This window comes from Dendrobium catenatum, unplaced genomic scaffold, assembly GCF_001605985.2.
Source record: "Dendrobium catenatum unplaced genomic scaffold, ASM160598v2 fragScaff_scaffold_1021, whole genome shotgun sequence".
Lineage (NCBI taxonomy): Eukaryota > Viridiplantae > Streptophyta > Magnoliopsida > Asparagales > Orchidaceae > Dendrobium > Dendrobium catenatum.
In genome coordinates, this window is record NW_021319483.1 from 1,568,044 (window position 1) to 1,634,714 (window position 66,671).

Genomic DNA, 66,671 nt, shown 5'->3' on the forward strand with positions numbered 1-66,671 from the left:
CAGTTTCCAAAACATGCTTTCTAATTTTGATGTCGCAGAAGAACCCAAATAAACTATCTTTAAGAGCACCAATGAGAGAAATAGCATCAACATAGGAGAAACAAACTCACACCAAAATAATTTGGCATAGAACAATACAACCACAGAGACAAGAATAACAAAATTTATGTAATTCGATCAACAATTACCAACTTCCAATGGGTAAGAAGGCACAAATAATTCACTATCAAAAATATATAGAGGAATGCAAAATAAAAGAAGTACCCAATATCTACTAAATTCTTTTCCAAGAAAACTAACAAGAAGAGTGGAGCAGATCTCACCAAATCATGGAGAAACCTTTCCGAAGTGGAAGCCAAAACAGAAGAAAAAAATAATTATTCCCTCACAAAATCAACAAGGAAAAAAGCAGTTTGCATGTCCTTTGATATTTGATATAATTCCTAATAACTTCTCCACCATATATTGAATCCTCCGCATCAATATAACATAAAAAGTGCATAAAAAATCAATGGTCAAATCAACAATCCTCTTCCTAACCCAAAGCCTCGAAAGGCGGCACAAATTGTGCAAACCAATCAAGTATAAGAATTTCCTGAACTTCTAAATAAGGATCACCTTGATGAGCATGTTAGCAAAATTGTGCTCTATACGGATATCTAAACTAAAACTTTCACCATCTTGACTCTTCTCTGTGATAAAGTGATGCTAAAAATAAACATCTTTGATTCTCTCGTGATGCATATGATATCCGACTAAATAAATAACATTCAGAGTATCATTAAAAGCTATTAAACCAACCTAGTGCTAACTTAAGTCTTCAACTAAACCTCTCATCCAAATGACCACTTTAATATCTTCTCATATGCCCTTCCTCCAAAGTGTAACCATTCTAACTAATGGCACGTCTAAAGAGAGTAAAAACATATTGGGACTAAGACCTTCTCCTATCAAGATTACTTTCATAATCTAAATAAAATGTCCCACAAGCATTCCAATCAAATCTTTCGTAGCTATACATCAAACAATAACACATAGTGCCTCTAAGATATCTCAAAATTCATTTCACTTCTTCCCACTGAACCCAACTAAGCATTTCCATGTATTTGGTTACAAAACTTGTAGCATGTGAAATATCTAAATGCTGAGAGATATCACAATACCAACATAATGCCTTAATTGCACTAGTATAAAACACTCTAATGATGTACTTCTCTTCTGGTGAGTTTTGAGAAGCCAGAGTTGCAAACCAAATCTTTCTAACCCCTTACTAAATCATTATTACATGAAAAATAAAATGTTTTTCTTTCTATTTATCATCATGTAAGTACCCAAAATTTTCTTAGTTATACCAAGATGTTCCATTTCAAATGCTATGCTCAAATCCACTTTCTATTTTTTGATATATGATATATCTATAACTGCAATCAACATTTCACCAAAATCTAAGAGCAAATACTCAAAAGATGCATCTATAAGCTACTTGTAGTACAAACAACGGTAAAAATAGGTTCTATTGAACTTATGGTTGATCATAAAACTATTGAGTTTTGATATATTTCTTTCAAGGACTACCACAAGACATTAAAACTTCTTCAATACATAATATGCATGGTCTTCCTTTCCTGTAACTTTGAACCAAGGTGGATGTTGCATTTAAATCTCCTCGTCCAAATCATCATGGAATAAAGTTTTCATCACATCCAACTATTCCAATTACTAGCCCTGCTCTACAACCATTTCTAACAATGAATAGATTGAGCTATGCTTAAAATAGGTGAAAAAACCTTCTTAAAGTTCTTACATACGCTCTAATAATGTTTTGTGTGTGATACTATTTTTGCCTCCGTTTCGCACTCTAAATTTGAAGATCCATTTACAACTAACAACTCTTTTATCATTAATGAGTTTAAAAAAACCTTAATCTTCATTTTTCTATACTTATTCCAACTTCTTCTCCATAGTGTAGTCCCATTGCTTGGATTTTCTTTCCCTATTAATCTTCATATAAGTGAATGGTTATTAATTGCCACCAAATTATGCATCACTCCAAGCATATGCAACCATATGAAAACAAGAGAAATCTTGATACTTATATCTCTAAAATGGTCAAATTTGCCTCTTAGCTCTAAGAAGCAAGCATTTGTTCCAATTGTGGTGGTGTCACCCTCTCCTAAGGTTCAAAAATAGTAGGTTTATATGGTGAGTTATCATCCCATTGTTCATGCTCAACCTTAATTGTTCATGCTCACTAAAAGTGTCATATTCATTCTTTTGACTAATCCATTGTGTTGAATTGTATCTACTATAACCATGTGTCTAGCAATGTCTTCCTTGTGACAAAAGTTCTTAAACTCCGAAGAAATAATTCCAAATCATTTCCAATCCTCAATCTGATGATCTTCTTTCATTTCTACTTTCAAACTACGCATTCCACATTTTAAATGTTACAAATACATCACTCTTCTATTTAAGGATACAAATGCATATCTTCTTTGAGAAATCATTGTGAAATTCACCTTTGGATCCAACACTGGAAGAACCATGTATGTCAAAATGAATGTAGTTCAAAATACTCTTATTATTATATACTCTAGTATGGAAATTTAATCTATGTTGCTTATGTTAAGAGAAGTAGAGGTAGACCTAAAAAGACTAGGTTAGAAAATATTAGAGATAACTTTTTTATTATATTTAAATGAGAATTTGATTCTTAACAGGACATAATGGAGAAAAATGATTCATATAGTGGGATTAAGGCTTGATATTGTTGTTTTTTATGATGATTTTGAAGTCTTAATTATCTCAAAATTGGGCAATATTGGGCTTCTCATATTTGACTTATTGGACATTGGTCCAAGATTTAGGTAGTTTCTCCTTGTGTAGCTTTTTATGTTGCTATTTGTTGCCTATAAAAAATAGGCTATAGGAATAGGAGGTATGGTTAAGCAATAAAGAATTTGAGTTCTGCACTAAAAAAAATTTGTCTTCCTTTCTCTCTCTCCCTCTCTCTTGCCGAGAAGCTCAAGAAGAGCTGAAGTAGCTCTCAAAGAACTCACAATTCCTAACAAGTGGTATCAGAGCCTGGTGGAGGCGATTGACGAGGAGGAAGGTGTTCTTGATCAAGAAAGAGAGGAGTCGCTGCAATTTATGCGCTTGGAGCAAGAATCGGCGAGGCCCGCGAACGTGGAAGATTTAGATACGACCCATGCGTCGAAGCATGATCGAATCAGGCACTAAGGTTTTCGAGTTGTCTGGCCGGAATTGAGTGCAGTTGGAAGTTTGCCGCAGGAAGTGCACAAGAAGCTCAAGCGAGCATTACAAGCCGAAGCGAGAGGCGGAGCGGCACGACGTGAGAGCCGAAGTGGGCTTGTGCGGGAGCACTTCTTTCTTGGGAGCACTAATTTCTGAAGTTGACTGCGGTTTAAGAAAGGGATAATTGGAATTCCTTTTTTCGGAAATCCTAATTTTCTTAAGAAAGGAAGTAGTTTACATGGCTTTCAAAGGCAAACAAGTTTCTAGGATTTCTAATAAAAGTTAAAGATTCATGAATGATCGTGGAATAAATAAAAAATTAATGATCGTGGAATACCACGTAACTCCAAGGTTCATAGGTTTATGAATTCTAGATCATCTATAAGACAGGGTGTGCTTTCCCATAGGAGGGCGGGCTGGTTTGCACTATTCAATCGTCGCCAGAATCAAGTCGGAGGCGTGTTGTACGCCTATGAGAGGTGGACCGAAGGCCAAAGATTTAAGATCTTGTTCTTGTTAAAGGTGTAGTGCAAGGTCGCATGTTGGAGTGCGCAGGAGTGTTCGAGGAAGACTAACAAGTCAGTGCTGGAGCTTGAGCTGGAGTCGTGGATTAGAATGCATGGTGGAGGCTGTTCTCGAGCGGGATTGGGCTCGATTTGGCAAGATTGCTCATGGAGTTAGTGCTAGAAGCAAGACCACAGTAGGTGCAGAGATGATTCTATGATTGTAAAACTTGGACCAAGATGGAGATTATTAGGATTGGTTCAAGTTTAGTTTACGTTATTCCACAAGAATTCACAACAATTTAAATGCCTATATATAAGAATTGTATGATATGCATTAATTTGAGAAAATTTTGAATAAAGCTTTAGGATAGAATTTCCTCCAAAAAAATCTATCTTCCTTTCTCTTGCGAGAAGCTCGAGTAGCTCTCAAATAACTCATCACAATTCCTAACATGACTTATCAAGGCACTCTTTTCAACATCATGAACACAAAATTTGGGTAATATTTGCACGCTCAATTGTCCTTGAGAAGTTTCCAATTATATTTTTGAGTGTATAATTTAAGCTCATTTGAACTTAGAAAAAGTCATTCTTGGTATCATTGGTTTTTCCTAGCCAAACCACATTATCGTTACTATGAATTTGTCAAAAATAGTGTTTAGATAATCTCATAATCAATTGTTGACGTCAATAGCTTTGAGATCTAAAATTTGTATTAAAATTTGTGCTTGATCTAGTGAAATTTTCGTGACATATAAGAGTCCATAAAGCATGTAATGCTTGATTTATACTAACAGGGGTGTTTACTCACGAGAAGTGCTGATGCCTATCGCCAAACAATAGTTGATAAGATTTCCAAGAAACAATCAAACATACTATAAATTAAAAGCCCTTAGAAAAAGGCATGACCGCGAAAAAGTGATTATCCATGAAATAAGAGTTTCAGAAAACTGAACACAAGAGGATACAGTTCCAATAAAGTGTTCACACTGCTCAAAGAAATATAAGCACAGTACGAGATAACAGAATGAAACTGCATACTGGACAGAGAAGGCTAACGCATGTCTTTTGCCTTGAAAGCCTCTCAAGTGACCATGGACCTTCACATAAATCCCATTCCTTCATCATCGCTCAACCAAAGTGAAGAAAACGAGAAATCATCAACAATACAAGCAAAAGAGAACCTAATTAAGCGGAAAAACACTTACTGAATAAAAGCAGTGTCGCCCGTATCTGAACTCTCGTTTGCCCTTAAAACATAAATCATAGACGTTTATATCATCCAGAAAACCTAACTTACCTAAGCAATGAATGGACAGCATCTCCCTAAAAGGTTAGCTCACCATCTTCTAAAATCAATCCGTCCAGTACCATCGTCTAGGGTGAAGGACACTTCGGTGTCTCTCTCCATCATGTTCATGACCAGCCCCACCAGCTTGACCTGGATTCGCTAAGATCGTGTTAGGGTTCTTATAGTGATGGAAAAGAGATGAGTGGGAGATTCATTTAAAACAATATATCACGTTGGCAAGCTCTATCCCGTCGACGATAATGGCGGGTTTGTCCTCACTGGAGTGGTAGGCTTCTATGATCTGCTTCGCCGTCATGGGGATCAAGGTATTTGGGGTCCGGATCTGCGACTGGAAATCCATGAATCAGGAAGATGGATTCAAGATATGCGGAAAATTAAGGGAAAAGAGGCGGGGAGCGAGTAGGAGATGAGACCTTGGTGGGAGAAATGGAGGAATCAATGGACTGGGAAGGCAAGAAGGCGCCACCAGTGAATAGGGGGGCTCCGGCGAACTGATCGGCAGACAACATGGCCGCCTGCTTGGGATCTGATGAAAAATATGAGATCCGTGAAACTGAGGTGGAGAAGAGCAGCGATAGAACTGGGAGAGCGGGGAAATTCCCGCCGTGGCAAACAAGTATTTATAGGCTCATTAAGGGGTTATTTGCGTTAGCATCACTAAACTTTTCTGTAATTGCACTGGCTTTTAAAACAAAAGCTCCTTAGAAATAAGCCCTTATAAGTACTTTAAAAGAAACACAACATGTGAGGTGCTAATAAAATATATTTACGAGCAAGTTAAAATATACCTCTATGGTTTATAATTATTATTCTGTTGAATGGCAGTTCAATTGACATTCGGATCATTCTTATTATAGATATATATATGTCATTGTTTCATAACTCATATCACAAAGTTTTAAATATTTTACTTTATTTTAATAAATTTTTAATCTACTTGTGTATCTTTTTAAAGTTATGAAATAATTTTATTAAAATATCTAATAAATTTAAATTCCTAAGAAAAAGAATAGCTCGTGTCTTATAGTCATATTATTTACATCTATCAATAAATTTAAATAAGATTTAATAAATATAATGATTGTTTTAAATTTTAATGTCATTCTATTAATAATGAAATAAATTCTAAATGATTTCTACCGTACTTTGAGTGACATAATTTCTTACAAATTTTAGAATAAGATATTCTTTACCTTTTTTTAGTATTGAAATCTACAAAAATGAGAGAATATGAAAGATAATTTGAAAGTGTTTTTTTTTTTTTTTTTTTTTTTTTTTTTGAGATAGAAGATTTTAGAATTTTGTACTAAAAAATAGTTTTAAAAAGCATTAAGAAAACCGTCTCAAATGAAGCCTGATACTCTTCTAGTAAAAACATCATTTTAAAAATAAAAATATGATAATTTTGAAAATTTTGAGAGTTATACATTTCAAACTCATTTCAAAATAAACCGTCTCAAATGAAGCCCGATACTCTTCTAGTAAAAACATCATTTTAAAAATAAAAATATGAGAGTTTTTAAAATTTTGAGAGTTACACATTTCAAACTCATTTCAAAATAAAGCTTTTTTATAAAGTTTCTCTATCATTGTAGCTTAACTAAAATTGAAGGGTATTGAGTCCTCAAGCATGAGGGATTAGCACTAAGTTGCTAATTATTATTGTTGGTGGAGGCTGAATCGACACTAAAAACTGCAAGTAGAATTTGCTAATAGCTTCCAACAATACTGGTGGCAATTGCAAGTGTGATGTTAGTTGCAAAAACTAAGGACATATATGACAATTATTTCATTAACAAAGATGGATAAGTCTTCAGAGTGTAGAGTGATACTGATTTGAGCTTTTATGAGGCAATGAGTTGTGTTCAGATGGTCTCAACAACTTAGGAGGTTGTTTTAGAGAAGAAATATATGGCTCCTCCATTAAATTGATAGTTGGAAGACTCCAAATCAACACTAGGTATTATTATATTAGAAAATTTTGCTAAATCTATTGGTGACCTAAAATTATGGACATAAAATCTTATCATTTTTCTTGGAGAATGTAATGAAAATATTATGGTGATTTGATTTTTTGTGAGACAATATGCCAAAATTCATTCCATAAATATGGTGTTTTCCTCGTGTACTTTATGCAATGACATATGGCTTCAAGCTCAAATGTTGCTCTCTAAAGTGTTGAAGAGGGTTGGTTATACAAAAAGCATTTCAATGTCATTCGAGATTATGATAGGACAACGGTTCTTAAGCATCGATGCAAGCATGATGTCCGTGAGCTTTCAAGTGGCCAAAGCCATAAATCGCACAATGCTCCCCTAGCAGATACATGTTTTCTCATTGATTACTTTTACTATGGACATTATTTTTTATGTTATTTCTCTATCCTTTACTATGGACATTATTTTTTATGTTATTTCTCTATCCTCACTAATATGCATGGTTTGCCTTCATGGTAGCAAAGCCTCTTGTCAAACAACCTTAGGAATTAACATTCATCAATTGGAATATTGGCTATCGCCTCTTGCCCTTAATCCCAGCACTACTCCTACCTTTCTAAACATATACACTATACTCATGGAACTTATAGAATCACCCACAATCCATGTCACAACCAATAACCCCAATAAAATACACACAATTCCCATCCCCCTAAACTAAAATTGTTAATGTCTAACAACAATAATATCACCAATGTTCAACCCTCCATCGACAACCATCACACTTGGCACTCTTCATGATCAAACTTTTTTAGGAAAATGACTTTGGAGGCTACGACCCCACACCATGTCCAGCCAAACAACTTCTACAAGATAGTGACACCATCACACGTAACCTCGGCTATAACATATGGATGCTCATTGATCAAGATCTTATTGTTGCACTATATTCCATCATCTTGACCTCTCTCCTCCATTATCTACTTAGTCCAATATTTGTATTGAGATGTGGTTCACCATGAATCAGCAAATTCAATCATCAAATTGCCTCCTTCAACTTAAGAATGAGTTCCCTCACATTACCATGAAGGACCAACACATAACTCAATATCTTCTGTAATGAGCTTCCACCAACCCCTCTCATCTACCACTCACAATATAACAATTTCCTCCAATTGAATAAATTCTTCTTGCCCCCACAAATCATTGGTGATCCTATGATAACATGCACTAGGACATAGGCTCCCAAGCTTAAAATCATATTCAACCTCTCCCACATGGTCACCTCCTCAAGCATTCTCACATATTATTCAGCTACAACTAAAGTTGAGAATTGGCATGCCATGCCTCAAGAGTTTAATGCCCTTAAGGTTTAAGGTGCTTTGGTAATTATTCACCTTCTCCTCATTAAAATGTTCTTAGTGGAAAATGAAGATTTAGAATAAAATATAACTCTAATGGCACTATTGTTAAACATAAAGCCTACATATAGCTAAAGCATATATGCAAAAACATTGCATCGATTACGCCAAAATTTTCAACCCAATATTCAAAATACTCGTCATTCAAAAAGTACTAATGGTGACTATTCATCATAGTTGATTGATCACTCAATAAGATGTTTCAAACACCTTCTTTGCGGTGACTAGCTAAAAACTATATATTTGGCTCAACCTCATGGCTTTTAAGATCCCCAACATATTCACATGTCTATTAAAAAAAGCCATATAATGCCTCAAGCAAGTTCCATGCTAATAGTTTGCTACTTTATTAAACTAGCTTTGTCAACTTTGATTTCACCTCAGAATCACATATCATTCTTTCATAATTTATAGTAGCAATGACACTCTAATATATATCTTAATCTATATGAAAACTAATGTGGCATTGGGCTAGCACATTTGATGATGGCTTTAAATTGTGACCAAATCTTCTAATGAGTGTTAGGCATGTTATTTAGGCACTAGAGGGGTTTTAGAATAAGCATATTTAAAGTTTAAGCAAGTATGGTGTAAATTAATCAAAACCTAAGAGCTTCTTCAAATAGATTTAGTGTTTTTTTTTTGTGATGAATATATGGACCCACTGATATGAAAAATATTTAGAATATTTAAAGTAATATATTTATATATGATATGAAAATTTTCACAATTTTTGAAATTTTTTTCTAGGTTTTATAACAAAACTAGGTCATGCAATAACAAAGTAAGGCCATCAACTTTTGGTTGGATGTTTGGACTTGGGGGATGAGTTTAGGGCTAGAGAAATATTATGGAATCACTTATAGGTGGTAGAAATATATCTCTCAACAATATCTATAGTTTTAGACTATATTTCAAATGGTTTAAGTTATTCAAACACTCAAAGGAATAAGAAAAGTTATTGCTTCCTAAATCCTTGATTATTAGCTTCTAATAGGAATTTGTGTGTGGATTTATGAAAGAAATAATGATGAGATGATTTGGTTTTATAGGAGAGCGTTATTAAAAGAGATCCATGTTAAGAAACAAAAAAAATTTTGAACAAATATAAAGCCAAATCACACATCAATGTGAAAGAAATTGAAGATATCACACTAGGGGTGTCAAAATGGGTTGTGGGTTGGGTTTAAGTCAAACTAGATAATGATCAATTGTTGTTTAACACGACCCATACCTGACCCGTTTTTTTCAAATGTGTCAAAAATTCCAACCCGGACCCGAACCTCCATGCTACAAACTCGAGTCAACCCGACCGGAAAAGGCTGGCCGAGGCGAATCGAGCATGAGCTGAAGGCAGGTCGTGTGCAAGTTGATTGCGCCAGGGCTGGTCGCGCACAAGCTGCGCAACCGCGACTCATGCAAAAAGCAGGCAGAGGCAGAACGTGCACATTGCACAGTCAAGACTTGCGGGCTGCGGGATGCCCATGCAGGATTTGACGGAAGGACAATTAGACTCGTGGTAGGCAGGACGCCGCATAATGTGACTGAACCGTGCGAGCAGCAGACTGTGCGGGACCGCGAGGTATGCGACGTGGGGTCTGCCACTTGACACGCAGTTAGGTCTAATGAGTCGGACGGTGCTGCATGTACGAGATTCTGGTGGGAGTGACGATGTTGGAATGGACAGTGAAAACTAAAAACTACAAGAAGTATAGCACATATATAGAGGAATCACCAAATATGGAAAACTTCATAACAAGTAAATAGGTAGCATAGATGAAAGTGAGGATGACTTGAATGATTTAATGAGGTCTAAAGTGTGTTCCTAGAGCCACTTCAAGAGTATTGATGTAGGAAGGATCCTCAAATTCAGTCACTCGAAGATGACTTTAAGTGCAAGAGCATTGACCACAACTATGATAATTGATGAGACATATTACCCCAATAGTAGCAAATAATCAACTCCACCACCTTGATGAATTGAGAAGAAAAGGCATCAAAATGAATTTTCAAGGGAGATCTTTGAGGTGAAGCCTCCTAAAAATTTCAAATTCACCCACATTAACTCTTACAAAGAAAGAATAATCAGGCTAAGTATTTTGCCTACTTTTAGTCAGGTACCTCATAGTAAGGCAGAAATGATGCTTTAAATTGTATATTTTTATTAACCACTTTCAAAGATACACCTCTAAAGATAACATTTTTTGGATGGTCACTATTTTTTTGTTGAGTTCAAAAAGCTATTCATTACCAAATTCTCCTATGCATAAAAGCCATTAAACAATTTAGTAGCCTTAGAGGAGCCAGGCAAGTCATGGAGAAATTTCAGTATGAGTTTTTTAGAGGGAGGTGTTGGACAATTTTGGATCCAATAATACTGATTGCTAGAACTCCAGCTTTAGCCATGATGATTCTTATAGGATCACCATGGCAATAGTAATGAGGCAAACGAACTCCCTTTCGAATGAGGGTGATGTCAACATGTACCAAAAGGGCCACAAATATGGGGCCCCTCATGACTTTTGATGAAGTAGTGCCATAACTAGAAGGTTCGTGAATGGGTCTTACCATTGTCAAAATGTAAAAAGCTTTAAGGCAACAAAATCGTATGTTAATGGTGATATTGAATATTACTACCGACAAATTTGGCAATGGCCAATTGAACGTCAAGGTGGTTAAACGAGTCCTCAAGTTTTTCGTCATCGCCACAACGGAACAACGGAGCAAACGGTTGGTTGATGTGACATGATAGAAAGTGAATGTCTAAGATACACTGACACATCCTTCGAAGGGGTCATCATCGATTACAAGAGATTGCAACATATTTGAATGCAACTTGCTCATGGGAAAGGGTGGTTTTAATTTCCTAAACACGATGATTTTAAGGTGACAGCTTCTTCTACAGGAAATCCTGACATCCTTCCAAGTTATGTTAATATGCATGTTGGAAGTTATTCTGCTTTGCTTATTAACATAACTTGGAAGCTATCAACGCCAATATACATTTTGAAAGAAACTATATATATATATATATATATATATATATATGGATGGAGGAGATCATCATGTCCTATCCCAATAACATGTATATTGGCGTTGATAGCTTTAACCAGTGGATCCTGCAGACAACTCAAGCAAGAAGCTTTGATGTATTTGGTGAAATTATTCTGTGCGAACGCCGAACATCAACCGGAGACCAATTAAAATGCGTCACGCTACTTTCTGCTCGGTCCTGAGCTCGGTACCACTGACGTGGCGCATTCTGGTTGGTCTCCGAAAGATTAACCGCATTCGACATGCGCACATATTAATCTCTCGATTGACTAGCGGATGTGGAAACTACAGGGTGGCATAGCGAAAATTGCAATCAATGTCAACCTGGTTCTTGGGTTGCCGCTCATTTAGGATGGGTGGTCGGCTACTGACTTGGAGAACATGTATGACAAAGCCGTCCTTGTTCACCATATCTGCCTCCATAATCGCAAGAATGAATGAGAGTTGCTTTAAAGTTAATAAAGTCCTCGCTCATCGCATCCTATCCCACTAATCCCAGTAGTGGTGCTGACGGATTTTGCAAGTGGATCCTACGGATCAAAGCAGAGCCTTTGAATCTACCATTATTGTCACAGCTTTAGCGCGATCAAGAGCCTAACATGAATCCACCATTCTTGTCAAGTCCCAGCACCAGCCCACTTTTTTTTTTCTCTCACTAAGACGAGCTTACACTTGCAATCATGCAGTTACGTTCGAAGTGGCAGTAGCTTTAGTAATTAGTGATTTACGAATATAAAAAAGATGAGATAGTCAACAAACAAATATATATCCGTTTCTTTCACGTTCTTCAAAATAAAAAACATTTAAGCTCTGTTCTGCCTTAAAGAATTGATAGATACGAAATGAAAATAAAATCAACTAGTTTTTTTAATAGAAATTAATTTTTCACACCACATTAGATTGAGGGGAAATTGAGTGAAACATATATTTCTTTATTTGATTGATAAAAACTTGCGCCTTTATTGTTTATAAGAAAAGCATAAATGAGTCCATAAAAATGTTCCTATAAAGTTTACCTCTAATTTTTTACGAGATTTTGAAAGAAACTAATCATATATATATATATTCACTTTTTTTTTCCCGATGAATCTAATGATATGATAATTTCATCGAAATCAAATATCTAAAATAATATTATGAAGTACTAATATCTGCAAACGAAACAAACACTACTATATTTCTCAAATAAAAGAAAATATCTGGCTGGCAATCTCCCACGCAGCACTTTAGCGCAGTTCAATCATAATTCTATTTAATTATTATTTTTTAATGATTTCTCACAGTTTCTCAAAAAATGATTAAAAACTACTTTTTTTTTACAACAAAAATACCAAAACAATTTTTAACCGACATTATAAAAAAACTGCAGCTGTCATAAGCATACCCTGAAATATAACAAAAAAACAGTGTTAAAGCATCATTCATTATGCTCCAATTTTAATGACGACAGTCCAAAAATTTTGAAAAAAGTTGAGATATAAAAAAAGCCATGCAGCCTACTAATTAATTAGAAGCTAGCGTTTCCAACAACAAGTCCTGGACTTGAAATCATAGATATAGGTGACTTGTCCACATTTTTTTTAGGCAGTTCGAGCGATTAGAGCGTGGATCATTTGGGAAGAAATTTTCCCTTCAACCAACTAGCCCTAAATCGTCCACAATCCCCCTAATAGAGAACAAAAAGCTACTCAGGGCATTCTCACGGAAATAAGCGTAGCCATACACAAAACAAAATATAATTTTAGGCAGGCAAACCTGCCCGCATCATGAATTTTAATTTTATCTTTCTTTAAATAACAACAGCAAATAGAAACCAATCTAGAAGAAACATTCATGAAAATACAAAGATTGATATCAATTAAAAGAATCAAAAAGACAATTTTGAGCATGGAATAACCATACGATGCTCTATGTACATACGACTGCCTAGTAATGGCATATGGGAAACTATAACTGAGAAGAAAATAAAAAGAAGAGCTATAAGAAAAGAGATGACCCCATCAGAAGAAGAGCATGCGCGATCCAGTAGCACAGCATGGGAATATCATTTCAGCGGGATATGCGCCCACTGTAGCTACATTAAGATAAGGTACACAAGATTATGTAATGAAGACAACTGAAAACCTAGGTTATCATTTATGGACATACATAATCTTCAAGCCCATGATCTCTTGGTTGATAATCAAAACTTCCCACCAACAAATCAAAATGAGCTGCAAATTTATAGGCCTTTGGGCATACAAAAACATTCTAACCTTCCATAAAAAGCTATTATATAAGACATTTTGGGGTAAAGAACAAAAAAATTTTAAAACCTAACCAGAAAGAATTGCAATTTTTAAAACCTATCTTATATTCGAGTCATTACGGATATATATATGTAGGAGATGTTACTAGTGCTCAAACACAAGGTGGCTTGACAAAGTATTTTCCAATTTCAGTTGATTACATCAAGGATCAGCCTTAAGTCCATATCTTTTTGCTTTAGTCATGGATGTTCTTACTAGAGATTTGCAATAGGATGTTCCTTGGTGTATGCTTTTTACTAATGATATTCTTCTCATTGATAAGACTAAAGAGGGAGTGGAAGGTAAACTTTAATTATGGAGGTTAACCTTAGAGTCTAAGGGTTTTCATTTGAGTAGATGTAAAACCAAATACATTGAGTATAATTTTTGTAGTAATAGATCTAGTGTGGGGTTTGTTACTTTGAGTGATAAGTCATTAATAAAAGTACACGTTTAAAATATCTTGGGTTTATTGATCAGAGTGATGGTGAAATTGATGGAGATATTATCAGTAGAATTCAAGTTGGATTGATGAAGTGGAGGAATGCATCGGGCTTGTTGTGTGATAGAAAAATATTACTCAAACTTAAAGGAAAATTCTATAAAATGTTGGTTAGACCAACAATGCTTTATGGCGTAAAATATTAACCATTAAAAGAGAAGCATAATATTAAGTTAAGTGTTGCAGAGATGAGGATGCTCAGGTGGATGAGTGACTTTACTCTTAGAGACAAGATACAAAATTAGCATATACAGGAAAAGGTTGGAATAGTTCCAGTGGCAGATAAGATTAGAGAGAGTCGCCTTAGATTGTTTGGTCACATAAAATGGCGGCCTTCTGATAACCCGGTTAGGAGAGTAAATGTATTAGATTTAACCTATGTTAAGAAAGGTAGAGGTAGACCTTAAAAAACTTAGAAAAAATATTAGAAATGACCTTTCTTTATTAGATCTAAATGAGAACTTGACTCTTAAGCGGACATAATGGAGAAAAATGATTCATATAGCCGACCCCACGTAGTGAGGTAAAAGCTTAATGTTGTTGTTGTTGTTGTAATTGATGATTCGCTTCAGTCGAACCGGTCAAAGAGAACCTTAACTAAGGATCCTACTAAGCCATAGATTGGTGAAGTGATTTCTCATCTACGAAATACTCGCTTATTCATGATACTTCTGTTAGGAGAAAAAAAACTGAGCATGAATAAAATTTATCTAGTTCAACCAACAAAAGAAATTTTAGATTAATTAAAAAAAAGGTTCCGTTCGAATGAAAAGTAAAAACAGCCAAGGGAAAAACATTACTTCTATAGTTTAGAATCCAGGATGTTTAGGTTACAAAAAAGGGATCATATTTTACGGAAAAACGTCATTTAATGTTAAATATCAGACATATAATATGGAAAGAGAGCAAATCTTATGAACAAAAAATTTTAAGCCATGAATAGATTTGAACATATATGCAGCAAGTATATAAAAACAAACCTGTAACTATGGCGATCAATAACTTCTCTGGATGCAACCGCATGATCACCAGCAGCAGCCATTCCTGGAACTTCATCTTCCACTTGTCGGAATCTATATACAGCAGCGTCCAGAGATGATGGAGAACCCTCATTTGAGCCATTAGAGCTTGACCCGACACGACTTCGTGTTAAATTACGCCCTCTAGATCTCCGTCTATTTCCTGAACACCTTAACTTACCGAATACCTGGTAAAGAATGCAAGAAGACCACCATTTAGCCCCACGACCACCAAAGTCATCATAATCATCTCCATCCTCATCATCACCATATTCTATAACATAATCCCCCAACACAACTCCATGTGGAACTTCTGCGTGTATGGTACTTAGGACATCTATAATATCTGAAGATTGTTGAAAATTCTCCCAATCTAATTGGCGAGCCGGATCTATCTCGGAAGGACGAGAATGAGGGTGTTTCAAAAGAGCATGGCGTTGAAGCTCCACAAAATTGCCCATATAATAACATTGTTTCTCTTGGCAACACCGTTTCTTCATGTTCAAATAAGCACGGGCCTCCTTGATAATGACCCAACCAGTCACCTCTCCTCTACATAAAGGGCAGGCTGGACGGCTCTCACAAGTTGATGGAATCATTTGAGTAGACTCGGTCGATGCCTCACTTGCAATCAAGCATTCAGCAGCCTGAGGTACTCCTGATGCACTTTTGAACCGGTTAAGACAGTTGGAGTGCGTATGGTCAGTATCACACATAAAAGGACGGCAGCCATTGTCATAGGAGCTGCACTGAAGAAGGACTCCATTGTGTGGGAAGTCCAGACAAATGGGACAAGTCACATCTTCCCAGTTAATATTTATCTGAATATTGTCCAAGTCCAATGAGCTCGAATGGCTCAGTTTCCTCAAAGAAGTTCCTGATGCAAAGATAAATTTGACTAAAATGATAACTTCATAATGAGAAGATTTACAGGGACACTCGCAATGAAGCATCCAAAACTCTATAGCATCTTCAAACTATATTACATGCTGAAGAGAAAAGCAAAAGCACCAAAACAATGTTTCTTTCATGCAGACAATAACTAGGACTTTGCACCAAGAAGAATGTAAATATTCCAAATTCAAACATAATAACTTGCACAATAAAATGCAAAGAAGCTGCATATTTCCCCCTTGCATATGAAGCTTTTTCCAAGCATCAAAACAGAGATGGCCGAAACGAAACTAACTGACAATGAGTAAACCTACAATAAGAGCAACATGTAATTGCAGCAACCTATCTTCAGCAAGCTATGAAATTGGCTTGTTCAACAAAAGCAAGTCCGGTCAGAGAGACAAAAAAAAAAAAACAGAGATATTCTACACATTTCAAAACTAAATTGTTTTTTTTTTTTTTATTAAGGGCATCTCCAACCGAAAAACTCATTTTTCACTACACAATGCAGTAATACATCAATATGCAGTAACTTGTCTCCAACCGAACTCCATTTTCTAACACCAAAAAAATAATATTCTTGGTATATTCTTTATCATACTTTATTTTTCGAATTAATATATATATAGCGGGTGTGAACAGTGTTGGCATCGCACTGTTCGCCCACAAGCAAATAGCGGAAGATTTGGCGTTCGACTGGAGCGACCGAATGACGCCATAGTGTTTGGCATTTGACTGGAAATGCCCTAAGGTCCATTATAATATCTATTTCATGACGTTGAGAAGCCAAATGCATGCATGCACACTTCACATGCTAAGCCTTCATTAAATTCAATCTTTATAATATTTCAGACATCAAGTATCCTCCTTGAAACTAGCAGCTCTCATGGCTGAATGTTGGTTACACGAACCTCTGTGATGCTACCCATTTTCTTCCAAGTCAAACATAAAAAAAACAAGCAGTTGACAAGATATCAAGCCAAATGATCTAGCCAGGCCCCAAATATCATGAGTATATCATAAAGAATATCCAGTTAGCAAATTAACTAAACTCATCAACTGACATGATTGCTGCTCCAACAAGAAGTATTTCCAACAACAATCTTTATAAAATCGTTTCACCCAGGATAAACAAACTAAACTGAATCAATCAAAAGTAACAAAACTATTTAGGGGATGCTTGGTAACAAGTAGGATTTAACCTTAGTAGGATTTAGTAAATCCTGTTAAATCCGGTTGCCAAACAGCCCCTTAAGTTCCAGCAACTCCAGAAACATCAAGAACTCCAACAATATCTCCCAACAGAGCTTCAAAAAATCAGTCTAACCCATCCAAAACAAATAATATCATACCACAGTAGAGTTCCACTGAAAAACCAACAATCCAACCCATTAACCACGACTCAAATTAATCTATAGCAAATACTCCAAGTATCCATCCAAGCCCCACTCGAATTCAACCACAGTATCAAGACAATCCCTCAGAAGTTGATCGGATCCCAAACAATTCATCAATCGTAATCATAACTACACAGAAGCAAGAACCAAAAGAACAATTCAACCAAGCGTAATCATAACTATAAACAAACAAACCTTCCTCGTCCCTCCGAATCTTCCCCATCGCCAAGCAGATTTGTGCCACCATATTGCTAGCGTTGACAAAAAATGAGACAAAAACCCTAACCCTAGATCTCTCTCAATAGGTCAGAAGGGAAAGCGAAAAAGGAAGAAGACGAAAAGAAGAGAGAGAGAGAGAGAGGGAGAGAGAGATGCTGCAAATGACTTCGTCATAAGAAAGCGCAGTAAACTGCAATCTTTTTTTTTTTGGTAAAATAACTGTCTCAATTAAAGTTGCTGAGCTCGTAATTGGGCACGTGGACTGCACGTCTTGCGGGCGAGATGGACCATGCGGAGAGATATGCTGCAATATAAATAAAAAATATAAAACCCCAAATGTTTAACATATTTATACTTATACTATTTTTTATTATAAATTTAAATCACATATTTATAATATATAATTTATCATAAAATATAATAATAATACATTTAATCACTTTATTTATATTTTAATTGAAGTGAATAAAATAAAACTTTTATAAATGCACATAATTAAAATAAAAGTCCAATTTATCTTGTATAAATTTATGTAAATATTCCATAAACATTGTTACCAATAATGCAAATAATTACAGATTCATTAAAATCTAGACAAACCATCAAACAAAGGAATAAATAATTAAAAAATAATGTTGCAATTAAAAATATTTTGCCTGCTAATGCATTATTTATTAGGGCCAATTAGTCGGCTTCTTAAAATAAAACAAAAAATATATATTTATTATATTACAAATATTCCATATGGATTGCCGACAACGGCTAATTAAGTGAGGAATAGTAGCAAAGTTTTTAAATAAATATGCGACGTAGAAGAAGATGTCAGGGTAGTGCATTGTGCCATATATGCTGATGTGAACATAAATTGTTAATAATGTAAGAACAAGCGCGCGATCTTTTTTTTGCGTGGATTATAATAATTAATGATTTATAAAAAGAGGGTAGCGGTTGGGATCATAGATTGGATTATTGGATATGAAAGGATTTGAAAGGCAATTCAAAGCTTTTGCCTGTTTTTAAATATTATAATATAGTTTAGTGTGCTATAAACAATAAATTATTATGTGCGGACATCAAATTATTTGGAGGGGAATTAAAGCGTGCCACGACACCTGGTAAACAGCGGTATACAGCCGCAGTAGATATCAAATGAGTGATGTGGCATGCTCTGATTCGCCTCCGAATGGCATCAGGTGTTCGCACAGAATAATCTTTCTGTTAAGACCCAACGGTTTAAAGTCTTTCTTGCCACATCAACGTGTACTTTCTTGCTGCCACGTCAGGATGTACCGTCGGTTCTTATACTTTACATCGGGTCTATATATTGATCCAAACTGTAATAATTCTGGTATCAGTGAAATCAATTCGTTTCTGTTTTTCCCTGTTCATCTTCTTCTCTGTTTTCCACCTGAGAGTTCTTCTCAGCTTCTCAAGAACTTTCACATGGTATCAGAGCTGCTAAGCTCCACCGCTTCGACTCTCGCTCGTCTTCCTCTCGCTTTCTCAATCTGCAGCCGCTAACTATATGGCGGACGAAGATACAGCCGGATCACGCAGGACAGGACCAGAAGGCCGAACCATGTCTACTACCTCCAATCAAGATTCCGATCTTCTCATTCCCCCCCAGCTGAAATTTCTGATCTCAAATGTCAAGAACATGGTTCCAAATCCTCTAACTTCCGACAATTACTCCATATGGCGTCTCCAATTATCTCAACACTTCGCGGCAAACGGATACGAAGAGCATCTCACAGGGCAAGCCGTCAGACCTCCGGACTCGACTCCTCAAGAACAAAACCGATGGAAGCTAGTCGATCGAAATCTCGTATCCGCTCTTCTGGCAACTATCTCTCCTCCAATTCTACCGTACGTAATTAACCTCGGCTCCGCCCATGAAGTCTGGACCGCTCTAGAACGACGCCTTCAACCCACCAACAGATCACGCGTCATTCAGCTCAAGAATGAGCTGCATCAAATTCAGATGCGAGACCGCACTATGCAACAGTATCTCGATCAAATCAAGACAATCGTCGACAACATCGCGGCCGCCGGTTCCACCGTTGATACAGAAGACATCGTTCTCTATATCCTCAATGGGCTGCCCACCGTCTACAACTCATTCAAGACAGCAATCAGAACCTCGCTGCAACCCATTCATTTGGACGATCTCTATTCACTCCTCAGCAGCGAAGAAATCATCCTTCAACAACAGGGGATCAAAGAACAAATGCAACAATCCGAGTCTGCCGCCCTTTTCTCCAATCGCAATTACAAAGGGAGGAAACCGAGAGGCAGAGGTTCTTTTTCAAGACAACAGACGAATGAAAGACAGACGCAGCCCATAGAAGCATCCTCGTCCGCGCGCCCTCCCTCTCAGCGACCGATCTGTCAAATTTGCGGCAAGGTTGGTCACGCAGCTCTCAACTGCTGGCACAGATGCAACCTCAATTACGCTCCGCCGACAAACACCAGAGCGCTGACGGCACAACAACAACAAGCCAATACGCACGACCGGATATTGGACTCTGGCGCTTCATCTCACCTCACCGCGGACGCTACACATATTCAACATTCGGTTCCCTACACAGGTTACGACTCGGTGTCCATTGCCAACGGGAGCAATCTTTCCATTCAGAACTCGGGCCAAGGCATTCTGCCTCTACCCGAGCACACTCGTAAGCTCTATCTACGAAAGATCCTTCATGTTCCGCTCCTTAAACATAATCTTCTTTCTGTCTCTAGTCTTACTTCCGATAACAACGTCTCAATCTCTTTTATCGCTAACGAATTTGTGATAAAGAGTCTTCAGGACAATCAGGTGCTTCTCCGGGGACCCAAACGCAATGGGCTGTACCACATCAAACTTCCTACCAAGCATAACGAAGAAGCTCTTACAACAAATCTGCAATCCAAGAACCCGTGGCACGAACGACTTGGCCATCCCCACAACCGCAAGATCAGCATTCTTGCTAAAACCGTACCAGAAGTTGCAAATTTCTCTAATAATTTCATTTGCATTTCCTGTAATACTTCCAAAATGCATAAACAGCCTTTTTCCGTTAGTAATACAATCTGTAATAAGCCCTTCCAACTCGTCCATTCGGACATTTGGGGGCCTGCTCCGTGTTCTTCTAAACATGGCTATCGCTATTATGCTACTTTCATTGACGATTGCACTAGATTCACCTGGTTATATTTGCTTAACTCTAAAGATGAGGTGTTCAGTAAGTTTCAATCTTTCTGCAATCTAATCAATAATCAATTTAAAACTCAGATTAAAACTCTCCGCTCCGATGGGGGAGGAGAGTATACAAGCGTCTTATTTCGGAATTACCTGGCTGCGAACGGGATAACACATCAAAAGAGCTGCCCTCATACCCCGGAGCAGAACGGCATTGCCGAGAGGAAACATCGACATATAATAGAAATGACGCGGACACTCCTACACAAAGCCAATCTTCCTATTTCGTTCTGGGCAGAAGCCACTACTACTGCTGTTTACCTCATAAACAGACTGCCATCGTCAGTCATACAAAATCAGACCCCCTATCACAAATTGCATGGCAGTCACGCATCCTACTCTCATCTTCGAATCTTCGGTTGCCTATGTTTTCCCTGGACCAAGCCGTATGCCCCGAACAAGCTGTCACCTAGATCTCAGGAATGTGTGTTCATCGGGTATTCTACAGAACACAAAGGTTATCGGTGCTATAACATTCAACAAGATCGCGTCTACATTTCACGCAACGTCCTATTCTTTGAAAATCAATTTCCATACAAGAATTCACAGTCAGCAGAGGATACGTGCGCCTCTCATCCTCAGGATTACTCATCCCCCCTTCTGCTGGTTCCACCGTCCGCTGTGCAACCCACGCGGTATCTCTCCTCGCAACAGATGATCACCCCACCTCAACCTGCTGGCGTGGTCTCTCCAATTCAACTTCCAGATATAACATCCGTCAGCCAACCCAGTTCAACTGAGCCAACTCGGCATCCTATGCAGACCCACTTGCGGTCAGGTATATCCAAACTGAGACAGGTTATGGATCTCTCTGCCACCACTATCCAGACTTCCACACCTACCTCATATGCCGAGGCCTCAAAGCACGCGGAATGGCGCTCGGCCATGTCTTCCGAATATCTGGCATTGATCAGGCAAGGCACTTGGTCCTTAGTCCCACCACCCGCAGACAAACCAATACTGGGTAGCAGATGGACATTCAAAACAAAACTCCTTCCGAACGGTCAAGTCGAAAGACACAAAGCTCGCCTCGTCGCTCAAGGGTGTGCTCAAGAATTCAGCGTCAACTTCACCGAGACGTTTAGTCCAGTGGCAAAGATGGTTACCATCCGAATGTTAATCACCGTTGCTCTTAATCGCAATTGGAAAATAACCCAGCTGGACGTGTCAAACGCTTTTCTACACGGCGAACTGGAGGAAGAAGTGTTTATGAAACAACCCCGCGGGTTTGAGGATGCTCAAAATCCAACACACGTTTGCAAACTTCGTAAATCCATATACGGGCTAAAACAATCTCCTCGCCAATGGTTCCAAAAACTAACGCATTTTCTTTTTCAACTAGGTTTCACTCTCAGCAAAGCCGATCCTTCCCTTCTGCATTTAAAGCGCAAAGACACCACGATCTTCATTCTGATCTACGTCGATGACATACTAGTCACCGGGAACGACCAAGAGCAAATTAAATCAATCCTTCAGCGACTACACTCTGCTTTCAGCCTCAAACAGCTAGGCGACATTTCATTATATCTCGGCATACAGGTTATCAAAACTAACTCAGGCTATTTCCTTTCTCAATCCCATTATGCACACGAGCTCGTCTGCAATGCAGGTATGTCCGACTGTAAGCCTGCACCTTCCCCCGCTACAACCAAAGAATCACCACACAGGGACGAAAGCCCATTCAACAATCCAACGCTGTTTCGCAAGATCGCCGGATCACTCCAATATCTATCCATCACGCGACCAGACATCGCGTTCGCCACAAATGCCGTCTGCCAGCATATGCATAACCCGAGAAACTGCGATCATCAAGCTCTCAAACGCCTAATCCGATACATCAAAGGCTCCTTAGACTTCGGCATCCCTATCACATACGGCGAACTCACGCTGAGGAGCTACAGTGATGCGGATTGGGCGGCAAATTCAAAAGATCGGAAATCCATGTCCGGATATTGTACTTTTCTCGGTCCAAATTTACTCTCATGGTCCGTTAAGAAACAAACGACCGTGGCACGCTCGTCAACGGAGGCAGAATACCGCTCGTTAGCCGCTGCGACTTCGGACACACTCTGGATTCGTCGGCTCGCTGCAGATTTCGACATTCAACTCAATTCTCCGACTCAGCTGTACTGCGACAACACATCTACGATCGCCATTGCTAACAACCCCATATTCCACGCCAGAACAAAGAATATAGAGATCGACTATCACTTCATAAGTGATCACATTCGTCAGGGAAACATTCGGGTAGATCACATTTGCACTACTGATCAGCTGGCAGACATTCTCACCAAAGCTTTACCTTTAAACCGTTTCCATTTTCTACGATCCAAATTAACCATTCGCTCCGAGAATGGTTAATTTGAGGGAGGGTGTTAAGACCCAACGGTTTAAAGTCTTTCTTGCCACATCAGCGTGTACTTTCTTGCTGCCACGTCAGGATGTACCGTCGGTTCTTATACTTTACATCGGGTCTATATATTGATCCAAACTGTAATAATTCTGGTATCAGTGAAATCAATTCGTTTATGTTTTTCCCTGTTCATCTTCTTCTCTGTTTTCCACCTGAGAGTTCTTCTCAGCTTCTCAAGAACTTTCACACTTTCGCTATATACATGCCACATTGCCACAATTCAAGTCATTTTAGCTTTAAATTTTGAAATTTAAAAAAAAAAAAAATTTCTAATTATTGGGTTGGTGGACTTTTTACATGTATATGTATATGGCAAAATTTATTTATTTAAGATAAATTGAATTTTTTTAAATTATTAATCTATAACTCTATTCTTGCCCTTATTAACAGATTACTGTAATTATTTCATGTTAGTCTCTATACTCTAAGGATTTTATTGATAATTCCATATAATAGAAAATCTCACCACTTTTGGGAGAATGATGCTGAAAAAATATAAAATAATTTGGGAATAAGGATATTAGGGGTTCGTATAACTGAAAGCTTTACCATTAGAATAAATTAAGTTATATAAATTTTATTATTGAGTGATATATTGGTGATACGTCGCTAAAAATCGTCATGAATCTCAAAGCATATATGAATCAACAACTTTCAATAATAAAATTTAGGAGCATCTGAACTCTTATCTTAGAAAATTTACGGTCAAACTAAACATATTGGCAAGACGAACTTATTGACATCATAATCGGTCCAATACGAGCCCAAATGGGCTTGAATCAAAGGCTCAAAACATATTTGAAAACTCCAAAATATTAATTGGATGATAAAATGATTTCCAAATATGACAAACTTATAGTCAAATCGTGCAATATTTTTCATATAAAATCCAGGTCATTACCTGCTCATAATTAAAATTTTAATCGATTTAATGGTTGTAAGTATGTGTCAGTTGAACCGAGTATAGGGGAATTATGAAATGTGGACAGAGAAAATGGAAAACCATAAGTAGGAATTTTTCTCTACGAGAAATGCGGCGCTCCAACGTTGTGCTCAATGAAAAATGGGATTTTGAGGGAAGTGTTGTGGTATGATGATGTTCCAATGGAGTTGGGGATGAAATATAGGAAGTTTGAGAGAATTATAAGAGTTTTATTGGTGGCATTGTGACATCAAAAGTTGTAGTACCGCAGTGTCAAAGCGAATTAGTATTTTTTTTAAATAATAAATATACATGTTCACTAACTCCAACTCAAAGGCTCCCTAATGCCCAACAGCTTGTTGAGGATGAAAGGAGAGAAGATAAAGAAAGAAAAAAGAAGAAAGAAGGTATTTGGAGTTTGAAATCCGATTTTTGTCTGTCTGGTCAGCTAGCAAAATTCTCGTGTTAGAGGTAGGCAACCTGTACCCTATTTCTAATTTCAATTCCAAAGTTATTGCATGTAGGAACATTCGTGGAGGTATAGAGATATGGGTTTTAGCCTCTTAGACTTGTATGAATATCCAACACATTGACATATCAGAAAGAGTAGGGGTGTCAATATTTGTCACCACACAAAACCCAACCCAAAAAATTATGGGTTTGGCTCAATCCGTTTGACATACGGGTCAGGTTCGGGTGCCCAAGTCGACCCGTTTCAAAAATCATGTAGAGTTCAAGTTGACCTGTAAATACTCATAATTAAATCATGCTAAAAATATCAAGAGTTGTTGAAGGTTAAATCAATACATTAAAAATTTTGAAGACAAATCGATAAAGGGTGGTGAATTAATATAAAATAATCAATTATTATATATTTAAAGTGTGATGCTCCATGTCCGGATAGATGATCATGAGTGTGAGATTGACCCAAATTTCTCACGTTCTATTTTTTGTTTTATCTATTATTTTGTGCTAAGGATAGATTAGTTGTAGGATTGTATAGATTCTAAGTAAGGTATATGATTTATGGGAAATGAATACATATCTATATATAGATGTTTTAAATTCTAGAATTATTATTTGTATTTATTTATGATAAATAAAATTTGATAGCTCTAATTATTGTTTATTAACATATTAAAATAATAATTCTTCCAATTTAAATTCTTGCGCATCACATAAAATCTAATGTTAGTTCTTATCTTGTTTTGTCATGAGAACTATTCCATACTAAAATGCAACTCATCTTGGTTTGTTTGGCTTTCAATTAAGAGGTCTTGGTTTCGAGTCTTACGTATGTGATATGTGTTGCCTGTGTAATGCCTGTGTGAGTTTGTCTTAATTGACCTAATTATGCTGCGAAAACCCTATTTTTTGGTAGTATAAATGTCCTTAAAAAATTATTCATACTAAAGAAGTTTGTTTACAAATAAAGGCATACCATTCCAGTTATTTTCACTTTCTTCTTATACATATATTCGACAACTCATTAGCCTCTAAGGATCGTTTAAGGTGGTTGTAACTTTTTGTAAATATGGTTGTAAAACAGTTGTAGATAAAATATATTCTTTTTAAATTGTTATAGAAAGTAACTTATTAGTACAACAATTTTTTTAAAAGCATAAAAAAATAATGGTCAAACATAATCCATGATTGCAATCTGATAAGCAAAATAGTGAGAAAGTTATCCTAAACTAAGGCTAATAGAAATTGATTTGTCATAAAAGGAGGGAGAAAAAATAGCCTTATATATATATTTTTTCAATAATATTTATAATTTAAATTTTATATTTTGAGGAAATATAAATGAAATGTTTTTTTTATAAAAATTCATTTTACATGATATATAAAAAACTTTAAAATTTGTAATTACGGTAAGCTCAAGGGTTACTAATCATATAACCGTACAAACAAATCGTAATTAATTGAAAAGGAAATAGTTGTTAAAGTCTACATTATATTCCATTCATAATGATTTAAAAAAATACCAATAACTTAGCAACTGATTGGCTTATAAATAAACGAGCAAATTGAATAATATGCTAGCTTGCGTGTATATTTTTGCAAAGATAACTAAATTATTTCATAATTATACTTAATACTCGTTGATTTTTTAAAATGGCAGAGCCTAAAAAGGGGTACCTTTCTGCAAATTAAATTGTAATAGTATAATTTTAAAAACAATAATTTAGAAGCAAAGCATTATTAATGTTTTAGAGTGGTTTTTTTAATAAAAGTGCTAATGAGAAGTTAAACAATATTAATTATTACGCGCATTTTCAACGTTCAAAACGTTTCAAAGTCAAAAACTCCATTTTATTGAACGGCTTTTTCTCAACCTCCTTTTCTAAAACTCCTTTTTATGTAAGCATAAACCGAATCAAACGAAGCCTGAATAATATGCTACCTTGCGTGTATATTTTTGTAAAGATAACTAAATTATTTCATAATTATACTTAATACTCGTTGATTCTTGAAAATGGCGGAGCCTAAAAAGGGAGGTGTCTTGACGTAGCTTTACATTCGGACGTCAGTAAAATAGTGCCACGTGCTCCTACTTTTTACCGCGCGGCCTGACGACCTGACCCGGATACGGACCCGATACTGTTATGTATTGACTGATTTGTGCAGACCGGGATATTGCTAGGTATTGCTTGGTAACGAAAAATACCATTCTATTAAGATCAATACCGAGTAATACCGAGCAATACTCCGGTTTTGCTAGGTATTGCTAGGTATGGTCTTGATAGAGCGGTATTTCTCGTTATTGTCAAGCAATACCTAGCAATACACGAACATAGCAATACTGGGTTCCGGTCCGGATCAGATTGTCAGGCCACGCGGTAAAGAGTAAGAGCACGTGGCGACATATTATTGGCGTCCGAACGTAGACCTACGTCAGGACACCAGACGTAATAAACATGCCTAAAAAGGGGTACTTTTTGCAAATTAAATTGTAATAGTATAATTTTAAAAACAATAATTTAGAGGCAAAGCATTATTAACGTTTTAGAGTGGTTTTAAAAATAAAAATGCTAATGAGAAGTTGAACAATATTAATTATTATGTTAAAAAATAACGCGCATTTTCAACGTTCAAAACGTTTGAAAGTCAAAAGTCAAAACTCATTGCACATTGATTTGATGTAATTCGGCCATTGAATTGGGCAAACTAAATTCGGCTAAAATAATAAACTAAATAATTGAAAATATCTTAAATAAATTTTGATTAGTTTGATTTTATTTTTTTAAAAAAGAAATATTCTTAACTTTTCTCTTTTACAGCCAAACTATACTCTTAAAGGTCAAAATGCAAGTCACTGTATGATAGAAAATGGCATAATAATTTAAAAATAAAATAAATCTACTTGGGATTCTATATTAGTAGGCATGACTTGTCCGGTTGTCCTCATCTTGACCAAAAGCACCACCATGCAGCTGCTTATTTTGACCGCTTGATAACAGACAAAATGAACCATTCAGAAAGCCACACCAAGTTTCCTGATTCTTATCCAAGGTTAGCCTGGTTAGGGGCGCGAAATATTTGAATTTACGGAAAAAATCTCAATTTGTTTGGGAAAATTTTAAGACTAAGTATGATTATAAATTATATTAAGAGCTTAAGTATATTTTTTAAAAAAATTAAAAATAGGTAAAGTCACCCATACTAGTCTAGTCAGCATAAAAAAAAATTTTACTATATCAAGTCGCCTAGTACAATATTATTTTTATATTACATTATTTCAGAATATTTAAAATTTTAAATTTGTCACTAGTAGGTACAAATAAAAATATGTTATATTAAATTTTTTTGGACGTGCTAAGATGAGCGGTGGATAAAATGAGCAAATTTATGTTAATATAATAAATTTTTATTTGTTTGTAATAGTGAGAAATTAAAAATTAAATTTTTTTGAAATGATTTAATATAAAAATAATATTGTAATATAGCAAGTCGTTCATTTAACTGGCGACTTGCTACTTTAATTTTAATTTTAATTATATATATATAGAATGCTAAAAATGATTTTATTTTCTATTAATTCATATTTAAAAAAAATAAATAAAAAATAAAAAGTAATCCCTGCTCTTGATATTATTTTATGTGATATAATATATTGCACTGTAAGTCAGAGTATCGTGTTAATTCCTCCATCCTCCACACAGATTTTGGATCCACTACTGATCATATTTGACTAAAAAAAATTAAGACTGTAGTCAAGGTTGCTCTCTAATCTCGAATTGCTTCTTACAAAGATATTATAATTTGTTTTTGCGATGCTACCGAGATAATGTGCCACTCTTGATTGTAAGTCAAGTTCAGAAAGATTGATTAGTTATGAATATTCGATAGAGGGTGTTGAGATCCTTATGTGTAGATCATCGTCAAATGTCATAGTTGGTTATTGACAAGATGAAAATTGTAGAGCGGAGGCACACTAAGGAAATGATGAATTTGTTGGCTATGAGGTTTTTGTATGTATACCGTTGTCGAATATTATAGTTGGTGATTGTTGAAATAAAATTTGTATTGTGGAGGAACACTAAGAGAGAGAGAGAGAGGGAATTTAATGAACAATGTGGCACTTCAAATTTTTTCTTTTTAAAATAGAATTTCAAATCCCTTACTTGAAATCAGTAATTGAAACAAAACATTATTGTGATATAAAACACACAACATAAGCTAAAGATTATGACAATTGAAAAAGATGTATAATATACATGCAATGTGCATTACTATTAAAAAAAAATTTGCTTGACATAAATAAGCTAATATAATGAGTGCATTCAATTCAAAATTATTATAAAATTATAATATTAATTCTATTATATTAAATGCATTGATTAATCAATATATTAGTCCAATTATACACAATACAACACCTAGATGATCATATATTGTAGATTTAATAGTAAGTGATGTAAGTCAGCTATAACAACCAAATTCAATATGTATAAACTACTAATTTGTTAGTCAAATGGCTACACCTAAAGATATAAATGTCTACTATACAAAATTTGACAAGTTTGGGCAACTTACAAAATGTGAGAGTAAGGCTTTGTTTGGGACAGTTTTCTTATTGCTTCTTAAAGTTAATTTTTGGTACAAAAATTAAAAAATTTTATACTAGGAAAATGCTTTAAGAACCTTTCTTTATTGGGGACTCTCCTGCAACAGGCCAAGTGCTTACATCAACGGAACACTTATTAAATAGGGTTATGAGGTTGTTGTAAATAGCTGTGATTAAACCCTAGACGGGTAGGCCATGAGCATATTCTTAAGACCCTATTGAAGCACTCTGAAACATTTGTAGTTATGATTCTATGATGATACCCACCAGCATACAAAAGACTCCACTTACTAACGTCTCGCTAGACTAACCACTGACGTGCTTCCTGCTTTATGTTTTTGATGTTTGACATTTGTCTGTTAAAAGTTACCAAATTGTATTTGTTCCAAACAAAGTACATCTTCTCACAAACATCATCAGAGTAAGTAACTCCAACACTCCGAATGAATTTTTTGAAGTTCTCTATTAGGTGACGTAATTAATGACAGTGTGTTGCATGAAGGAAAACTTTACGAAATCCTCTAACTATTCCAAATACAAAGCATATTTCTTGTTAGGATGGAACTCGTGGAATGAGGTCATGCAACAACTGTAAGAATCACGCCCATATCTTATTTGACTCAGCCTCCACAATAACAAATGCAAGGGATATATGCCACCATTTTCATCAATGACAACTGCGGCTAGTAGAGTCTCTATGTATTTATCCAATATAAACGTCTCATCCAAACTAAGCAGAATTATATATATATGGAGCACTGTGGTAGTAATGTGGCGTTAAGGCTCCTAATGTTTTCCTATTGACGAAGGAAGACAAATAAATATCTAATCAAATATTGATAAGTCTCTCTCTCTCTCTCTCTCATGCATTTGGCTCCTCTTTTCTCCCATCTTCAATATCGTTTCATCTAATGTCTGCACCTTCATCACCAGCAATAGTTGGAACCTGCCTTTGTCCCTCACAGTGATGCCCAAAATATTCTCTCACAATATTACGACGTTAACTCTTGAAAATGATATTAGCCGACTCAAATTTGATTGCCCAATTTTTTTTTTTATAATTTATCTCCAAAGAATTATGCTCTTCAATTTTCCTATTACACTAGTTGCTCCTTGAAACATGCTTCTCATAGTAATGGGTCCGAATTTGTTGGTTTTAGCTTATTTTGTTGTACTTTGCAACTAGGAGACGACCCTAGTCTTATATAAAAAAAAATGCATCTGATTTGAGAGTGATTTATGCTAATTTAGAGTCTTATTTTTCGAAGTCTCTGCCTCTCTTTGTTCATCTTTATTTTGAGTTTTGGTCAATTTTTTATTCACAACTCATTATTTTTTCATTAGTTAAATTGTAAATTATCATACTGTGTTTTTGTATAATTAAGCCTAATAGTTAGTGATATGATCCTTAAATTCTCAAATATTTTTCTTTTGGAAAAATAGCAGTCGAACGTAATGATAAATTAAATAAATCATCTTAGTATTAATTTTCGACAATAAAACTATTAAAGAAGATTTTGTGGGAGAACTAGCTAAGGGTCCGTTTAGGAAGACTCTATAAACAATTTCATTTTTTCTGCGATGAGAATTTAATTTACAACACAACAATTTTATAATTATATTATTCAAATAAAATATAATAATTTATGTATTACAACTTCAAAAAATAACTTTCACCACTTAAATTTTGTTTTGAGGGGTTTTTAATTATTTTTTGAAGCAATTTTTTAATATAATTTTTATTTTTATTTTTATACTAAAAAAAATTGATTCAAAAATTAATAAAAAGCCATCCAAGTTACTTTACCCACAGCAGCTGTCCCAAAAGCGAAAAGCACCCAAAATTTGCCGCAAACGCAAATCCAGACGACAGAGTATTTAAGTCGGTTTTTAGACTTCAGCGAGTTATGAAATTTTTATTGGTAACTGGTTGGGTTGCGGAGTCTGGACCGACTCTTGGAAGACATCGCGGGCAGCGGCTGCATGGCTTCTCCGTCCCTATCAGCGGAGCTCTCTCCTCGCAGGCTTCTCTCCGTCCCGCGAAACCTCCTATTCCGGTACTCTCTCCCTCATTCTCTCTTTTCTACATTTCTTCATTGACTCTTCCTTTGTCAGGCTAGCGGAGCAGATACGAGAAACCCTAGCCAGAACCCTGTACACGCCACCCGCGGGCTCACCCGTCTCCGTCAAATCACTTCTAGAATCTCTTCTTCCGCAGAATACGGCGCCAAAGTCGGTCGACAGAGAAATCAAGAACTTCTGCCTTTGCTGCGCCGCACTAGCATCGGCGGAGGGAGTCGAATCTCCTTCTGTTTATTGGATTCCGAAGGATTTGTCGTCATTGGCGAAATCAGCGTTGCGTGAGATTTCTGCTGCTGGATCTTTTGCAGCGGAACACGAGATGGTTGCTGAACTGATGGCTGAAGTGCTTCCGGAACTCAAGGCGGTCGTGAAGGAGACTTGCGTTGATCCCGATGAGGAAGTGTTTGTGGCGGGGTCGGTGAGGGCTCCGGTCGTGAATTCCATCGTGGCGGCGCATCAGTTTAGGTGGCTCGTGACCCAGGTTTTATATTTTGAATAATCTTGTTTCGTTTCTGCATCTTCCTGCTTCTTAATTGAGTTTTGATTGGTTTCAGTAATTGCATTTTTATTAGGTTATTTATCCCCATTTGGGAAATTTGTGCGCATTGGTCATGCCATGTGCTCTGACAACATTGGATCACTGGTCACCTGAGGTGAAGGTACTAAATTGTGATATTGAATACCAATTATTGTGTCCATTTCAGTTTTTAACTATTCCAAATATCGCAATTTCCTTCCATCACTGATGCAGTGGTCTTCATTTTCTGCTTTTGCATTTATCACGTCCTTCTGTTTCTGAATTGTGCTTAGTATTTTTCTATTTTATTTCTCATCGCATATCTTAAATTGAATGTTAACACTCAAGGTTATAAACCTTGTCCCTGATTAAGCTTTGATTATCCTCACGTCCTCCTTCCGATGGTATAGAGGGGGTTATTTCAAAGGGATAATGGGCAAGTATTTGATCTTCAACTTGCCATGCATTTTTATGCCGGAGTTTGTGCCATTTGATATGAAGATGGATAAAATGTTGCATATGGCTTACTATTTATTAAGATTTAATCAATAACATAGGTAGTGTGTTGATGAGTAGGGAATTCATGCAAAATGCTTAGGGGTTTAAACGAGTCGAGTCGAGTCGAGTATTTACCTGATTGAGCTAAGCTTGTTTAATTTTTACTGAGCTGGAGCTCAAGCTTGACTTGTTAAAAAATTTGTAAGCTCGAGCTTGATTCGATTGTTGAGCTTGATTTCTTAGTTTTAAATTAATTTTTTATTTTTTTAATTTTTTTTAATATATAATTAATTTAAAAATATTAAATATATTATATAATGCTAATTTAAATTAATTTTTAAATATATTTTAATTTAACTGAGCGGCTCAATGAGCTTTCAGGCTTGGCTGAGCTCGAGCTCGTTTAATATACGAGCTCGAGTATACGCTTGAGCTCGTAGTCATGGCTCGATAAGCTCGACTCGTAGTTAATGAGTTGAGCTCGAGTTGACTCGGCTCACTTACACCCCTAATCATGCTATGATCTTGTAGTTTCAGTGAGCATCTGATTTATATATTTCTTTATGGTTTTGAATGTAGATTAGCCATTGAGAGATTAAGTCCATGAGTTATAGGGTCGTGAAACCAAGTTTATAATTTAATGATCAAGCAAATATTTAGGAATTTACAATGTTACTGTTGAATTAGGCTATTTTTGATATGAATTTTAGCAATAAAGGTAGTTTTATTGAATTCTATAGATGGAATGCATAGTTAGTAGATGAAACATCTTTAAGGTGGTCCTGAGGAATGTTTTCTTTGATTATGTGGGACAAATCTATTTAGAAATATGTTACAATAGTGTGGTGATTTAGATTCAATTTTGTTATATTTCCATAGAAAAGTTTCCATCATCATCATCATCATCGTTATTGTTAACTTTATCGGAACTGTTTGAGGTTGACTTTATGAATCTCGATTTTTATTTATTCTTGTTATGTGTTGCTAGTTTTAACTTTTGTTGTTGATTTTTTATTAATTTGTTTTTTTTGCATATATTATAATTATTTCACCTTTGGTCCACGCATTCTGTTTCCAAACCGTTACTCAAGTTTTCCAGGGTCTCTCAACTAAAATTAGGTACTGAAAGCATGTATTTTGATGTTTTGGAATTGTAAGGGCAATGCACAGTTCCGTTAATTTGATTACTTTATTATCATCATCAGTAAGAACATCAATTAGTTGTTTTCTATAGTTATGCGTAAACAATCAAGTCCATGGTGATGTAACATGTCATTTAATTTGACCACTTCATTATCATCATCTTATGCATGTGGTTGAGTTTTTTTATTTCCAATAACTTTCTAAGAATTGATGGTTAGGCTGAATATTGCCTTCCATAGTTAGCACCAGGATAATATCTTTGTTGGAAAATTCAACTTTCCACTTTCCATAATATATTTATCTTTTTTTTTTCTCTCATGGGTATATGTGCTTTGCAAAATTATTAAAAAATGTTTTTTTTTTCCTCAGGAGCAGGGGATGCTTGCATTAATCCATCTAGGAAAGAATGTAAATGCTACTGAGCTAGGATGGTATGAAGAAGCATTTTTGGATGTATGTTGTCGAAATATTGCTACCAGCGATGACCTGTGGTCCCGTATAATTGAGGTTTCCACACTTTTATTAACTTGCACACAACGAAAAAATCCACGTAGCTCTTGGTAAACCTTGATCCTTGTTATCTTGTTCAATTTATTACTTTATGTTATTTTGCTCTCTCAGAGTTGCATTGCTTTATTATGAACTTATTGTTTGTCTTTCTATTGAGATGTTGATTTTGAATTGGTGAATTGTAAATAAAACTTAGGCGAAGAGTAGTACTAAATGCTTTATGAGTAGAAAAAAACAGACTTCATAGTGCTTGGTGCTTTCATAATGGAATTTGGGATACGGAATGGGTTTTACCTCATGTTTGAATAATTATTTGTCCAAGTATTGCTTTACTTGAAGATATGTGAAATGTATATTCCTAAATAGTATATGTTGAAGGAATAGCTCAACTAGTTCGGGCATCTTAAAATTCATCTGATTTATGATAATATCTAATTACTAGAAGAAGGTTGGTCAAAATCATGATAATTTTTATATGTTTAAGATCTTTGACTTTTGGAATATACTCATAGGCTTTCTTCCTACAAAAATACTCGATAAGATCTGATTGAGTATTATAGATAGTTTATTCTGTCAATAAGAATAGTGTAATTTAATTTGGTGTGGAGGATCTAAGGACCATCAAATCTAAGTAAGATCTTTGATAATTTATATATGTTATACTTGATGCTATGTGAAATGTTATATTCTCTAAATAGTATTTGTTGAAGGAATAGCTCAATTAGTTCGAGCATCTTAAAATTTATCTGATCTTTGATAATATCTAACTACTAGAAAAAGGTTGGTCAAAATCATGATAATTTATATATGTTTAAGTAAGGTCTGAACTTTGGAATATGTGCATATGCTTACTTCCTACAAAAATACTTGATTGGATGTTATTGAGTTTTATAGGTAGTTTATTTTGTCAATAAGAAGCGCGTGATTTAATTTGGAATGTAGGATCTAGGGACCATCAAATCTATCTGGATGCTGAGAATAAATGAAATGTTTGTTTAGTTTCACTAGAGGAATTAGGTTTCAGTTAGAAAAATGGAGCTTTCATTAGTGAATGGAGTTCTTGGTGTGGGGTTTCCTTGCATAATCCTATGTATCCCAAATTTGGTACTTATATCGCAGCTAAGAAGTAATTAGGATTTTATGTTGAAATGATTTGGAATTCTCAATTTAGTTGATCAAGAAACTGATGTAAATCTTTGGGGGCGGGTAAAAATTGCGTAAAATAATGCATGTAAATGAAAGGAAAATCACATCCTAGGGTGGTTTGGGATTATTGCAAATACATGAGAGAAAGAGAGTAAAAATTCAACGTTAGAAAACAAATCACGTGACAATGAGATTTATAGTGGCACGTGGCTCAACTTTTCCTCAAGCTTACATTAACTCACTAAGCCGCAAATGTGAGAAAACAAGCTTTACCAATCATAAAAGCAAAAGCTATTGCAAGCTCATTGATCTTCTTTTGAGCTGAAGGCCTTTTACATGGGTTCTAGATCAACCCTTAAAATCTTCTTATCGGGTCAAAGGACAATCCTTAAAATCTTTTTTTATTTTTGGGATAAAAATAACCCAACAAAAGAAGTGATTTACATGAACTAAGCTTGAACTCCATTTTGTAAGATATTCCAAAGCAAATGCCACACAATAAATGATAGTAGAAGGGTAGCACTATTGCAAACATAATAAAACCAAGTTTAGTAGGTGATGCATCTAGTGCAAGGATTGGAATGTGTGTGGACATGGGATGATGAGCGATAGGCCGTTTTACTTAGATCTGACGCAAGCGAGACATGAAGGAGGTGCTGTGATATTGGTGTTGGCAACATATTTGAATTTGGCAAATGGTTGATGAAAACTCACTTAGGTCAATCTTTGAAGTCTTAGCCAATCCTAGCTTATTGAATTAGGTAAACCTAAATTAATCTTATCCCCCAGTTAATTTGGCACAGACTAAATGCTTTGAATTGATTAGGGTTGCCACCATTGATCCCTTAATAATCTCCATACCTTGGTGCGTATTGCTCTCCAAGAGAAGCTCCATATTGCTCTCCAAGAGCAGCTCCATATTGCTCTCCATGCCAAAACAATGAAGATGAGGAGGGAAAAGGAGATCATTCCAAGAAACTTCAATACTCTAACAACCCTTTTCATCTCTCCATAGCTCTATCTTCTTCGGGCACTTTCTCTCATCTTCCTAAGCTCTTTCTCCCTTCACGCATATTATCATAGTTCTAGAGAAGATGAACAAGGTAAGCTAACCTGCATGAGGCTATCTTCTTTACCAAACATTACGATGGCATAGCCCTCTACCTTCTTCCACTTTCCATCTCCTTAGAGCTCATTGGTCTTGCTGCAGAGGTTTAGGTTTGGTTGGATTAATCCTAGAGAGGATCCCTAGGCTAGGAATACGAAATCTTCCTTTCTCCATATACTCAGAGTTTAGTTTTCACACCCAAAAAAAAAAAAAAAAAGGCATCAGGAGGTTTTGCTGGCTGTTGTTGTTGGCGCTACTGCTGGCATAGGTGAACCTCTTCTCAATTGAGTCTAATCAACACCAGGCCGTTATGCACCATCCAATGCCATCTCTAAATATCGTGAATCCCGCAGCCCTAGGCTAGAGCGTGAGAGCTATAAGAAAATTCCAATTTCCATTGGATCTAAAGTATAAAATCTAATGACATGCTGCTAATCTCATCAATCCCTATCCAATTGGCTTTACATGTAGATACAATTCAACGTATGCATGGTCCCTTGACTCCTTAGCCCAATTGTAGCAAGCCACATGCTTGAGCCTACTCGTTCCAGCCAATAGGAATTTAGAGATTGAAATTTAAACGTCTAGAGCTTACAAAATTGGAATAAATTGAATATTTATTAAAAATTATGGAATAAGTTATAATAATTTTTTTAAGATATCCTCTTTTGTTTACAAAATTATGAAATAGGTACATTGTATTAACTAAAAATTTTATATAAATTAAATTAACTTATGTTAACTATTAAATATTGAAATTATTTTTGATAAAGAAAAAATTAATCTGATATTTATATTAAATGATTTTATATATTGAAATTATTTTTAGGCTTTTATAATATATATATATATATATATATATATATATATATATATATATATATATATATATATATATATATATATATGTTTATTTATTTATGATTAAATAGTTACATGTTATAAATAATGAAATTGATTTGTTTTAAACATTTAATCATAATTAAAATTATAAAAAAGAATAAGCTATTCAATAAAGCATGTTACATATCTAATATATATTATAAGCTTGATTACTTTATGCTACCAAATAGTTTTATTTTCACCCAATTCATGTATAAATGTTATACATGTAAATCAAAGTTTAAAATTGCGTAAATAAGTCTATAGGCGGTGTGAGGCAAAAAATTGCGTAAATGAGAATTTAAGTATTTTAGCAGGTAAATAACATTAAAAGTCTATCATACAATAAAAACATCTAAATGACAAGTGAAATTATTGGAAAACAATAAAATAGATGCAATATATGCATCTCATAGCATAATTCAAAGTACAAAACTACAAAATATAAGTCTATCAAAACTCCCAAAGTACAAATAAAAAAAAACATATAAAACAAATCATGTCCCACACTAAATGGGTTTTCAAGAGAAATCTTCTTTCTCCAATTTGTTATTTATGAATGTCAAATCTTCATCATATTCAATGTTACTCATTTATCTCTTTGAATAAAATAAGAATGATTAGTGCATGTTCATTGCACTATAATATTATATTATTATTATACTATATATATATATATATATATATATATATATATATATATATATATATATATAATATATATATTATATAATAACAACAAGAATTGTGAGATATCTTTATTTGCTTGTTGTGCTGAGAACTAGTGGATGTGCTGCTTCGGCCCTCAAGCATCCACACATAGATCCTCTAGATGCAGGTCTGATAATGACAAACTTTTCTCATCATTTATGAACCACTCATTATCCCTGTTGTGCATAATATATATACACAAGGAAGTTCATTTTGTAGTGTTGAAAGTCGATTTCTTCTTTTGTTTGCACTTGACTATATGACAATATCCATGTTCTCAACTCGTACATTGAAGGTGCCTTCAACCCTCTCCCATCAACCCTACAGATCACAATATTGAAGTAGGCCGGCGATGTCGCAACATTAAATGGTATGACATTCTAAAAAAATCTGCCAATATCCATGCAAATCTGACATCTACACCTCTCTGGTACCAGCTGTATACATCATCTTTGCTTGTCCTCTATCCTCTCCTGGATTAATCATATACTGGTCCGTAGGACCCCGCGCACCTTTATTATGTATAGTGGAGGAAGAGCCCTTTCACTCTCGCTCCCGAAGTAAGCACCATGTTCGACCCTTCATCAAATTTGCTCATTGTGTAAATTTTTGGCCGTGGTACTCTTCTTCATGTAAGCAGTAATTTTCCTCCACCTTATTCGACACATTCACACAAGGTGCTACATTTCTTATGTGAGCCAGATAAGTGTTCCTTCATGCGAGTAACTTCTCCATTCACCAAATACGAAAAGCGAAAACAAATCGAAAAATCTCAAAAAATAAAAAATTCTAGATTTTCTATAACTTGAAAAATCTTTCCTTGAACTAAAAATACCTAAAATCGGTAGTGGAGTTGTCGTAGAGGGCGGCCGGACACTAAAAGCTCACTGGCATGAGGTGGCGCGCGGGAGAGGTGGCAAAGGGAGGCCGAGCGGAGCTAGTGTGCGGACTTGCGGGTTTGCGAACTGGTCGTTTGGTTTCGGGTAGGTGGAAGAAGAAAGGGGAAGAAAGGTTATTTCATTTAGAACTTAAGTGTGTGGGACCTGCTACATGAGGCGTGCGCCTCACTCAGAATTGCGCAATCAGCTCCGAGGCACGCCTCACAAGCCAGAGGTGTACGCCTCACCTGGACCCAAAAAAGCTTAAGCATGAGGCTCTTTGGGCAGAATTGCGCAGAGCGCCTCTTATTGTGCATTTTATACTATGATGTAAATATATCATGCATCTAATTATATATATTAATTTATATGATGTAAAATATGCATGATCTAATATATATATATATATATATATATATATATATATATATTATATATATATTATAATATATATATATATATATATTATTGAATAAATTGATATTGTTAATTGCAAAAAGTATATAGGGTAGATGGGTTAGTAGTTGAGCCAGACATTTTATTGGAAGCTTACCTTTTCTGTGTTTGGGAAGTTCTAAGTCATCCTTAAAATCATGTATAGGTGTTTGGACATGCCATTGGTTTAACAAAACTTGCACTAACAATTTCTTAAGATAGTTGAATTTTTAATCTATATTATTGAATCTCTCATCAATCTTGTGATTTCTATTATTCATTGCTAATCTTCAATGTTTTTTATCTCATTTCACCAAATATGGAAGGATATTTACTGTTAGGTAAGGGAACAATCCTTTTGTTATTAGATCTAGGATGTTTTGGTCAATATCTTGATTTAAAATTTCTTTCATTTTTCTCATATTAGAGTTTTTCCCTTATACCTTTGATATTTTTCCATCAGTCATTTCAATATATTTTGGGCCTTATCAGAAGGGCTAAGGTGGATTTTAAGATATCATTGACTTTTCGTGTTGCTTATTATTTGTAGAATTAACATATTATATTCTTAGAATTGCCAATACAAATGCCAACATTTTAGGTTTTAAAGGATAGATTTCTACCACAGTGAAGTATTTTAATAGCAAAGGAAAATTTAAAAAAAGCAAAATTTACTTATTTATTTTGAAGATGTATTGTTGATAAAATAAAAAATCTTTTAAAATAAAAAATGATTTGATGGATGGAAACTTTGGTTGAGATATTTAGAGATTGGTTTGTCTCTTATAGGGATGACAATGCCTTTTTGGATTATTGAGCTTTTCTTCCCTTTAGAAACAAAATTTATGGGCTTTTGGATTTTTTTTGTCTATGATATCAATGATGTAAAATAATCACTATCGTTGTCAGGTCCCAAGTTCTGGATGAGAGAAGTGAAAGGTTGTGTTAAGTAATCAATATGTAGTCGATAGCTAGCATAAAACTTATCGAATAATCATGACATGAATCTTTTAGTATATTGTGTTAATGCTAGGGTGTTCCTTATAAGCGACGTGCTGTATGATTTGAATACAACGAGAAGTGTGCAAGGGCCACTGCACTGACGCTCGGGTGTAGTGTTAAATAGGCAAGGGTTCTCATATCGTGGATGGATGTGGGCGAATAAACTAGTATGTGAAACCAAAATTAAGATGGAAACTTAAAATATAGGTTTCCTTACAGGCAAATTAATAAAATTAATTGATATTATAATTTGTATAAGATGAATATTCTATGCATTCATGAAACTAAATGAGTTCAATAAAAGGGTAAGGAGATTGATAATTTAGGATTTAAACTATGATATTCTGTCAGGAATCATATTAAAAAAGGTGTATGTGTGATTATAGATAAGAGTTTGAAGGATAATGTTATAAAAATTAATAAAATTGGAGATAAAATTGTAATTTTAGAGATTGTTGTTGATGTTAAGATTATACGATTATTAATATTAGAAGTGCTTATATTCCTTAAATCTGTTTGAATATGTATTTAAAATTAAATTTTTGGAATGACTTAAAAGAATTAATACAAAAGATACCTCTTGAAAAAATATTTTTTATTGGAAGAGATTTAAATGAACATGTTGGTAGAGATGTTGATGATTTTAAAAGTATTCATGATGACTGTGTTTGGAGCTACTAATGAAGGTGGTAAAATTATATTAGATTTTTCTATATCTCATGATTTTGTAATTGCTAATACCTTATTTAAGAAAAGATATAAGCATTTCATCACTTATAAGAATAGATATAGTAAAACTCAGATTGATTAATTTCTATAAAAAAAATAGATTGTTTAGATTGCAAAGATTATAAATTTATTCCGAGTGAAAGTTTATGTGCTCAATATAGCTTATTAGTTATAGACTTCAACATGAAGGGGCAAAATATGAAAAAATAAAGTAAAATATTGTTATAGGATTAGATGACGACATTTAAAAAATATTAACAAAATTATTGAGAGTAAGATTTTAGATCTTAAGATTTTGTCTGTGTATGAGGAAGCTAATGTTATGTGAAAAAAAATAGCTAGTGTTATTAAGAATGTTGCAAAGGATGCACTTGGCGTATCGAAGGGAAAAACTCATAATAGTAAAAATAATTGGTGGTGAAATTAAAATGTGCAAGAAAAGATAAAAATAAGAAGCTTTGTTATAAAAAAATGGTTTAGCCGTAAAAACTTTGATAATTGGGAAAATTATAAAAAGGTCCATAAGAAGTCTAAGATAGTAATATGCGATGCAAAGATTTTAGCTTTTAATAATTTATATAATAGATTAGATACTAAGGAGGACGAAAGATATGTATAAGTTAGCCAAATAAAGAGATAAGAGTAGTAAAGATTTTATTCAAGTGAAGTGCATTAAGGATGATGATCAAAAGTGCTTTTATTAGAAGAGTATATTCAACAAAGGTGGATAATATATTTTGCCAAACTTTTCGAAGATTGTGAGAATACAATTGAATTTAGTGACCTTAGCATGCTAAATAAAAATAAAGATTTTTATATTTATCGATGTATTAGTTAAATCAAAGTAAGAGAGACTTAAAAGAAAATAAGGTGTGAAAAAGCTATTGGACATGATGATATTCCAATAAAGGTGGAAATGCTTAGGAGATGAAGGAATTTTTTGGCTTACTAGACTTTTTAATATTATTTTGAAGACTAAAAAGATACCAGATGAGTGGAGAATGAGTATGTTGATTTCTATTTTTAAGAATAAGTGTTATGCACAATATTGTGTGAATTATAGAGTAATTAAGTTAATGTGTCATACTTTAAAACTATGGGAGAGAGTTATGAAGCATATATTATGACGTGATACTAATGTTTCTCAAAATCAATTTGGTTTCATGCCGGGTAGATCTACTATGGAAGCTATACATTTATTGAGAGGTTTGATGGATAAGTATAGAGAGAATAAGGAGGATCTACATATGATATTTATTGATTTAGAGAAAATATATGATAAAGTTTTAAGAGAAGTGATATGGAGAGTTATAGAAAAGAAAGGGGTTAATAATGCTTATATACAAGTCATTAAATATATATATGCAGGATATATTACTTGTGTTCAAACACAAGGTGGTTTGATCAAGTATTTTCCTATTTTAGTTGGATTATATCAAGGATCATCCCTAACCTTAAGCCCATATCTTTTTGCTTAGTCATGGATGTTCTCTCTAGACATTTGTAAGAGGTTGTACCCTAGTGTTTGTTTTGTGCTGATGTTATTCTTCTTGTTGATAAGACTAGAGAGAGAGAGTTAAAGGTAAACTTGAATTATGGAGGTCAACCTTAGAGTCTAAAGGTTTTCATTTGAGTAGATCTAAAGCCGATTATATGAAGTTTATTTTAGTTATAATATATATAGTGGGGGGATTGTGAATTTTGGTGATCAAGTCATTAGCAAGAGTACACATTTTAGATATTTTGGGTCTATTATTCAGAGTGATGGTGAAATAGATGGGGATATTATTAGTAGAATTCAAGTTGGATGGTTGAAGTGGAGGAATGCATCTGGTCTGTTGTGATTAAAAAGTCCCCCTCATACTTAAGGAAAAAATATATAAGATGATGGTGATGAGACATGCAATTCTTTATTATGCAGAATGTTGGCCATTAAAAGAGAAGCATATATTAAGTTAAGTGTTGCGGAGATGAGGATTCTCAAGTGGATGAGTGGCTTTACTCTTTGAGACAGGGTACAAAATGAATATATACATGAAAATGTTGGAGTAGCTCTAGTGGATGATAAGATTTTGAGGAGTTTCTAGTAGCTGTTTGGGTGGTGCTTTAACTCCATGCATTAATTATTTTTTCCTTTTTTCTCCCCTATAAGTGGGGCTGTTTTGTGACAATTTTAGAGAGATATGTGATGATTTTTTGGAAAGTTAAACATGCGGGTTTGTTCTAGCTTGCGAGCTAGCCTCCTTTCCCCTTCCGCTCTACTAATTCGTCTCGTTTTTCTACCTCTTCTTCTCGATCCACGGTTCCCTCATATGTATTTTTTTTTCTCTTAATTAATATAAGTTGTAAGGTGTTGTGTTCTAGTATTATTATATTATATATGTGTTTGTCTATGTTTATGATAATGAAGACTTTTAATTTGCAATCCTAATGTAATTTTTTTGGTTGCACCACTTGTATTAACAGTATACTTAAATAAAAATACACAATTTTTATATAGTGTAAATCATACAAAATTAAATAACTTCTATTTTGTTCAGTGAAATTCATAAATATTGCAATCAAAATATTCAAGATAATCAGTATAATAACATACAAAAAGTTGTGCGGTAAAAGTTCAATAAAGCCTTGAAAAATACAGTAAATCAGGTTTGAGGAGAATTCAATAGTCAAAATCAAAATATTTGAAAACAGAGATAGGATTATAATCCCTTACCTCGATTTGAACAATTTTTATAAAAGTGACAAAGCAATCCGAAAACAAAAAATCTAGATTTTTCTCTCTCTTCTCTTTCCCTCTCCTCTTCTTCTCTCCCTTGCTCAGCAAGCCGACACTAGCTGGGGAAACAATGAGTGGGAAAAATATTATATAAAATTGATTTTTAGTGTGTAGCGCCACATCGATGCAAGTCAGTTCCCGATTACTTTACAAACGAAGGTTTCAATGTCGCCATAACATTTTTTGGCACCACCCCGCTCTAGGCCTAATGCTGCAACGCTCAAAGGATTAGAGCCGATGTGCTCCAGTTTAATCATAAATTCAGATTTTCTATTTTTAATTATTTTCAGAAATTGGGGTTGTTAAATATATTCCCTTTATCTTTTATCTTCTAAATATATTGTTGTTGGGTTGTTAAATTTATTGATTCTATTCAAATTTGATATAAGTAGAATTTTAGTTGTAAAAAATTTTTTTTCCTGTTGATTTTTTCATGGTTCTAATTTCTTGTAGGTTTCTTTAGATTTAATTGATCATTGTGTTATCATTTTTGTTCTAATTTAATTTTTTAATTTACACCTAAAATATGAATTTTTTGTCTATTTAGTGAATTTTGATCTGCAAGTCCTAATTTTTTTTAAATGCCCAATATTCATTCATCGCACTATCCTAACAACATCAAATTGTCCGGCTTCAAAATGAGTAGCAAACACTCATTTTACTTGAATACAATGAGAAGAATTAAAGTTGTATCCCTATGGAATTTATTGAATGTACTCAGTGTTTGATACGCCTTGGTATCAAAAACAGCTAACAAACCAGGAGAATTCAACAAACCACAATTTTTTATTGATAATAAATGAAATACGAACGAGCAAGATACAATGGTCCTCTTTTGAGAGGACATTTTCTCCAAAATTCTATGCACCTCTGAAATCCATCATAAAAATAATGGACAACTAACACTCACAAAACTCATCAATGGTATGATCCTAAAACTCTAGACATCTCCCACTTAAATAACCATAGAGCACAATAGCATAAATAGAACATTCCTAAACAATTTAAATATAATTTAGAAAACCTTCCTAAATTAAACATAATTTAGGCAACCTTCATAAATAATTAAACATGATTTAGGAAACCTTCCTAAACAAATTAAATATAATTTAAGAAATCTTCCTAAATAAATTAAACATAATTTAGGAAACATTTCTAAATAAATTAAACATAATTTAGGAAACCTTCTTAAAAAAATTAAATATGATTTAGGAAACATTCCTAAACAATTAAACAACTTCTTGATTTCTCCTCCTCACATAATGAATAATAGCTTCCCTGGGTCCCCTGACGTATCAGTGTTTCACTTGTCCTGAATAACAACTAGTATGAATATGAGCACAATATGATAGTCTTAAAAGGAGAATGATGGAGCGCCAATTTTCTGTTTAAGAAATCTAAGGAGATTAGTGGGGCCTCAGCTCTTTTTTCGAGAAATCCAAATGGTGATGTGTGCTGGAAGAAGAAGTGACTTGGAAGTTGATGCCAATATGATGATTGTTTTCATTGTTCATGTTCATTTTACTTGTGTTACTTTTATCTATTGCTTAAAATCTTATTTTTGTTTATGTTATATTTTAGGCACTTCATTTTGGCAGTAAAAATTGTTGCTAGATTTGGGCTTTATTTTTTGAAGTATGTTTGTGCTACTAGAAATTTCTTTTTGGAAGGTTTGAACGGATGCTAAATGAGATGCTAGGGCATTTGGAACGCCACCCTTTTAGTAGAGAACATCGTATTGCATGGCTTCAACTTATTGAACCGGTTTTGAGTGCAATGGGGCTTGTATTGTTAATGCACTTCCATCGAATTTTTCCTCTCTTCTTTCAGTGGCTGCATACTGATGATGATGAAACTATTCTTCTGGTAATTAATAGATTTTGCTGAAAGGAACCTGTTAATCCAATTTTACTGATTTTAAATTACTGAATTAGGTTGTTTTGCAGGTCCTGGAGCGAATTCATTCAATCATAAAACTGACGTGGGTCAGGAAATCGCCTTACATGGCAAGGTGAGTTTAAGACCTAACATTGTTTAACTTTTGTTGGCTGCCTTTTTGTTTGCTTGTACAACTTCTCTATGATAAAAGAGGAACAATATATCTAATGTTATCTTTGTCCTCAAGTAATTATTTGCGCATGTTTCGTGGAATATGTAAATTCATAAAATAGATAACCCTATTGATGCTTCTACTTTGGGCCCATTTCTCCTCTTTTTTTGGCATTCTATCAACTAATGTTTAATAAGCTTTGGGCAACTTAAGCATCACTCTTAGTTGTAAGCTGCTAAATTATTATACTGACCATATAATTGATTATCAGGTTGTTAGATGAGCTCATTCATTTGTACAAGGAAGTAGAGACCAGAGAGAGCCGTGAATCTATACGGAATTTCATTTTAGATTCTCTAATTTTACTTCAGAAGTGAGCATGGGATTGCTTTCTAAGAGCTTCTGCTCCTCCCTCTTTTTGTATTATCTTATTCTTTAATTTCAAATTTCATGATCTTTTTCTCTTTACTATGCAGATGCAAGGGAATGCAGTTTGAAACGTCATGGATCAAATATAAAGATGATCCAGGCTTGGAGAAATTGGTTTATTCTCTAAGAGAAGCTCTTAAAGCCCAAGCTGTCCAACACTTGCTATAGAAATCTGAGCTTTGGGCCTAAAATGTGCTGGTGTTCCAAAGCTCAGTTGGCTATAAACCTTTAGCATCTTGGAAACTATGCAGTTGGAAATCTTCAGGAAAGGTAATCATTGTAGTGTATACTTGTGCAAATAGCACATGTAAAATAATTCCTTCTATCCACCACAATAATACTATACATTTTCGATGGTCAAATAGTTACAAAATGACACTTGTGGTGGTATATGCTAATTAGTGACTACTTAGTTTGTCATTCTGATGGCTGCAAAAATATTCATCTCAAATATGATTTGCAGCCGGATGCATCCAGTCACAACTAATTGCAAGTTCATTTTGGTCTCAAAATTGCTGTTGCTAAAATTCAAATAACAAATGGTCGATCGCATTTTGGTCTCAATTTTTTTTTTAATGTGTGGAACTTTTTTATTCATTTATCTCTATCGGTATTTAATTCATGAAATTTTATCCAACTCAAAATCCTTATAATAAAGCATGCATAAATGAATTATTAAGTAATCAAATATACAAACTAAACTCACATAAGTGCAAATGAGTATGAAGACCAAGTTATGCTAATTTAATTGAATTAACAATAAGATCTCCAATGATTATATTTCTTTATTAACACAAACTCTAATGATAAATAAGCTCAACTTATAACATAAACTACATAATTATACAATTGTGTTAAAAGATTAAAGACAAATGTGTAAGTGTTATGACTTGTAAGCTCAAGATAAATGAATTAAAATGCCATGCAAGCTATGATCTCATAAACTCATCAGATGGCCAAGTTCCACATAAACTAGTGATATACAAGGTGTCAGTGTAAAGCTAATGTTAAGAATGAGAATTTATAAGTTTAAACATAATTAGAGAAAATTTCTTTAAAATATAGAATGTGATCATCCCAAATATATATCACTACAAAAACATGTAAACAAAATAAGTAAGAAAAGTATGAATTTAAATACATGGTCACAATTCACTTCATGGGTGAGTGCTATCCAAATACATATCATTAACAAGCTAGACACCCTAACACCAAATATAAGATTAGAATTCCTAATAAAATTTTCTATAGCTTTAGCTTTAGTGATGAATGAAAGAAATCACCAACTAAAATTCCTATATAACTCACTGGCCACCAGTCGCTACCATCAGTTGCAGTTCATAGTCCGTCGCACAAAGAGGAGGGGTGCCAGATGAGAGGGACAACAGGAGAGCGTGGATTAAGGAAAGCACCAACTAATCTTATATGATAAATCAACTTTACTAAAATGGCAAGATTTACAACGTGAAACTACCTATACAATATTTAGAGAGATTGCTCAAGGAAAATGAAATGAGTGGAAACAAAACCTTCACTTGTCAAGGAAGAAGGTGAATGGCATTTGTTACCATTACCATTGCTTTCCATTGCAGTGGCCCATGACAATTGATCGTGCTAAGAGGAGGTTGGTCGGGATGAAGGGACAATGTGTGAGGGTGGGGTTAGGGATTTGTGGCAAAATGGAGGAAGAAATTATATTAGCTCGTTTTTTTTGAGCAATTGCATTGCAAAATAATAATGTTTGTGAGTAGTCCAAAATAGTTGCCTCAAAGTCATTGCAAACGTAGAGATTTTGGTAATGATCTAATTTTGGTGATGTTTGCACACTTAACCGAGTTAGAAGAAAGTGTAAGGTCTTGCATGGCTTAAATTGTAGTTTTTGATGGTTTTAGAGTCCTTTGGATGGATTTCGGGACCTCTTTGAAAAGGGTTGAAAGCTTCCACTTGTATGTCTTAATTGACAATTTCACACAGAGAAACAAGATTGAACTAGTTAGTTCATGCGTGAATGAAGCATTAATGAGATGCTTTCTAAACTCTATAGAGGGATGCACAATATTCTCATTTGAGGGCTCATTTTGTTACTTGAAATTAGAAGAAGAGTATGAAAATGGCCAATTTATTAGATTCTGTCATTTAGTTTGATGTAGTTAATTATAGAAATTAATATGAATTTTTAACTTTACAAACATATTCAAATTCCTTTAAAAATTATAATTTATTTTTAGATAAAATGTATGAAAATGGTGATGCACAAGAATGTGCGAATTATGGAGGAATTAAATTAATGTATTATATATTAAAATTATGGGAGAGAGTAATTGAGCATAAATTATGAAGTGATTCTAATGTTTCTCAAAATCAATTTGGATTCATGACGGGTAGGTCTACTATGGAAGGTATGCATTTATCGAGAGATTTGATAGAGAATTTTAGAGAGAATGAGGAGGATCTACATATGATATTTTATTGATTTAGAGAAAACATATGATAAAGTCCCAAACGAAGTGCTGTGGAGAGTTCTAGAAAAGAAAAGAGTTAATAATACTTATATTCAAGCCATTAAGGATATGCATGTTGGAGTTGTTACTTGTGTTCAAACACAAGGTGGTTTGACAAAATATTTTCATATTTCAGTTGGATTGCATTGAGGATCAGCTTTAAGCCTGTATTTTTTTGCTTTAATCATGGATGTTCTTACTAGAAGTTTGCCCAGAGGATGTACCTAGTGTATGCTTTTTGGTGATGATATTCCTCTTGTTTATAAGACTAGAGGAGTTGAAGGAAAGCTTGAATTATGGAGGTTAACCTTAGAGTCTAAAAGTTTTCGTTTGAGCAGATCTAAACCTGAATACATTAAGTGTAATTTTAGTAGAAATAGATTTATTGCAGGGATTATGACTTTAGACGATCAAGTTATTAAAAAGGGTACACATTTTATCTATCTCTGGTCTATTGATCAAAGTGATGGCGACATAGATGGAGATATTATTAGTATAATTTAAGTTGAATGGTTGAAGTGTAGAAAAGCATCAGGCCTATTGCGTGATGGAAAAGTACCTCCCAAACTTAAGTGAAAATTCTAGAAGGTGATGGTTAGACCTGCAATGATTCATGGTGCAGAATGTTGGCAATTAAAACAAAAGCATAAAATTAAGTTCAAGTGTTGTAGAGATGAGGATACTCAGGTGGATGAGTGGCTTTACACTTAGAGGCCGAACATGAAAAGGTTGGAGTAGGCTCAGTGGCACATAAGATTAGAGAAAGTCGTCTTATAAATGGTTTGGTCATGTAAAACATCGACCTTCCGATGACCGTGTAAGGAGAGTAGATGTATTAGATTTGACCTATGTTAAGAAAGGTAGAGATAAACCTAAAAAGACTTGGTTATTAAGTATTGGAAATAACTTTTTCTTGTTAGACTTAAATGAGAATTTGACTTTTAATAGGACATAATAGAGAAAAAAGATTCATGTAGCCGATCCCACGTAGTGAGATAAAGGCTTGATGTTGTTGTATAAGATATTTGAAAACAAAATATCAGTGATAATAATATTATCACTTTTTAAACATATTCTCTTTGCATGGAACTAAATGAGTCCTGCTGAAAATTACTTCTTTTTTTTTTAAATTGACATGGTTTTATGCAATTCACTTTACCTATCTGGTTTTACTGCTGAAGAGTTTAGTGGTATATTCATTTATAATCCACAAAAGCCACAAGTGTAGACATTCTTGTGTAATCCTAATCATCAACAACAACATCAAGCCTTTATCCCAGTAAATTAAGCACAATAAAATTACCATCCTTTTTATTTTATTCGACATTTAGTTGCAAATTGAATAAATGCTGTCAAGAGAGACTCAAAATGCATGGATTTAAGATTTTAAGCGAGAACCGGTAACTCTGAAGAGTTGTTTGCAGAGGTTCAAGTTTCATATAGAAATGCATTGAGTTATTTATCAAGTTTTCCAAGTTATTATTATTATTTTTTTAAGTATGGTATTTTTATGTATGAATTCTTATTTGTTACTTACCATGCTGTAAGTTCAATTTGGTCCATTTATATTTTCATTGTTTAATGTTATTAACTAATTCGGTTAGCCCATTTATAGTTACGGTTTTTAAATATCATTAGCCATCATCTAGTTATTTGGGGTTGACTTTTCTTGATCCAATTGCACACTGCGTGAATCCTTTTCTATGTGAATAATCTTAAACAACTTTTATGTTTTATTTATAACACATTTAAACTTGTTCATCTTGCTTAGTTTTTCGATGCCAATTTTATCTCTCGATGTATATCTCAGAAGCTCGGATCGGATCTAGTTAATGGTGGCAAGGAATCTGTCTGGTTGCAACTTCTCATCTGCTCAGATTTAAGCACTGTAGGACGTGCAGGTTGCAACGTGCTATTGCATATAATTAATGAAGTTTCAAGAGCTATAGATTGGGGACACAATATGATTCCAAAGGACCTAAACTTAATCATGGTCACGTGTAATATTTTTATTTAGTAAACTTGACCAAGAAGGATTTGTTGTGACTTATTTGAGGTTAAAAGTTACAAAGAAATTTTCTTAGCAAGTTTTTTTTTTTCTATGCAAGATTCCCTAATGATTGCCACATCAATTATTTTAGATAAATTTATTTAAAATTATACGCTTGTCAAGTAGTCCAAAAAATTTGACGTGACAATTATTGCAAGATTTTTTTCCCTGGAAATGCTCATTTGATAAAATTTCCCTTGAGATAAACTATATGTAGCAAGTTGTTCGTTACTATTTTCAAAGCCCCTAGAAAATGCAACTTGCATGTGCTGCTTGAATTTGGTGTTTAATTAACAATCCTATTCTAACCTTCTTTTTGTCCAGTAATGGAGAATTTTCCTCGAGACATCCTCCCTAAAATAAAGCTCAAGATATTCATACCATACATAAAGGGATGAAAAACACCAAACAATGCATGAATCTAGCACTGTGAGTATCCTGAGCTTTCTTTTTTATGTAAATGCTGCTATTTTTTTTTCTTTTATGCAAATTACAGAACCACCCATGAGATTTATAAACTTTGAGTTTAATACTTTCAAAGCTGATGACTATTGCGTACTTTTTTTTTTTTTGGTTTTTTGTTTTTTGAAAGTTTAGTGGGTTTTATCAAAAAATTTGTGATAACTACTTTTAGAAGTTCTATCAATTATTTTAATTAGCAACTATACTATTGCCAACTTTTTGAGAACATGCATGCAAAAGTAGTTTATATTTATTGCAAACAGCATGGAAGTGTTCACTTTCTGTATACTCAAAGCTAAAAAGTCCTGAAGTCGCATTGAGTTCAGTAATAATAAAGTTTTTTGTCAGCAAGAAGCATGTGACAAGCTGCTTAGGCTCTGAGGTCTATATTAGCATTGAAACTTAGGTACCTTGATAGAAACAAATATCATATCTCCTCGGGTATCATAAAGTGATGAGATTTCTTTGTCGTACTATTTGATGGTTTCTTATAAAATCTATATCTCTGCCCCTACACAACTCTTCTTGGCCTATTGGTTGAGAGCTTAGACTTCCAACTAAGAGGTTCAGGGTTCGAGTCTATGTGTATGCGTTGTGTGTGTGAGTTTGCCTTAAATGGCCTAAATGTCCAAAAAAAAAAATATCTCTGCCTTAGCCTACTGTTGAGAGGTAGAAGTTAGAAAGTACAAACTAACAAAACAAGTCACTGATATTTTTCAACCCTAAGTATTTTAAGTTCCACTTTATTTTATGTTTTGATTTTGGTTGGAAGTATAGTTTTGATGGTTCAGGTAATTTTGACGGTTTTGTGTTTAGTTTTGATGTTCTATTTGATTATTTTCCTGAAAAAAAAAGATTTAAATATCTAAACAAAATTTGTTTTTCAAAATGTCATCTATCAGCTATTTTAATGTTTTTTTTTTAATTATAATTTCTTCATTATTTAAGAATCTTTAGTTGAAATTTTGTTGAAGTCGTTCAAATTGGTTGAAACAAACTGAAATAAAAATTTCGACCAAATCTGAATAGATTCTGCCCCGAAAGTGAAGCGATACGATTAGATAATATTTTGGATGGAGGTAAACGTTTTATCGATAAAAAAATTCCTATGGCCTAATTTTTGTGGTCTTGTCATTTGCGTACAAGAGATTTGATTCAGATTCTCGCGTAAGTTTGAAATCTAACTGCACTTTATGCTGCTTGTTTTTCTGGCCATTCAATTTAATTTGGCTAAGTAGGATAACTTCTGAGTAATTTTTCATGAAAATCATTTTAATTTTGGTTATTTGGTTATATGTGAAAATTGCATATGGTCAAACTGTTGAGACGTGACCTCTTGTTCTTTTCCAGAATATAAAATGTTTAGCCGCAATATTTATATAGAGAAATCCATTTCAAATTGTTTGCAGTGAAAGCAGTAATGATTGAGACTGATCACAATATTTTGATTTCAAGATCTATTTTGCATACATAAATTTATAATTAAGGTTTCGTTTGGGACGGCTTTCTTATTATAGTATAAAAATTTTAATTTTTTACTAAAATATTGTCTGCTTTAAGAAGCAGTAAAAAACCGTCGCAAACGAAGCCTAAATTCGCTCAAATTCAATTATGTTAGGAGGATCTTAAAAAATCCATGGTACATACAAATTAACATAGCAATGATGTGAATCTATATCATAGACACTGCACTTTATTTGGCATGAACTGCTTAACTGATTGTAGTGATCTGCAGATGCATTAAAGCTGAGACAAAAGTAGAATATTTTCTGCTGCAATGAAATCTTTTTTTTAAGTTCTGCATGATACGGTTCAGGGCAACTTAAATGCTACTAACATTTTCTTCCTCACAATTTCACTTAAGGGTTTATTTGATTTGTGAAGTTAGAGATCATATTTTGAAAAATTATAAGATTTGTTAAACTTGTCATGTCGTTTAATTGGATATAATTAGCATGCACGCATTGATTACAAATTAAACAAATGACCTTAAAAATCCTTAAAAAAATGATTATTTTATTTTTTTGCACATTCAAATTGAGTGAAAAATGAAAAATATCATTTTTTTAGTTATATTATTATTTACAGACAGCCAAATGTATGCTCACAGACCATAATTTAAGTATAAAGAAACAAAATATGTTAAATTGATGATTAAAAAAACATCCATTGAAAATAAAATAATAAAAATTGAATTTAAATAATTTGAACAGATACGTTGAAAGATGATAAATTCAATGGATGGATAAAACAAGTTGTCAAAAGATTAAAAAAAGAAGATGAAAGATAATACTAATAGAGATAAAAATACAAATATATTTAATATAAATATATAATGGAGATTGAGGATTCATAAAGCTGACCGGTTAATGATGATGATGATGCTGCCGCTCAAAATCATAAAAACCAACTCTCTCAATTCTCCACTATACATAATTTACAAAATAGAGACCCATGCGAATGACCCGTTAGCCTTTCCTCATAAAACCTGCTAAAGGTCAAACAATGGAATTGGAGCAAGAGGTTGAAGAAGAAGAAGAAGAAGAATAGGAGGATGATATCTCCATAGAACCATAGTATCTTAGCTCCTCTATCATCTCCTCAATAAACTCATCATCCATGCACTTCATCTCCTCTCTCTCCATCTCTGCTTTAGCTCTTATCATCTCCTCTTGAGAAGCAATGCAGCACTTCTCCAACTTAGCCACAAGGCTAGGCGATAAGGCCGATGCCGAGCTTGAATTCGGCGGGAAGTTTGTCCTTGCTCTTGCACCACACATGAACTTAGCCGCCTCATCGTAGGCCCTCGCCGCATCTTCAGCTGTCTCAAACGTGCCAAGCCAAATTCTAGTTTTTCTGCATTGAAAAGAGCTTGATTAAGACGGCGATGAGCTCTAATGTCTCTTTCCTATATACATTGTTAGTAGAAAAAGGTCTATAAGAGGAAGTAGAGATCAACGTTGACTTGAAAATTACAGTAAAGGATGTCTTATTTCTGAGACCCAGGAACCCCAGTGCCTCTGCCTCACTCCTCTGTATCTCTGCAGCTTTGGCATTCTTTGTTTGTTTTGATTTGAGTTCTGGCTACTGAGAGGGCCTGCAGCTTTTCTCTTATATAAAGAAAGATGATAGAAAATGCTATGAAATAATACCCCTAATCTGGTCCTCTTTTGTAAGCAACCAAGGCACATGACTTATGGCCCCTGGTGTAATATCACTAAAAAATTTGGTTGATTGGATAGAGAAAAATAGAGGTATCTATTATGAGGTGACCCATGTGTTGTAGCTTCTTCAAGGTTCAAACACCTCTTTTGTATCCTACTGACTCTTAATTTTCTTTGTGGGGCCTATAGAGCATGCTGACATGATAAGACTTGTATTGCTTTGAGGGGAACATGGCAATATGAGGCATTCCTCTTAAAAACTGGAAAAATTATTAGGTGCGTAGTGCAGACGGGGTGAGAACCGTCCGCACAGACACAGGGTACCGAGCGGTACCCAGTGGTACCGAGTGGTACCGAACGGTACCGAGTGCTGTTTTATACTAGTGTGTGGACGGTTCTCCCGTCCGCACTCCGCACCTAATAATTTCTCCTTAAACTGATATGTAGTTGTCAGCTTCATAAGCACCCCCTTTACTACTTCCATGTTTTTATAACAGAAGAGTCGCAAAGCAAAAATTTGGACAGATTCAGCCACAACTAATTTGGTGATATCTTCTTTCTTCTTATTATGTGGCATAAAAACAAAAAATATATATAAAAAAAAACAACAAAAATTGACATATTTTTTCTGAAAAGTTAATATTGGAAAAAATGATAGAAAATCATGGCTGAAAAATTAATTTTAGTAGTTTTTGTAAGAGAGAGAGAGAGAGAGAGAGAGAGAGAGAGAGAGAGAGAGAGAGAGGCTTCACATGGTGCTATGATCTTGCACATGAAGGGTTTAGTCTTTGGGTAAGGATTTGGTTTTGAAGGATCTTGATAATGGGGCCGGACACAATCTAGGAGTGTCTTGATCGAGTGATGGGATATGAGAAAGGCCATGTGGGTGGTGAGTTTTGATGTAACTAGTAATATTATAGGAGCACATTAATTTCCTTCAACTGCTTGCATGTGGAAACATTAGAATAAATGTTTTTAAGTTTTAGGGCTCATTTATATGAACTCGATCAAGATCTCATAATTCCATCATCATAGGTTATAATGGCCCTTGGTTTACTTAGTTAGAGGTAGTAGTCGACCCAATATTGTCAGCAGTCATTGGTTGCTTTGTCCAAGGGAATCTTGTATATCTGGGGTGAATATTTATCTAAGGGGATAATTAATCATTTGTTAATGTTGTATTTCTACTTTGGTTCTATTCTTTGTTTATTTTAATTATGATTTCTAACTAAAATATGCAATGAAAAAAAATCAGTTTATTAGCTTTGGGGCTATTAGATTTGAAGTATTTAGAATTCAACTGTATTTTAATATAAAGTTAATGCGGTATATTTGAGTACTTATTTTCATCATTGCAATCATATAAATAAATAATCTTATTCAATGTAAAATTGACAAAAATTTAATTAATGATCATTTTTATTTCATACGTTGAAAATACATTTATAGACATGAGTTCGAAATATTGATATATTATAGTTCAAAGTATTTAATCCATCATTAAGTTTTAAATTCATAATTTATTTGTTTAACTCTTTTGGCATTTTCAAGTTTTGATAGGAATGAATGAAATTTTTTGGAATTTTGGGCAAGTTATATATAATATCAATCTAATTTAGCCAAATGGTAGTATGTGATCCATCTATGTTGATCTCTATAAAAGATGAGGCTCGTCATCATCAAAGTTAATTTTTTTATTGGCAAAATGAGTTTGAAATTTTCTTGTCTTGGTCCACCCTCTAATAGCTTGTCCTTCACCATAAATATTTTCTAACTTTATGTAATTTGCAATTGAAATATTTAGAAAAATTTTATCTTTGAGAAAAGCCTATGAACATAGAAAATATAAAATGTTAGTTTTGTTTTATTTAACATTTGATGGAATCCCCCACAAGCTGTCAAATAGTTGTGTGCTAGAATATTTGTGGCGGTAGAATAGAGAGTTTATTGCCTTAGCATTATGTGAATTTACAATACACACAAATAGAAGAGTTGCATATGACATTAGAGTTCTTACGTGAAAAGCTTAGAAAGAGAAAAAACGTGGATTTATCCAACTAAGATGATTCAAGTTATGCTCTCTCATGATTGGGAAAATGTTGATACAATAGGCGTAAGCTTTGTAGAATAAATTTCAAGGTGGATGTTGGAAAAACCCTGTAGTATAGGAGTTGTTTTTAAGAGATCATTTGTTGTATATTTTATCATATTTCTTTGAAGAGGGAAGATCAGGGATCAAGAAATTCAACATAAATTATTTTGCTAACATTAAGAGTGAAAGTTGATGTGAGCAACATACATTGGTCTTATAAGTAATGACGTGCATCAACATTGGCAATGAAGTTAACATATGCCAGTGTAGCTAGATTAGGTTGGAGGATTAGGTTGGGGGATTGTAATTAGGTAATCGTTTTCGAAGGATCATAATCGGGTGACAGAGATCTGGGGTTAGAGTTGGGTGATGGTGGAATGATCATAGTCAAGCGCTAGTGGTTGGAGAACCGTAGTTGGGGCAAAGTGGTCTGAGGATCGTGATTAGGTAATAAACATCAGAGGATGGTAGTCAGAAGGATTATAGTCATGTGGTAGAGGTCAGATGATTGTAATCAGATGACAATTGTTAAGGGACTATAGTTGACCGAGGGTAGTCAATGGTTGGATAAGGGCAACATTGATTTGAGGATCGTAGTCGGGTGATATAGGTTGGCAAACTGTAGTCGAGTGATGCTGGTCGAAGAATTATGGTCGAGTGACTTTGGTTAGAGGTCGTACTTAGTCGATGGTGGTAGGAGGACTATATTCAAACAATTATGGTCAACGAGCTGTAGTTGTGTGATGGTTGTTGGCAAACCCTAATATACAACGAAAGTTGGAGAATCATAGTTGAGCGACATAGGTTGAGGATCATAGTTGAGTGACAATGGTGGTTGGGTGGTTGTCCAATGACAATAATAGAGTGAAAATGGTGCGATGATGGTTGTCAGGGGAGCTGTTAGAAGACTTTAGTCGAGTGTTACTTTGATGTTAGCGATCGGATAATGTTTCAAATGAGGTGATCAAGTAGTGGTTCAATGATCGGTTGTTTGACGATGGCAATATGGTGGTGGTTTGATGGCGCTGTCGGATGATGGTCTTACAATGGTGCTCGAGTTGAGCTTTGGGTGTCTTAGAGCCTCAAAATTCTCTTGAATTTCAAGCCAAAGTATAAGCACCACGCCCTGTTTATGTAGAGAGTGAGCCATATTTATAAATTTTAAGAGTGACATGCCATGTAAACATGGAGAAATGAATGCTCTATTAAATGATCCGTATTGATTGCTTCGATCATTAATAATTTTTTTTAATATTTAAGTGACTTAATGATGTCAAAATTAAACAAACTTGGACTAGTTAGATTGTCTTGTTGATATGATTGATTTGGCTATAGACATGTCAGATTTAGAGATTATTTAATTATCTAATTGATGTCATGAAGTTTTCGATCATGCTTTAAGTGTTTGATCTAAACTCAAATGAACTTGAATTAGGCTACTTTTGATATGGGTGGTTCAATCTCGTAGTATCATATAATTTGACTATAAATTTGTTAAAATTTCAGCTCGAATAGCTTTGAATTTAATTTCGGAAGTTAACAATTCAAATATGTATCAAGATTTGTGCCAATTAATATGACTTTCAATGACTTGGTAATACTAACTTCAAAATTTTAAAAAGTGATACTCTTGCATTGTTTGCCATAAATAAATAAATAAATAAATATTTTATTTTAGCATATGACTTTGACCTCATAATAATGTAATGATATGATAACAAAGTTTTCTTAAATGAAAATAATCAAATTGCAATTTTCAACCCTAATTTTGATTAAAAATTAGAAAAATATTATATCAGAATATATTAAAAAAATTATATCAGAATATCCAAATTTAAATTATATCATGAAAAATCTAAAAAAGATTATTGAATTTATTTTGAGATTAATAGAATGCTAATTCATTATGTATATCATCAATATCAAAATAAATGTAATAGTTACAAAATCTGTTGTCATATATTTTTTAACAAAAGTTTTTTTACCGTGTCTTTTTTCTTTTAGATTTATGTCATAATTATTCAATAAATTTTATACTAGTTATCAACTATATATCACAACTCTCCGTTTTTCTCATCCAAAGTTCGATATATGACAATGACAGTGTTAAATGACTTGATCTTATAAAATGTAGCCTTAGACGATTTGACCCCACATAATAGGATAAAGACTCGATCTTATCGTCGCCTTAGAAAGGTTTGACCCACAAACAACACAGAAGCAATGCTTTTTCTTTTTTAGATATGGGACTTAATTTGACCAGACAAAATTTTGTGTGAGACTTAAAACAATGGTGTATGGGGCCAGATTGAAGAGAAGAGAGAGTTTTATTGGAGAGAAACCACAAAGCATGTGCATGGGATGAGCAAAATGTCCCGATGCACGAAAATTATAGCTCTAATAAGCAGGGGGAATGAATTTGTTGCGCACATGATCGTGTTGTATCTGTTGTTATTGTCTCCTATATATTATAAGTAGAAAGAAAAATATTGTGTATTTAGTCGAGTTTTGTTTGCTTGTAATGCTCTTTATTGTGCGCAAATAATCAAATTGAGCGGCTTGACGAGATGAATCCAACGAGCATGAGATGATTTTGTTGTAACAACATTAAGGTAGTTAAAGTTTTGATAAACGATCTATGATTAAGGAGATTAATATCGATTATAAGCTGGACCTCAGCTCGATTTCTCGAGATTGTTGGGAAAACTCGATTTGACTCGATTGTTGAGCTCAATTTCTTAGCATGAAATTTAAATTTTTAGTTTTTTTTTTAGAATTTTATTTGTAATATCGAATTAATTTAAAATGATTAAAATATATTATATAATGTTAATTTTAATTAATTTTAAAAGATTTTCAAGTTAATTAAGCAGCTCAACAAGCTTACGAACTGAGCTAGGTTGAGTTTGAGTTTGAGCTCGTTTAATATGCTAGCTCGAGTATAGGCTTGCACTTGAACTCTTGGCTTGATAAGTGACTCGTGAGCTTGTTAATGGGTCGAACTTGAGCCGGCTCGGCTTAATTAAATTATAATTATAATTTACATGAAATGCAATAAAAAAAGCATGGCAAGAAGTACTTAGATTTTTATTATTAAAGATTTTATTATTTTTGTCCTTTTTTTGAGACATTTAGGCCAAGTAAGACAATATAACACATCATATAGGCAAGACTCAAACCCAAAGCCTATTGATTGGCAGCCAAAGCTACCAACCAACAGACTAAGATGTGCTGCGTATTTCTATCCTTTTAGATCACAATAGATTCGCAAAAAAATAAATACAAAATTTAAATATATATTTAAATTTTTTTTTTTTGAAAGAATTTTTCTTAAAGCAGACGTGATTTCAAAATGCGAGTAGCTTCTCATTTCATAACATTTAACCCAAAGAGGAAATGAAAATAACCTTCTAAATAAATTATGGCATATATTGAATTTAAAGGTTTAACTAAATACAATATTATTGAAAGTACATTTTTAAATATTTGTAGATGGAAAATATATTTTAAAAATTATTAATTTATTTTACACTTATCAGTGAAATAAAAATCTTTATATTTGAAAGAATTTAAAGAAGATTTTGTAGTTGAAAGCTAATTTTTATGTGTAGTATTTAATTAAATAATGAATACAATGACACCAAGCCTTTGTCCCACTACATGGGGTCGGCTACATGAATCCTTTTTCGCCATTGTGCTATGTTAAAAGTCAAATTCTCATTTAAATCTAATAAAGAAAAATCATTTTTAATATTTTCTAATCAAGTCTTTTTAGGTCCTCCTCTATCTTTGTTAACATAAGTCAAATCAAATACTTTAACTTTCCTAAACGAGTCATTGGAAATTAAATAATGTTTTTTTTTTTCTTTTTAATTCTTTTTTTTTCCCCTTAAGTTTTGTTTTGATTGTTAAGGGATAAAGTAAGGGGTTGATGATATTCTTTTACATGAAGGGCCATGGCCCGGCCATGGCCCTGAAAGAGATGGCGAAAGCCTACACTACTCTAGCCCATTAGCAGCCCAATAATTAAGTCATTTGCTACCTGGGCCTTCAGTTACAGCTGTCAATACCACAATTTTGTCTATTAGCAAGAAAGAATGTAGTTTATAAATTATGGGATCCATTGATGCAAAAAGACAAAACTAATCTGATTCTAAAAATTAAATAATATTATTGTTCAGAAGAATTTACATAATTATTTTAAATTTTTTATTTTGTTTGCTTAGAATTAATTTGAATATATGCATTATTCATCTATTAAATTTATTTTATGCTAAATATATAAATTTTGCGGGCTATAATATACTCGACGATAGAGTTATAATCCTACATCTTAGCGTTGTACGGATATCCTGCTCACACATAGAGAACATAAGATTTTTTACGTGGAAAACACTGGAAAAGAAAAAAATCACGGGGCCTAGCCCAATTAAAAATGATTCCACTAGAATTCAAGTAGATTACAGTGGGCTGACTCGTCTTTGAGGGACATTAGATTACAAATGTCAATCGTATCATTCAAATCTAGTGACAAATGGGAATGAAAATTTGGCGTAACTTGTTGGCCTATTAGAAGTTCGGAGTTACTTGGAAATTCGGACAGTAGTTGGTAGTCCAATGGTGGTTTGGTAGAACTTTGGCGTCGGGAGGTGGTTTGATAGAATTTTGGCGTTAGGCAGTGGGCCGATAGAACTACGACGTCGGATAGTGGTTTCACAGAAGTACTTAGGGCGTTGGGCGGTGATCTGGCATAACACCGGGTGTTAGGTGGTGGCCTGGCAGAACTCCGGGCGTCAGGTGATGGTCCGGCAGAACTCTGGGTATCAGGTGGTGGTCCGACGGAACTCCGGGCGTTAGGTGGTGGTTCGGTGGAGCTCAGGGCGTTATGTGGTGGTCCGGCGGAACTCAGGGCATCATGTAGTGGTCCGACGGAACTCAGGGCGTTAGGTGTTGAACTAAGAGCGTCATATGGTGATCCAATGAAACTCAAGGCGTCAGGTGGCCGGTGTTCCGACGGAACTATATGCGTTAGGTGGTGGTTCTGTGGAGTACAAGACTTCAGGTGGTAGTTTGACGGAACTCAGGGCATCAGGTGGTGGTCCGACGGAACTCACAACGTCAGGTGATGGTCCGGCAGAACTCAGGGCTTTAGGTGTTGCTCCGGCGGTGGTCGAGGAGTTAAGGAGGCAAGAGCGATCTCCGATCTCTCTCTTTTATCCTTAGGCTTAGGGGTCCCTTCCAAGAGGAAGAAGAGGTCTATTTATAGATTTGCTAGAGTGGCATGACCCATAAAAAAGAGGAAGATCAAGGGTAAATGGGGAGTGATTTAGATGAACGGCCGATATTGAATCCCTTAATCATGGATCCAAACATTTAAAGCTCTTAATGATGACAGAATTCCATGATCTTGGAATCATTGTATTCATCTTGTTGAGCCGCTCGATTTGACTATAAGCTTGTCACGTTTGGAAACCGTTTAGTAATCCAAATTGTGGTTCGAATCTTCTAACATCACTTCGGGCTCTTGGTTTGGACCCATTTGGGCTCGGATTGAGTCGAATTTGGTGTCGTTGGGTTCGTATTTTTGAGACGTTCAGTTTGGCTGTAAGTTCGTTGAAATCGGAGTTCGGATGATCCCAATTTTAATTTCAGAAGTTTCCAACCTGATTTTGCCTCGAGATTCGTTCCCGATCATGATAATTTTTTGATGATGTATCAATAATATATGTGGAATTAATTAAAATTATGTTGAAGTTAATTCAATAATTGTAAAATTTATTTTCATAAAAAGTTTAATCAAAATATTCCAATGTACAAAAAATAATAATAATAAAAGGTTCTTGCGGTCTTTCATAATGGGCGTAAAAATAATAAGGATTTGAGGCTTCTCTAATAACCATGATAATTATTTAGTGGATTAGGTTTTCTAATTTCACTCTTATTTATTTTGAATAATTTGAGCTCCATTCGAGACAACTTTCTTATTGGTTTTATATTAGATCCCTACTGTAATTTTTGGTTATTATTTTTCCGCTGCTTTCAAATAATTTTATACTGAAAATCTGTTTTTTACAACAACTTTAAAAATTTATATTTTCTATAAAAGCTTAACAAAGTGATAAGAAAACTGTCCCAAACGAAATCTTACGATATGCATGGAATAACTGCAAAGTTTTATTGAGTTGATGTTGGGAACTAATTTAAAAACTATTTATTGCAAAAAGTAGCTTTTTATAGAAATTTCTGAAAAGAAATTAAAAAGCAATGGACAAATGAAATTATGATAATTTTATGAAAAACAAAGCAACAAAAAAATTGTTCCAAACATACCCTTATTGCTAAAGATTGATTTTAAACATCGTTTTAATTTTTGTCTTTCAACAAATTATTTTAATTATCTAAAATAAATTAGATTATTGCTAACAATATAATTATCATTATCATGATAATTGTAATGATAGTTTGAGGAGACTTCTTAAGTGGAAAACATGGTCCTCTTTGTTATGAAAAGTAATTATTAGCTGTATTTAAAAATAATATTTTTTTGATTTAAATTGTCATGTATTTATTTTTCTGAAATAATTAAGTCAAATATTTAAAATAAGATAGAATAATTGTAATTTTCTCAATTAAGATGCATATTTTGATAAATACACGAAAAAACTTTCTAGAGGAGGAATCAAGAATCCATTCACGCCTATATAATTTTTAAATTATTATTTGATCAGTAAAGCATTTAAAAAATAATTTCAAAATTTTATATTTAAATTACCCTCTTATATTATTCCGATAATTCCACGTAAGTAATAATATTTTAATTATATATATTTAACATTTTGCTGTTTTTGCACCATATGATGGTGTTACATGGCAAGAACATTATGACTATAAAGAAATAAATTTATGCCGTAATTTTAATTTTTACATAAACAAAAGAGAGAAACAAAGGAGATATTAAAATTTTGGAAAAAGAAAATAGTCGTAGGGCCTAATCCAAATAAAATGATATATTATATAAGTAAAATTAGGGAGGTCCATTCTTCTCCTCAATTGAAGGAACTTTTATTTGGTTCGGTCATCTGACGTAGCTTTACGTTCGGATGCCAGTAAAATAATGTCATGTGTTCTCACTATTTATTGCGTGGCCCGACAACCCCGACCCGGAACGGAGACGGGATTGCTATGTTCGCGTGTTGCTAGGTATTGCTCGGTATTGGTTGATTTTTCTCGGCAATAACGAGAAATAACATTATGTGAAGACCAATACCGAGCAATACCGAGAAATACTGAGCAATACCGTCGATATTTCTCGGTATTGCTCGGTATTGGTCTTCACATAACGATATTTTTCATTATTGCCAAGGAATACCTAGCAATACCGAGCAATACATAAAGCAATACCGAGCAATACACGAACATAGCAATCCCGGGTCAAGTCGTCGGGCCGCGCGGTATTGAGTAAGACCACGTGGCGACATGTTATTGGCTTCCGAACGTAGAGTTACGTCAGGTCACCTGAACTAATAATTGTTCCAATTGAAGAAGATTGGATTGTAAAGTAGTAACTCAAACTTGGCCAATTGTTATCGTAGAAGAGCTTGATGGAGAGATAGTGGAGGATGATGATGTGAGTTTTTCAGTCGACGATGATCGAACAATCATCAACTCTTTTAATGAAATACTTTACAAATGAATGCATATGCCTCTTGAAAAGGTGTGCATTTGTTTTAAAAAGTTCATTATTAAAGATGTATTTGAGACAACTTTCTTACCGAATTATTTTTCAGAATGTAATCATAATTTATTTTTCATCACTGTTTTTTCATAGCTTTAAAAAAAAAAATTTACAGCAGTTTTCAATAAAATTGTTTTTTTTCATAATAATTTATAATCATCTTAAAAAAAAAAAATACAATCCTCTCAAATCTAATCTAAATTATGAATAATTGTGATACTTAAGCTTTGGAGATAAATAAAAAGTAAGTCAAACAATGCGGGGCAGAAGATTTTGATTTTTCCAAGTTAAGCATCTTGTGAGATCTATAATGAGTAATAATTTTGTGCATTGAAACACCATGACTTCATGCTCCATAATGCGCCATCATAATAATAGTTTAGGACCATAAACATTAATTTGATTGGTTAACGTGGCATTAGTCTTCTCAAGTGCCCTTATACTGTTATATATTTTAAAAAAATCATGATAAATTTTTTTGCATATTATCTTTCCCCAAGATCCTCCATATAATTAGATAAAATATATATAAAGGATATCATAATTTTTATATAAAAAATTAGGTAAAAAAAAAAAACACACAATTTGGTATAGATAAAACAATTCACTATATGAATAGAGATTATAAGATTTGATCTTTCCCTAAAAAAAAAAAAAACTCATAGAGTGCCTATGCGTTAATATAAAAAAGTTGATTCCAAGTCGTAAAACGAGATCAATGACTCACTATACTCCAAGAAGCTACATTAAAAAGGCACCCAAAGGAGCCACTAATCCTTACTAATTATAAGAACCAGAAAAAACCTGTGAAGAATCTATGGGAGGCCAGAAGCCACCCCTAAAAAATGGGGCTTAACAAAAGGAAATTCAACCAAAGCCTCATGCAAAAGTAAGAGCTATTGAAATAGTAGATATCAGAATTAATCCATTACCTCCAAAACTGATAGTCAAAAGCATCACAAAAAAATTGCTCTAGAAAAAACAGTAAGGTTAGAATTCTAAGCACAAACATCCAGCAAAATAATCTAGCCAGCACCTGAAAAGGGTTAGAAACCTACAACATGTAAAGCCTGCCAAATTAGTGATATGCAAAAAAGAAACATAATGTGCATAATCCAGAATAACCCAAAAACCCAAACCATGAAACAAAGAGCGAACCAACCCAAACAACCCAAATGAAATAACTAGACAGACAACCAACAGAACAAAGAACTTTTGAAAGGAAAGCTACTACAACAGTAGTAAAATAAATTCAAAAACGAATGCACCATGGATGTTAAGTGGTTGGAATAGGTTAGGCTTAGAAAGATCATAAGACTAACATCTGAACAATAATCATGCATAATACTACTTAACCGCTCAAAACCAGTCCCATAACAAAAAATCACAGCAAGGGAATGACCACCCATCACAAAAAGAACCCCAATGACACAACAAGAATAGAATTGTGAGAACTCATACAAATACACTAGTTGGCCAACCAAAGGGCAACAAGATAAATAGTAACGCCAACAGAAAACAACAAGATGCTAGGTGCACCCCACATACAGGTAAGAGTGCTTAGACGAAAAGCACCCAAACAAAACTCCCAAACTGGAACTATAACAACCAAAAAGAGTGGATAGCACCTAAACACAAATTTATCTTATTCTCCTCAATTAAAGAAAACTATATTATAAAATTTAAATCACAAAGTTATCTTCTTATGAATATGATGGAAAATGATAGAGATATAGTGAATAATGATCCGATCTTTGATCGATATTGGTTGGGCGACGATAATCAGATGAAGGTAGACTAGTGATTGAAACTAGGAAATGATTGTTAGAAGATGACATATAGGCGATGACAATTAGGTGATAATGACAAACAAATGACAACGATTACTGACAGTGAACATAGATAATAACCGTTGGTTAGAGTCTACTTTATTTAGATCTCCAAGTTTTCTCTAATTTTTAGTCAAGGTCCATATCTGACGGTAAATAGGGGTACATCTAAAATTTTTAAGATTCATGCTTAGGTAAATCTTGTAAAATTTAAAAAATACTCATTCTAATGAACCGTCAATATTTACGTATCATAATAATATTGAAATTGAGTGATTTTGTGCTCATTAGATTCCTTACAAATTGATGATCATTTTGACTATAAGCATGCAAAGATCAAAGATCATTTGATCTTTCAATTAATGTCATAGAACTTCTAATCACAATTTAAGAATTTAATTTGAGCACATTTGGCTTAGGATCTTGTGACTTTTAATGTCATTGTGGTTGTCTTGTGGAGTTTTTGAACTTAATTATATATATTGCTT

General features: G+C 34.1%; 4 protein-coding genes across 12 annotated transcripts in view; 1 reads left to right on the forward strand and 3 right to left on the reverse strand.

Moving 5' to 3' along the window:
- Positions 1-5,690, reverse strand: part of LOC110110138 (replication protein A 32 kDa subunit A) — a 7,905-nt gene extending 2,215 nt beyond the window's left edge. The window contains exons 1-5 of one of the 5 annotated variants that reach the window (XM_028697868.1): positions 5,487-5,689; positions 5,285-5,395; positions 5,105-5,202; positions 4,970-5,011; positions 4,803-4,880 (exon numbers count right to left, since the gene is read on the reverse strand). In XM_028697868.1, coding sequence (XP_028553701.1) covers positions 4,803-4,880; positions 4,970-5,011; positions 5,105-5,202; positions 5,285-5,395; positions 5,487-5,582 — 425 coding nt within the window. In that variant the 5' untranslated portion in view covers positions 5,583-5,689. Of the gene's footprint in view, positions 1-4,802; positions 4,881-4,969; positions 5,012-5,104; positions 5,203-5,284; positions 5,402-5,486 lie in introns of all 5 variants that reach the window. The other 4 variants (XM_028697867.1, XM_028697869.1, XM_028697870.1 and 1 more) reach the window with 4 other exon arrangements.
- Positions 5,691-13,292: 7,602 nt separating this feature from the next.
- LOC114580410 lies at positions 13,293-17,997 on the reverse strand. Of its 2 annotated transcripts, none has more exons than XM_028697873.1 (3): positions 17,781-17,997; positions 15,256-16,171; positions 13,293-13,553 (listed from the first exon to the last, which is right to left on the reverse strand). In XM_028697873.1, exons 1-3 carry the CDS (start codon positions 17,830-17,832, stop codon positions 13,535-13,537), a joined length of 987 nt encoding a protein of 328 aa, XP_028553706.1. In that variant the 5' UTR covers positions 17,833-17,997; the 3' UTR covers positions 13,293-13,534. The 2 variants fall into 2 exon arrangements, with proteins under 2 accessions (XP_028553706.1, XP_028553705.1); XM_028697872.1 differs by having other exon boundaries at positions 13,293-13,559; positions 17,781-17,995.
- A 13,367-nt stretch (positions 17,998-31,364) lies between these two features.
- Positions 31,365-51,847, forward strand: LOC110110122 (uncharacterized protein At2g39910). 4 transcript variants are annotated; one of them, XM_020841445.2, is made up of 10 exons: positions 31,365-31,508; positions 31,567-32,014; positions 32,106-32,192; positions 34,061-34,251; positions 45,542-45,737; positions 45,806-45,882; positions 46,193-46,294; positions 46,398-46,620; positions 50,662-50,752; positions 51,226-51,846. In XM_020841445.2, exons 1-8 carry the CDS (start codon positions 31,435-31,437, stop codon positions 46,516-46,518), a joined length of 1,296 nt encoding a protein of 431 aa, XP_020697104.1. In that variant the 5' UTR covers positions 31,365-31,434; the 3' UTR covers positions 46,519-46,620; positions 50,662-50,752; positions 51,226-51,846. The 4 variants fall into 4 exon arrangements, with proteins under 4 accessions (XP_020697104.1, XP_020697106.1, XP_020697103.1 ...); XM_020841447.2 differs by lacking the exon at positions 50,662-50,752 and having other exon boundaries at positions 51,226-51,847; XM_020841444.2 differs by lacking the exon at positions 51,226-51,846 and having other exon boundaries at positions 50,662-50,951.
- Positions 51,848-53,093: 1,246 nt separating this feature from the next.
- On the reverse strand, positions 53,094-54,574 carry LOC110110123 (ethylene-responsive transcription factor ERF003-like). The gene is made up of 2 exons (XM_020841449.2): positions 54,340-54,574; positions 53,094-54,219 (listed from the first exon to the last, which is right to left on the reverse strand). Exons 1-2 carry the CDS (start codon positions 54,552-54,554, stop codon positions 53,862-53,864), a joined length of 573 nt encoding a protein of 190 aa, XP_020697108.1. The 5' UTR covers positions 54,555-54,574; the 3' UTR covers positions 53,094-53,861.
- Between the last annotated feature and the right edge of the window lie 12,097 nt (positions 54,575-66,671).

Coding starts and splice junctions, on each gene's coding strand:
- LOC114580410 (XM_028697872.1), bottom strand. CDS start 17,832: ATGGTGGCACAAATCTGCTTGGCGATGGGGAAGATTCGGAGGGACGAG. Junction 16,172..17,780: donor GATTCGGAGGGACGAGGAAG/GTTTGTTTGTTT, acceptor TCTTTGCATCAG/GAACTTCTTTGAGGAAACTG. Junction 13,560..15,255: donor ATTGATCGCCATAGTTACAG/GTTTGTTTTTAT, acceptor ATCTTAATGTAG/CTACAGTGGGCGCATATCCC.
- LOC110110122 (XM_020841447.2), top strand. CDS start 31,435: ATGGCTTCTCCGTCCCTATCAGCGGAGCTCTCTCCTCGCAGGCTTCTC. Junction 31,509..31,566: donor CCGCGAAACCTCCTATTCCG/GTACTCTCTCCC, acceptor TTCCTTTGTCAG/GCTAGCGGAGCAGATACGAG. Junction 45,738..45,805: donor ATGATGAAACTATTCTTCTG/GTAATTAATAGA, acceptor TTACTGAATTAG/GTTGTTTTGCAGGTCCTGGA.
- LOC110110123 (XM_020841449.2), bottom strand. CDS start 54,554: ATGTGCCTTGGTTGCTTACAAAAGAGGACCAGATTAGGGGTATTATTT. Junction 54,220..54,339: donor GAAATAAGACATCCTTTACT/GTAATTTTCAAG, acceptor TTTTCAATGCAG/AAAAACTAGAATTTGGCTTG.